The 61,261-nt window shown below is 39.4% G+C and overlaps 1 protein-coding gene across 1 annotated transcript; it reads right to left on the bottom strand.

Moving 5' to 3' along the window:
• Window positions 1-31,446: 31,446 nt before the first annotated feature.
• Window positions 31,447-59,686, bottom strand: LOC146000058 (brachyurin-like). Its single transcript, XM_083137382.1, has 7 exons — window positions 59,565-59,686; window positions 57,960-58,038; window positions 38,788-38,935; window positions 37,514-37,683; window positions 36,615-36,704; window positions 33,328-33,464; window positions 31,447-31,666 (listed from the first exon to the last, which is right to left on the bottom strand). Exons 1-7 carry the CDS (start codon window positions 59,619-59,621, stop codon window positions 31,508-31,510), a joined length of 840 nt encoding a protein of 279 aa, XP_082993508.1. The 5' UTR covers window positions 59,622-59,686; the 3' UTR covers window positions 31,447-31,507.
• Between the last annotated feature and the right edge of the window lie 1,575 nt (window positions 59,687-61,261).

The following is a 61,261-nucleotide window of genomic DNA, read 5'->3' as shown; positions in this document are numbered from 1 at the left end:
TGTGTGCCTACCTGATATTTTACTATATATTTGTTCTTTTCCAAACTTTGCATTAAAATCTCCTAATATAATCATTATATCACTTTTTAGAACACTGTCTATCATATTTTGAATATTTTCATAAAAGTCTTCTTCTTTATCTTCAGTTGGTTCATATGTGTTGATTAGGGTTATATTGTTATACTTGCCCTTAATTCTCAGTTTACATAATCTTTCGTTGTAAGGTACAAATCCTATTATGTGATTTTGTATTTTTTTTTGTACAATGAAACCTGTACCAGCCAGTCCTCTCTTATCTCTTGCAACACTATAGAATACTGTATAGTTCTTTTTGTTTATTACACCATATCCACTCCATCTGGTTTCTTGCAGAGCTACTATTTCAATTTGTGTTTTCTTTATTTGTTCAGACAATTCTTGCATCTTTCCTGGTTTCAGAAGTGTCATTACATTCCAAGTTCCTATGTTTAACGTATTCCTAGTCCTTTCCACATGCTTTTTTCGGAATCCATGAATCTGTCCGGCTTTTCCTTGTTGAGAATTTTTAGCGGGTGGTATTTTTATGGTGCTAGGGTGCTGGCCTCGCGCCCAACCCCCATACCTTGGAGGACCAGGATTTTTTTTAGGGTTGTTTCCCTTAGGAAGATTGGCTTCTCTATGCCTATTGAGCTCCTCCCGCCCTTGGTTTTCTTTTAGGGTTTTCCTTCCCTTAGCCTTTGGGGATCCCTCCCCTTACTGCAAAGCAGCAGTAGCTGAGCTTATTTAGTGGCGGCTCTCCTCGCCACATCACAGGATTTTCATCGGAGTCTTGCAGTATTTACTGAGATGCAGTTGCACTCCACATCTCGCTGCCTCCTCCAATCCTGCTGCTGCTTGTCCGCAACTGTTTCCAGCTAGCCAACATATCTGCTGGCCGTTCCCCTATCCGCAACCTGGTGACATACAGCTCTGCCTCTGGGAAGATAACCCAGCCCAGGCGCATTGTCTCTGATGGACACAATTATTTCAAGGAAGTGTTTACCCATGCGCAGTCATACATTCTAATCACATTCTTTCATGCATGTTAATACAGTGAAATAAATATGAATTAGGTTTAAGCTTGTGTTGCAAATACAAGACACATACTTGATTTTATGTATTCGGCGACAGTGATAGAAAGTGCGATGGTATACAATCGTGAAGTTTCTCGTAATTTTAGTGCATGTTCCTGAGATAGTATTTTCATCGTATGAGTTTCTGACTGAAAGAGTTTCCTTATTCCTTGGGGGTCACTTTTCCTACCTTACAGGGTTTGTACAACTGACAAATCTATCTGAATGTTTGTAGTAGCGCAATTGGGTGCAAACATTTGAGGGGCAAGGACAATATACTTTTCTTGGTAGGAAAGGCTTAGCATAAAGAGGCCATAGTGCGGGGGCAAAAAGTGGCAAAATGTGGCTGGGGTAACTGCATCCCCCACTTCCCGCTCCTCCTAATCGCCGCCACTGAATGTTTGGATTAAAATGAACGTCTTATTAGGAATGGTTCAAAACACACACTGAAAACCAATTCTTTGTTCTTTGTCCATGAAATATTCCTAGGTTAATGAAAGGCTATTTTGACAAAATATCACTCATAAGTAATAAACAAGCAAGATTGCAAATCTGTTCAGAATTGAAGATATTATTAGCTAAGTTGCTATTCGTTTTCTGAATTGTCATGTTACTAATGCGGGAGAAGCAATACACGTATGGTTACATGTGCATATTTTTTGAGGTAACAAAATTATTAGGACACAAGGAATTAATCGAAGTTGATCACCGTACCAGTAATAATTCATCAATTTTTCATAGATGACTTGGGGTTGTATGGTGTGACCATAGGCGTAGCTACGGGGTGTGCCGGGTGTGCCTAGGTACACCCTAATGGGCTACTTTATCAAAGAGAATTAAAGACAGATATTTCAATAGGAGAGAAAATAAGCGGCAGTTTGTAAAAAGTTGAAAATGTCATTACTTGGTACAAACGTGTGCATTATCGCTGATGAAACGAGTGTAGGAAAGGAGATATTTACTGCATTCTACTCTGTACTGCAGCGGTTATCATCTATACCTGTCACAAGCTGCACGTGTGAGAGAGAGCTTTCTCCAAGCTTAAGCAAGTTAAAACTAAATTAAGAGCAACTCAGAAGCAGGGTAGATTGGAAGCCCTGCTCTTGCTATTTGTGGAACAGGAAAAAGCTTGGTCTATTATATTGATGTAAATGAAGTTATTGATGGGTTTAAGAACATTGTACCTTTTGACAGACGTCTCTTGTTATAGATGACGTGTATTTTGATGTATTTGTTTGTAACATTTATGAACATTTTGTGTGTATGTAATTTCTATTCAATTTGATTTTTTTCTACTACAAATATTCAGAAATTTTCAACACCGTCATTTAGTGAATTTATATTCCTCTACAAACATCAGTGCAGTTAAAGAGCCAAGTCATTGTGTTACAAAATATGCTATTAAAAAGGTACAAGACCTCATTTTTTTCTTTGTGCACACCCAAATATAAAGTTCTAGCTACGCCTATGGGCGTGACCATTTGGAACACACTAGAATGTCAACCTCTATCCTGTGCAGCATACTCTAGAAACTTTATTATTTCAGGCCAACGAGTCCCTGGCGCCTGGAACCACTGTCAAAGTAATAATTTATGAATTCATGAGGGTTTGTATTTTGAGTGTCGGCATGTGTTTGTTTACGCCCCTTCGTTGCTATCATGAATCTTATCATAGTCATTATCAAAAGTAGCAGAAAAATGACTTAAAATATAACAAATGAATTACAACATACTCTTCCAAAAATGGAATTTCATTAAATCATACCTCTTAGAAAGTTGAGGTGGTAGTTCTATTTGCACAGCGTTTCATTAGTGGATCAAGGCAGCTAATTCCGTGAACAATGACGTTGTTTGCCGAAGGTTTCAAATATTTGTCTCAGGCAATCCCCTCTTAAAATGGACGCAACTTCTGTGGTGATAAAATGACACGTTTGGTGCGAGTTCTTTCTGTATATTTTTTCCCCAATGGCATATTGCTGTCGCATTATAATGAAGAGGCCCTGTGTTCGACTCCCCCCTCCTCTGGTGGAAGCACAATGCACACTGGTTCGGACTACACGTTAAAACTTTAGGTTTAGTCCCGATTAGCCTATCTGAGCATAAAAGTGAGCTTCAAAACAAACTAACAGAACCGTCTTCTGGGTACTTTGTGACATAACTTTCTTTCTTTACTTCAGCTGCATCTACAGATTCTGTTGACATTTTCGGCTTATTCATGTGTCAAAATTTATGTGTGGGACGAGGATTTCTAAATAGGATAAGCCACTCATTACAAATTCTGTAGCTTTTTCCATACATAACTGGTTTATTAAAATTTATTCACTTCGGTATTGTAGTGAATATTGTGATTCTTTCTTATTAGTAGAACGAATATAAAGTTGATATTTCGCATATCATATTGATATTTGAAGATGACAGATATATACAAATTGTAATGAAATAAAAAAGAATGCACACTTCTGGAATTTTAATGCAGAACTAATTAAAACTATATTATACACCCTAGCATACTTAATCCCGAAGATTTATGGCTGCAGCAATCACAAGCCTTCCTTCTGTCCCTATCCGGGGCAAGATCAATCCAATATTTTCCATCCTTACTGATTTCTTTTAGGTTCATCTCAACGTTATCCCTCCATCCTCGTCTTGGCCTTCTTACTGGTCGCTTACCATCAGGTTTCCCAACAAGAATCCTGTAAACTATTCTTTCCTCTGCCATTCGTGCCACATGGCCTGCCCATCTGTCTTCTTGATAAAATTATTCTATTTATAATTAAAAAGTCGAAATAATATTTTGTGTTGCTGGAGAAAGTAACGCTAAGAGGATGTTTTTATTTGTTTATTTGGAGATTATTTTAACCATACCCAGGCCGGATTTATATACGTATGTGGAGGCCCGGAGCTTACAGCACGAAGACCTCACTCCAATCCCCTCTACACAGTTTCAGTTACAACTTCTCGCCAAGTTACATTGTGTGGTTTGTTATTGTTATTATATTTTTTACCACATCCGAAGTACCTATTTTTTTCATTATGTGGTACTTTTCAAAGCAGTCTTTCCCAGTGAAGGCCTGGAGCTGCAGTCCTCAAGTTCACCCTAAATTCTGATCAAATCTTGATCATACCCAGCATAATTTTGAGCCTCCTAAGCCTACTAGCTGCTTTTAATCATGGAAGTATTCATTTGATCACAGTTTTTGTTTCAATAGCTTTTTATGGGTTGATAATATGTGAACATTTCTAGCATAGATGATATTCACAAGTAAAATATACATGTTATGAACACCAGAATACACTTATTTATTGAAGCATTCACATATCCCCAAATATATGTACTTATTGAATTTCATTGGGTGGGCACAGGAAATTTTGGGTGGGCGCTTGCCCACCCGTGCCTACCCCTGTCGCCGTCCCTGCCAGGGGCGGCGCCAGAAATTTTCGACCGGGTGGGCAGAAGCTCCATATTGATAGATTATGGTGGGCAGTATAAATTTAAGACCATATATATGTGCATGTAAGACGCATATGTAACCACCCTCTCTCTTACACTCCCGATTTTTTCTTGCTTTTTCCCCTTTCCTTTTCTCGTTTTCCTCTTTATTCTCTTCTAATCTATTCTCGCAACTTGTTCCATTTCTTTTCGCGTTGTCTCTGATGGACACAATTACTTATTTCAACGAAGTGTTTATCAATTCGCAGCCATACATTCACAGTCACATTCTATCATGCATGTTAATATAATAAAATAAATGTGAATTAGGTTTAAGCTTGTGTTGCATCACATTTTGCCTTCGAGAACAAAAAAAAAAAACAAGAAACAAGGCACATACTTGATTTTATGTATTCTGCTACAGTGATAGAAAGTGCGATGGTAGACAATCGTGATGTTTCTCGTAATTTAAATGCATGTTCCTGAGCATAGTAATTTCATCGTATGAGTTTTTGACTGAAAGAGTTCTCTTACTCCTTGGGGGTCACTTTTCTTAGCTTACAAGGTTTGTACAACTGACAAATCTATCTGAATGTTTGTAGTAGCGGCGATTGGGTGCCAACATTTGAGGGGCAAGGCAATATACAGGGTGGCTCAATAAGTCACTTAACACCCCCAGTACAAGACCACTGCAGCGCGCAACATGGAAATGGTGATGACCAATCGTTATCAGGCCAAGGGGGAACCACATTGACGCCACCCACACGGTCGGCGGCCATCTTGATGTCCGCCATCTTGAATTCAACTTCAGAATTTTAAATGGGAAGGGGGTCGTGCGACATATCAAAATGGGCTAGAATTTCACGAGAAATGCAATGAATGGTGAAGGTTTTTTCGACGTATCTTTAACCAGTAAAAAGTTATGACTGAATTCTTGTACCAATTTGCTCCTTTTCGAGGTGTTAGAAAAATGCCTTAAAATTTGTTTAGCGCATCGGTAATGCATCGAGATCAAAGTGACGTCTACGGAGAGACGTTCGCATGCCATTGCACATTATTTGAATCGGATACATCCATGAAGAGCTGTGCATTATGAATGGTTGTCGCGAACAATTTACAGTGTGACGCTTCCATTGAATTAAAAGTCCTTCACAGTGACAAGGCTAATGTTTATGTTCATAAGGAAGTTTATAAACAGAATATTCGATGATTTTTATCTGATAACCCACTTTCGACAGATCAAAGCTGAATGGTTAGTGTTGGTAAGTTAATGGTGTGGCGTGCTGCGTGGAACACGATTGGTTAGTCAATTTTCCATCAACGGAACCTTAAATGCTTAGGGCTACTTGGATTTGTTAAATAAACAGTTTTTTTCATCCTTGCTTATGGAAGAAGGTACTTTTTACAGAGTTTTTTCAATAGGGAAGAACACCAGAACACTTATGGGAACGTTATCAACCTGTTTTTGTCCAAAGTTAGTTATCAGATGACAAGGGTCACATATTCTGTTTATAAACTTCCTTATGAAAATAACCAAGTTGATATTCGTTTTCTGATCTAAGTCATGTTACTCATGCGGGAGAAGCAATACACGTATGGTTACATGAACGTATTTTTTGAGGTGTCAAAATTATTTAGAACCCAAGGAATTCATCGGAGTTGATCACCGTACCAGGAATAATTTATCTAATTTTCATAGATAACTTGGGTTGTATGGCATGACCATTTCGAACACACTAGAATGTACAGCAAACTTTATTCTTGCAGGGCAACGAGTCCCTGGCGCCTGGTGCCACAGTCGAAGTAATAATTTATGGGGGATTGTATCTTGAGTGTCCGCGTGTGTTTGTTTTCGCTCCTTCGTCACTTTCATCTAATCACCATTGAACCTTATCGTCGTCATTATCAAAATGACTTAAAATAAAACAAATCAACCACAACTTACTCTTCCAAAAATGGAGTTGCGTTAGTTCATACCTCTTGGAAAGTTGAGGTGGTAGTTTCAATTGCACAGCGTTTTAATAGTGGATCAAGGCAGCTAATTCCGTGAACAATGACGTTGTTTGCCGAAAGTCTCAAATATTTGTCTCAGGCATTCACCCTCTTAAAATGGACGCATCTTCTGTGGTGATAAAATGACATGTTTGGTGCGAGTTCTTTCTGTATATTTTTCCCCAATGGCATAACACTGTCGCATTATAATGAAGAGGTCCTATGTTCGACTCCCCCCTTCTCTGGTGGAAGCACAATGCACGCTGGTTCGGACTACACGTTAAGCCTCGGCTGGATGTTTCTCTCAACAGCTGAAAACTGCTTCTCCTTCTATTGACAAAATCTCCTAACATATGCTTCCAATTTCGATGATACTCTGCAAGGCTTTTCTAGAAGGATACACGAAGTGATGTAATGATAAGAAAATCAATTTGGGATTCTAGTTTGGCGTACAAAAAATTGGAAATTCAGCATTAATTGGATCTGAAAGCAGCTTTAAATGGGGCGTTTGAAGAGTTTTAAACCATTTTAGCATTTAAGTTCAATATTGTGCATCTTAGTGTCGTGAATTTATATAGATAATTCCAAGCGTTTGCACAATATCTTCAACAGAAATTACATAATTTTATTTAAAAAAAGACAGGTATTTCGTTCCCACGCCTTCTGCAAGTTCGAGGATTTTCCGCTTATGGCGCTGCTGTCGTTTCTGGGCAAGCAACCCTCTGAATGTGTATGCTCCCATCTGCGGCACCGGTCATGTACCGCTCGGAGCGGAGGAGGGGGAGGGGGAGGGGGATGGTTTCACACCGCAATTTGTAAACTTATCTTGCTTTGACATCTGGTTTATGTTTTGTCCGCGCAAAGACCTTGGAAACTCAGGGAAGTGCATTCATTCCTTCAGTGGGTGGCTACTTTAAAAATACAAGACAGACAGTCTTGCAAGTCGAGGAAGTGAATCGCCATCACTTAGTTTACACAAATTACGTCGGTTCGTACAAGTCTGATCCGAAACAAGAAAGCCAGTTACTTCGTTGACTTACTCTGTGATGCTCTCCGATATTTTTTACATATCTAGGTTATATGCATCATAATGGGAATTGAAGAAAATGTAGGATGGAAGAGGGTGGTTCAGAGATTCCCATTTTCGCATTTTGACTTTTGTTTTTAGCTAATACAATAATTATACTTATACTAAATCTTTTGCGCCGCGCTGAGACTCAAGAACTGACTTATTTTAATTTATTGAGGCTCAAATTAAATAATAAAATAAACATTTAAATTAACGTTCATCATCATCATATTATTATTATAAAACGTAAAGCTCAAAATTTAATAGGACGAGAATGCTCTGTGTGAGTTTGGTGTGGAGTAACAAAATTTTAATAAATTTATTTCCAAACCATGAATTTCATCTGAAATTAATGATCTCCCCGATCGCATAGTGGTAACGTTATCACCTTGTAATCAAGGGTTCCCAGGTTAGGGTCCCACTTTAAACTGTAGGTCCAATCCCAATTAGCCTATCTGTGCATAACATAGGACTTAATACAAAAATTAATGTAAGATTATGTAAAAATTGACAATTTTGACTGACGTGTCGGCGTTAAGTGAACCTAAAAATTAAAAGACAAATTACACAAAAATAACAGAAAATTTACGAAGGGGAAAATTTATGTTACTGGTTGGAAGATGTAGAGGCTGGGGAAAATGAGACAGGAGTCACTTACCTGGAATCCCCTTTAATTTGAACAGTGACTTGACATTGGTAACATTAACTAAGGAAGCATTCATTCATTAACTGACATTCGAGCCTATAGGACTTATGAACTTGCGGTGCACCATAGTCAGAAATCTGGTGAAATCTTAATATTTAGTTACAAGTGAGATCCAAACCACTCCTTCGGGAGAGACGTGCCTTCACCGGCTATTGAACCCGGGACCCTCTGATTACAAGGTGTTACTTTTAAGCCACCTGGGAAGCCCTCCTTAGTAATGCATAATATTTGAATACAATTGAATTGTGTTCCTTTTCCAGCAGTTTAGCGAGTAAAATTTTAAAATTTCGCTTACACTTGAAACTAGGGCGACTTTTTTTTTCGCCTCATTTGAGCTGGAATGATACTTGGGAGAGTCTAGAACTTGTAATAGGCCTACAGAAAACTAACTTTTATTTATAACTCTTTTATCTCTGTGTGTGTAAACCCATAGTATCTTTTTCACGATTAGGTCTTGTTCCATTTTCCCTTCTGCGTTCTTTGCTCTCTCTCCCTGGCTCTTCAGATATAGAGCTTCCTTCATTTCTTGCCCTTCTCTTTCTCTCTCTCCCTCCACTTGCTCGTTCTCTATTTCGCTTTCTACCTTTTGCTTCTGTTTCTCATTCTCTCTTTCTATAGTTTTTTCTGCATGCCTATCTTTTTGTTTCTCTTCCTTCCTTTATCTCTTTATCGTTCTGTACTGTTTCTTTTCTTTGTTCCTTTTCTCACTCCATCGTGAGAAATGTTTATCTTCATTTCTCTCAATCCACCCCTCACTCTGTTATTATAGTCTGTTTTGGTTGGTTTTCCTCTTCCATTTCCTCTCTTTCAGTCTGTGTTGCCTCTTTATTTCCACTGGAGGCACATGGCATAGTGGTTCGGATCCCACTTTGAACTGTAGGTCCACTCCCGATTAGCCTTTCTGTGCATAAAGTGGACTTTAATCCACAAATCAATCAATCAATCTTTATTTTCACTTTCAATCTCTCTCCTTTGGTTTTTAAGCATCACGCTCCAGCCTCCTTTAGCCTCCTCCGCCCCTTGGGGCGTCGTCCTTCAATGGTACCTGTTTATTTGAGAATGGGTGAACCCCAGAGCCGCTTTATGAAGAGAGAAGGCCACAAAAATCCGACCTCACAAAACACGCCCAGGAACCTAATCTTAGTTTCCAGCAGGCCAGTGAGACGCCCAGCCGACTTTACAAAGGGAAAACTTCCCTGTTATTGTCCTTCAATACTTCTTCTTCTTCTTCTTTTTTTTTTTTTTTTTGGAAATCAACTTTAATCTCTATTTTTTCATTCCAAAAAGAATAGTTTCGGAGAATTAGAGATTATAAAAAGGAATTCACCTTGGCTTTTCTGTCACTTTTGAGCCGAGGACTATTTAGGGGAGGGAGATCCAGAGGGCATTGCCATACGCAGAGGGGGTGCTAAAGGAGCTACAGCCCCTCCCCGAAATTTTTAGAAAATAAAAAATTCAAATGAAGGTAGTAATAAAGTAGAAAAAACTCAAAATGACCCCCAATAACCATTTTTGTGTTTGAATTACTTTTAAAACGAAGGATTAAAATGGTAATTTGAGCTCATACCAAATGAAAATAAAACACCAACACTGAAATTGATTTACGGCAATGTATTCTATGATTCCACCAAATATTTAATCTGCCTCTGTTCAGTAAAGGTTAGATTCATGACACGGAACCCGCATTCACATTGAATTGTAGATATTGGTACAATTTCAATTGAATTCACATAATCCTTGACCTTGAGTGAGGTGAAAATGTGTCTTGGCTGACATGATTCCATAAATAACACGTTCTTAATCGTCTAAATGCCATGTGTGTGTATTTAATAGGACCATATTCATATTCAATAAATATTCGATCCTTGATCTATTTGACATTCATTTCTCATTTCATTTTTTTGCGATATTAACTACACCTAAGCTAGATAAAGAATATGTGTTGTTATATCCCTGTTCTTACCTGTTCTTACACCGTCTTTTTGCCTATTCAAGTAATAATAATAATACATTATTAATTAATTTACATATTTAATTAATGTCATTAATCTAATGTGAATACTTTAATTTCATCATTTATATTATTATTATTTCTGAGACTTGGTTCGGACTCTCCCCCCCCCCCCGAAATATATTTCTTGATACGTGCCTGCTTTTGACTAATCTTGATTGATTGATTGATTTGTTGTTTGAAGTCCACTTTATGCACAGGAAGTCTAATCGGGACTGGACCTACAGTTGAAAGTGGGATCCGAACCACTGTGCCATTTGCCTCCACCGGGTATCGGACAGACTAATCTTGAGTAATAGAGGTCCCGGGTTCGGTGGTTATGTACAGAATGGTATTTGAAAGGGAAGGGGAAGTCCTCCATCTGCTTGCTAATATTTGGTTATTGTGGGGAGACTATATATGTACAATTTATAATATATCGATGCTTCAAGAGTAGTTGCCGGAAATTTTGCAAATACCTCACTCTTTACGTGCATCTATCAATATCTCCCAACTATTAGAGCACAGCCAATTATGATTGTGAACTGATAGCAAAACGTTTGTTTGTTAAACTTGTTTTAAGACCAATTTATGCACAGAAAGGCAAATCGGGACTGGACGTATAGTTTAAAGTGGGATCCGAGCCACTCAGTGGGGTAGCGCAGATCTTTGCCCCCTCCCCCCCCCCTCAAGTAAAATGTCGAGTGGCAAAAAAAAATTATGATGCCAGAGTGGGACGGAGGTACAATAGTTAGCTAGTTAGCTGCCCTCCCCCCTTCGTTGTACAAGAAATTAACTTTTGCCTCAAATATTATGCCTTCCCATTTTCTTGTTATCGACTTATATCACTGTAGTACCTTCTTGAAACTAAATCAGGATGGTCTGAATCTCTGAAAAATAACTGGAAGAAGAATCTGGAAATATTTTCTCTACTTCAACGCAGGGACACAGCCAGGAATCACTTTTGGAGAAGGGGGAAGCTTCCCGCTGCCATATATTTTGTTCCTGATGCTTTGTATTTTTGCTTGAAATATTTTTTTTAATGAAGTTAAATATATTACACAGATATTAAAAAATACTGTTTTGGTGGAATTGTACAAAGATAGTAAACATTCCTCTTTTGGACTTTGAGATGAATGTGCCTTCAGCCCCTAAGCCATCCCCTGGTTCCTCCAGGCCAAGATTCATTGTAAGAGTCGCTCATATTAGCCTTCTAATACTGAGTGAATAATATACTCAAGCAACAAACTTATCCTTCAGTAAAGGGGGTTGAACCGGATATTTAGATTGTCGGTAGTAACCTATCACAAGGTAAATTTCAATCTGCTACGAAGAAATAACTGCGGACTCTAGTCTTGAGTGATAGATAATAAAGCTGCGAAGGAACTCTATTCACTGAAAATTTGTCACTCCATGAAATGCAGCTTGGAAGGACTGAAACCTCATCCCCAACAAAATAAAAGAAGGTTGCCACAGGTTAGTAGACCTCAACATCATTATTCATAATTTTAATGCTGCCATTCTTTTTTCGATAGACCAGTGATCATACTTTCTTAAATACTTTTTCATGAAACAAGAACCTTTTTATTAATAGACCATCAGTGCTCGAATTTGCCTTTTTTCTATCCCCAACGCGAACAAGGAAATTTGCAGCGAGGAATTTTCCCTTCGAACACTGCAGATCAAAAAATCGTAACACATTGGAAAATAAGAACTAGTTCGACAGAAATGTCCACAAAATGCCAAATTGTAAGAAAAATGAACTTACAAAATTACACAAAATAATGGTCACATTTAACTCATACGTTGTATACCCTGCGTGGCAGAGGATGGGATAATGGTCTTTACAGCAAAGGGATAATTTACTATGGGTCCCACCTTTAACTGAGGTTTTCGGCCCCTTTGAAGTAAAACGTAACAAGTGTAGACAATATGGAAAATTCATTTCAGCTCTTATTTCAATATGAAAAGAATTGGGACCCCCTTGAAAATATTAGGTGGGAAGTTACATTTTAAATATCACGTGTAAAACTAAAAAGTTACGAATTAACAATTTTGATGTTTATTGTAAAATAAGGATAGACTGGTTGAGCAACTGAATATTTCTACTGGATTCATAACTGTAGACAATTGACACGCTACACTACGTTTACGACAAACTGCGTAGATACAAAGGTATGAGATGAGGGATATTTTCCTATCGATGGACATCTGCGAGCAAGTAAGTTAATTCTGCATTTCGGAGGAGGACCCATATGACAAGTTACTGGGGCCCCTCTGGCTGAGATAATACGTCACTGCTTGTTATCGCAGACGTCGTATATGATGTTACTGGGAACCAGATTTCTGTTTCGTAAATAGATTTTTTATAAGCGACACTATATGTGGAATTTCTGCGATTATATAAAAACTTCAAGAGCTCTTTGTGGGGCTCCTACACCTTTCCCCTTGCGGGGGTGGCTGCTACGCCACTGGAGCCACTACGTCTCCACCGAGTATTGAATCCGGGGTCCCTTGATTACAAGGCGACGACGTCACCACTACGCCATCGGAGAGGCCCTGATAACACAAAGTGTGTAGCTTCTTGTACGAGAACAGTAACAACAGAATCCCGATTCCAAAGCTGAGAATTTACATTTTAGGTATTTTACTACATAATCTATGTTAGTTGGCCATTTTACTGTAACAAAATGAATGTACCGACGGAAACAAGAAGAAACATGCAGCTTCACAGTGCATAGGCTGGTAATCTCAAAGGACGATGTGTAAGGTTTTTTTCAACTAAGGAAAGGAAAACAGTTATTCTTCAGGGTTTCGGCACATCTGTCAATGGTCAATGGCCAGTGGGAACGACCATTCATTCTCCCCCTCTCCCTGCCAGATCGTAAAATCAGCGAGGTCGGGTTGCTGAAACTGGGTAACGATGGTAAGAATATGGGAGGTTTGTGACTGGGAAGAAGGAGAATTTCTTGAAAGCGACGTCAGCGCCTCCCTCGTGTTCCCTTGGTACTGTTGTTAGAACGGAACTAACGACACCCTCGAAATTTGGATTTCTTTCAACATCCAGCCGAGGCTTAAACTGTAGGTTTAGTCCCGATTAGCCTATCTGAGCATAAAAGTGAGCTTAAAAACAAACTAACAAAATCGTCCTCTGGATACTTCGTGACATAACTTCTTTTTATTTACTTCAGCTGAATCTACAGATTTTGTTGACATCTTTGGCTGCTTCATGTGGCAAAATTTTTTGTGTCAAACGAGGATTTCTAAATAGGATAAGTTACTCATTGGCAATTGAATAATTCTGTAGCTTTTTCCATACATAACTGGTTTATTAAAATTTATTCACTTCGGTATTGTAGTGATTATTGTGATTCCTTCTTATTAGTAGAACGAATATAAAGTAGATATTTCACGTACCTTATTTGTATTTGAAGATGACAGGTATATAAAAATTGTAATGAAATAAAGAAAGGGACACTTCTGGAATTTCAATGCAGAGCTAATTAAAACTATACTACACTCTCTAGCATACTTAAACCCGAAGGTTTATGGCTGCAGCAACACAGGCCTTCCATCTGTCCCTATCCGGGGCAAGATCAATCCAATATTTTCCATCCTTACCAATTTCCTTTAGGTCGTCCATGTCAACGTTGTCCCTCCATCTTCGTCTTGGCCTTCCTATAGGTCTCTTACCATCAGGTTTCCCAACAAGAATCCTGTAAAATATTCTGTCCTCTCCCATTCGTGTCACATGGCCTTCCCACCTAAGTTTTCTTGATAAAATTATTCTAATAATAATAATAATTAAAAAGTCGAAAAAAATTATTGTGTTGCTGGTGGAAGTAACGCTATTGGTGAGCCCAAGTTAAGAGTTCAGTATGGGGCTTATGGCAACAGCGTTGCCGCATGGTGCGCAGTACAAGGAAGCTCCAGCGCGCATCGAGTGTCTGCTGTAGTACACGTCGCAACAAAAGTTAGTGGTCAACGGGGCTGTTCACTGTCAAACTTTTCCACTAGAGGCGCTAGACCTGTTGTGTCCCCTAAATAATTTCGTTCGTCATCTGGTTGCCCTAAGCTTTACATTGGAGCACGATAGGATGGCTATTCAAACGTTATTTTCAACGAAGGTAAGAATTTCTCGTGTAAATTGATAACAAAAATTGTTTATCAAAGCTTTAGGATTATGTAGCAAGTAATAAGTTTCTGAAAATTACGTTGTCCTGAACCTAAGAATTAATATATTAAAGCGCAACGACAGGGTAGCTCAGACGGGCTAAATATAGTATATTTATGCACAAAGAGCACTAAACTTGACGTTATTTTGGTCGTCCCTAGCTGCCATGGGTCTATAATTAAAAAAATAGATTTTTGCACTACGGTTTTATGTTTCCTCTTGTTGCGACTTGCGAGTATGTGCAATTCAACCGCGGGATTAGGAATCGGGGAAACTACCCAAATTACAAAGAGAAAATGTATTAAGTGGATAAGCGCATAATATTTATTATTATACACTATGCCCTATCCGATAACTTAATATTAACATATGTTTTCTTTGTATGAAGCCGACATTTTCCCCTCGTATTTTCATCCTTTTAAGATTATAATTCCTGTAAATAAGAAAGTCCTAGAGGTTGCGAGATATGAAACAGAATGTAACATTTTTTTTGTAATAACTATTCTTCTCGATAAATGTGTATGTATAAAATAGAGAACCATATTTACTAGCCATGAGGAAAAGCATGATATCACGAAAAAAAAATAAGTCGGGTATTAATAACAACTAGCATAAAAAAAGTTCAGTCGCGTGGAATTATTATGTATTATTCTTTACCAGATTCACAAGAATAAAGCACTTAAATTGTGAAAATTCAAAGTGACGTAAACAAGTGCTGTGCAAATTTTAAGGCTATTTTTAGTTCCGATATCTTTTCTGTTACTGACGATCGTCTTATTAAAATTCTTAGTTTCACAACACTGATGTTCCGACATAATTTCCGATGTTAAGAAGAAATTAAACTTGCAATTTAATGTAATAGTAGCACGTTCAGCATCAAATTCCCCTTATATTTAAATATGGGAGAACAATTGCCCATCAAAAGCGTGGGGTCACATCATGGGTGCTGGCACCTACAATAGTTTGCTTTGACCAGGAACATACAAGAATGCATGACTTGGTGGGAAACTGTTCATTCTTGCAGCTGTTGGTCCACAATAATGACGGTCCGTGGAGGAAGATTTGAAAATAACTGTTTCCGAATATACTTTTCATACGTCTTGCTCTCTATTTTATTACAGTGTTGTTCTTTCCTTTATGCACATAAAGGCAAATCGGAACTCGACCTACAGTTTAAAGTGGGATCCGAACCACTATGTGTCACCAACGGGTATCAAACCCGGGACACGTTGATTACGAGGCGACAACGCTACCACTGCGCCATCGGGGAGACCTCTTTCACATTTTTCGGTGCACTGTCTCATTTGAAACGGAACAGTGTTCATTATAATACCGGCATACACCAAAGCACCCCGGTCGTCGCATTTTAATTAAGGGATTAGGGTTCCATACCCTGTGGAGGCATCTAAAGGTTCGTATCTCACATAAAACCGTAAGTCCGTCCAGTCCCAATTAACATATCTGTGCAGAAAAGTGAATTTAAAACTCAATTAATCAATTACTAGAGGTGTGAAATAGATGAAGTTCTGTTGTATTTGTGTGAACAATGATAACAGAAAGAAAGGACAGACATTGGAAATATTCAATCTAAAATGCTCTCGCTTTGTGTCCATCAGTTAACGTTATTGCCTTGCAAACAACAAGTCCCGGATTAAATTTACTTAGGTACCTCATAAATCTATTCCCTATTTATGCATTTGCCTCAAACTTTACTAATTGGAAAAGAACTGCTCGATCATTTTATGTTCTTTTAATATAATGCTATCTAACTTTTTATAATAGTTAGTCATCCTTTGGGAAGAGCAAGTGAACCGGAAGGTATTCCCGCTAGATCCGCCAATGCATACAATATGCCTGTTTTCAGAGAAAAAATCCCCAAAACGAGAAAGCCCACAGACAAATAATACATTTCTTGACCTGGCCCCAAGACGGAAACCTATTCACGAACTTTTGCCTGGCCATTCCCCACCCCCTTCCCTCTTCCCAACACGTGTTTGCAGCGAGTGGCAACAATGTCCGTGAAGTTAGCCTGAAGCGCCAGCCTGATCTGCGCATCCCTCAGTGAAGCTAGCCACACATTGTCCTTCCTTAGTCACCAATAGCCGGAAGGTAGCGTAGCTAACTTCCCGCTGTATCAGGGTGCAGGGTGCATGATATAAGGGTTGCCAGGGATGTAAGTGCAAAATATTAGAAAACGTCAGTGAAGTAGAAAAAAACGATGAATGTAATCCTTTTTTGTGTCGAAACTTTTGTTTTCCCCTTAGATAAATCGTTTCCGCCTCCCACTATATTTCTGTACATTCACTGATTTATATTTCGGCAATCAATTAAGGCTTACGTTGAAGTTTAAGGAAAATTATTATTAATAATAATATTGTTATTAAACGCATTTTGATACCGTGCCAAAGAACTGGCTTCGATACTTGGTGAAGCATGTGTTATTCGTATAATCGTCTGAAAAATTGCAAAGTTATTAATTTTAAATTTCGTAATCTGTTATATTAAAACAAGATAACTCTTTGCTCTTAGTGTTTATTTTCCAGGAATATATTGTATCTTCCCCCTCCCCGTATCGGATCTACTCTACAATAACCAGAAAATCTACACACTATTACACTTTTCAAGAAGCAATGTTTACAGTTTTCACATTACAAAATATAACATGAAGATTTTAAAATAAAAACTTCCACGAGTTTCCTCTCTGGCTATGGTCCTGTATCCTCTGATTAGTCGATATGTTCTCTACGCCCAACACTAGAAGCGCAGAACCGACTTCAAGGCGAACCCATTTTTTCAGGATGCAATGAAACTCTGTATTGACTTAAATTGACTCTAGACATATTAGACTACAACACATTGCCATTAAAAATTACATATAATCAAAATGCCAACCCTCAGGGAGCTCCAAAAAAGTGTAGAAATGTATCGAAAAGCCGATTTAAAGGTCGGACTATTTTCATAATATGGTATTATAATTCCTCAAATGTACCTGGACTTAATCTACGCATGTCGCACAACAGGACTACGCGAAAGAAACCAATAAAATCACTTATCTACGCCCCTAAATTGAACTCCGAAATTGTCACTTTGGACGTTGCGTCAGCCCGAACGCGGAACACTTCAAGCAAAAAACGGATTTAAAGGACCGCCCTATTTCTAAACGAGGCCACCTATTTCAGTGAAATGTACTTAGGGTCAAAATACTTATATAGGACAACAACTCTCATACTATGAAATTCATTGTTTCACCTATTTACGCTCATAAAGTAGCGTCAAAAACCGTCAGGCTGAGCATGTACATGGACTGTACGCCCAACACTAGAAGCGCAGAACAGACTTGAAGGCGTGTCTATATTTTCATGATGAAATGAAATTCCACTGTATTGACTTAAATTGACTGTAGACATGTTAGACTACAATGCCTTGCCATTGACAATTTCATATATTCAATATGACCCCCCTTAGGGAGCGCCAATGAAGTGTAGAAATGTATCGAAAAGTCGATTTAAGGACGGACTATTTTTATAATATGGTATTATAATTCCTCAAATGTACCTGAACTTAATCTACGGATGTTGCACAACAGGCCTACGCGAAAGAAACCAACAAAATCACTTATCTACACCCTCAAATCGAACTCCGAAATTGTCACTTTGGACGTTGCGTCAGCCCGAACGAGGAACACTTCAAGCAAAAAACGGATTTAAAGGACCGCCCTATTTCTAAACGTGGCCACCTATTTCAGTGAAATGTACTTAGGGTCAAAATACTTATATAGGACAACAACTCTCATACTATGAAATTCATTGTTTCACCTATTTACGCTCATAAAGTAGCGTCAAAAACCGTCAGGCTGAGCATGTACTTGGACTGTACGCCCAACACTAGAAGCGCAGAACAGACTTGAAAGCGTGTCTATATTTTCATGATGAAATGAAATTCCACTGTATTGACTTAAATTGACTGTAGACATGTTAGACTACAATGCCTTGCCATTGACAATTTCATATATTCAATATGACCCCCCTTAGGGAGCGCCAATGAAGTGTAGAAATGTATCGAAAAGTCGATTTAAGGACGGACTATTTTTATAATATGGTATTATAATTCCTCAAATGTACCTGAACTTAATCTACGGATGTTGCACAACAGGCCTACGCGAAAGAAACCAACAAAATCACTTATCTACACCCTCAAATCGAACTCCGAAATTGTCACTTTGGACGTTGCGTCAGCCCGAACGAGGAACACTTCAAGCAAAAAACGGATTTAAAGGACCGCCCTATTTCTAAACGAGGCCACCTATTTCAGTGAAATGTACTTAGGGTCAAAATACTTATATAGGACAACAACTCTCATACTATGAAATTCATTGTTTCACCTATTTACACTCATAAAGTAGCGTCAAAAACCGTCAGGCTGAGCATGTACTTGGACTGTACGCCCAACACTAGAAGCGCAGAACAGACTTGAAGGCGTGTCTATATTTTCAGGATGAAATGAAATTCCACTGTTTTGACTTAAATTGACTGTAGACATGTTAGACTACAATGGCTTGCCATTGACAATTTCATATAATCAATATGACCCCCCTCAGGGAGCGCCAATGAAGTGTAGAAATGTATCGAAAAGTCGACTTTAAGGACGGACTATTTTTATAATATGGTATTATAATTCCTCAAATGTACCTGAACTTAATCTACGGATGTCGCACAACAGGCCTACGGGAAAGAAACAAATAAAATCACTTATGTATCCCCTCAAATCGAACTCCGAAGTCGTCACTCTGGACGTCGCGTCAGCAATGAACGAGGAACGGTTGAGCGAAAACCGGGATTTAAAGGACGGCCCTATTTCTAAACGAGGTCATCTATTTCAGTGAAATGTACTTAGGGTCAAAATACTTATATAGGACAACAACTCTCACACTATGAAATTCATTGTTTCACCTATTTACGCTCATAAAGTAGCGTCAAAAACCGTCAGGCTGAGCATGTACTTGGAATGTACGCCCAAGACTAGAAGCGCAGAACAGAAGTCAAGGCGAGTCTATATTTTCATGATGCAATGAAATTCCACTGTATTGACTTAAATTGACTCTAGACATGTTAGACTACAATGCCTTGCATTTGACAATTTCATATAATCAATATGACCCCCCCCCTCCCCAGGGAGCGCCAAAGAAGTGTAGAAATGTATCGAAAAGTCGATTTCAAGGACGGACTATTTTCATAATATGGTATTATAATTCCTCAAATGTACCTGGACTTAATCTACGGATGTCGCACAACAGGACTACGAGAAAGAAACCAATAAAATCACTTATCTACACCCTCAAATCGAACTCCGAAATTGTCACTTTGGACGTTGCGTCAGCCCGAACGAGGAACACTTCAAGCAAAAAACGGATTTAAAGGACCGCCCTATTTCTAAACGAGGCCACCTATTTCAGTGAAATGTACTTAGGGTCAAAATACTTATATAGGACAACAACTCTCATACTATGAAATTCATTGTTTCACCTATTTACGCTCATAAAGTAGCGTCAAAAACCGTCAGGCTGAGCATGTACTTGGACTGTACGCCCAACACTAGAAGCGCAGAACAGACTTGAAGGCGTGTCTATATTTTCATGATGAAATGAAATTCCACTGTATTGACTTAAATTGACTGTAGACATGTTAGACTACAATGCCTTGCCATTGACAATTTCATATATTCAATATGACCCCCCTCAGGGAGCGCCAATGAAGTGTAGAAATGTATCGAAAAGTCGATTTAAGGACGGACTATTTTTATAATATGGTATTATAATTCCTCAAATGTACCTGAACTTAATCTACGGATGTCGCACAACAGGCCTACGCGAAAGAAACAAATAAAATCACTTATGTACCCCCTCAAATCGATCTCCGAAGTCGTCACTTTGGACGTCGCGTCAGCAATGAACGAGGAACGGTTGAGCGAAAACCGGGATTTAAAGGACGACCCTATTTCTAAACGAGGTCATCTATTTCAGTGAAATGTACTTAGGGTCAAAATACTTATATAGGACAACAACTCTCATACTATGAAATTCATTGTTTCACCTATTTACGCTCATAAAGTAGCGCCTGTTATTTTTGACTCCTATATAAGTATTTTGACCCTAAGTACATTTCACTGAAGTAGATGGCCTTGTTTAGAAATAGGCGGGTAGTTTATATCTGTGTTTACCTTCAAGTAGAGATCAGGCTGACGCGTCAGGCTAACTTCACGAACAGAACTACTCATTTTGTCGCATTCTAGGTTGTTTTTGGAGTATTCGATCGATAATAATATACGTAAGTTTGTTATGAGCTTTAGATCTATTCCGTTAAGTTTTATTATGATTCTATAATTTTAAAATAGGTTTCAAATTTGTCTTCTACTCGGTCTTTGTCTAGAAATAATGTTTGGGGGAGAGGTGATAAATTTTATTAAGCTTTTCTTTGTGTTTTTTAAAAATAATTTTATATATATTTCTCAATGCGGTATATTTCTACTCGATTGTGAGGAATATTTGAAATTTAATATTATAAATGAAAAAAATCTATTGTGTCTTTTAGTTGGATTATGGATTATTTATTTGTACGCAATAAGTTATATTTGTTTGTTTTAATTGGATTATTTATTTGTACGCAGTATTTAAATTAGTAATTATTAATTACCTATGCATGCTTGTAACGGTAGGCAACTTCCCATCTGGTGTGTTTTGGATTCTCTTTCGGGTGCTATATTCACGTGCGCGAAACGTTCAGGCTGGCTCGTATCAGGCTAACTTAACATATATGTGGCAACAGGTGGACGGCTGTTATTTTTGACTCCCCAAATCGCGCTTAACATAAGAAAGGAAAGCGCATTTTTTGAATGTTCTGAATTGTAATAGAAGGTATAGACCATCAAAACCTTACATTTCCTCTCCTTTTTGCATATTTATTATTTTCTCTTCGCATGTAAACGCCTTTTGTTTTTGACAGAATGAGAGTGGGGATCTCAGAACTAAAAGCTCATAACAGCCCATACTGAACTCTTAACTTGGGCTCCTCTATAGATGATGTTTTTATTTGTTTATTTGGAGATTATTTTAACCATACTCAGGCCGGGATTTATATACGTAGGCTATGTGGAGGCCCGGAGCTTACAGCACCAAGACCTCACTACAATCCTCTCTACACAGTTTCAGTTATAACTTCTTGCCAAGTTACATGGCGTGGTTTGTTGTTATATTTTTACCACATCCGAAGTACCTATTTTTTTTAATTATGGGAAGGAAGGGTAAAGTGGCCACTCTAAGGTTTCATGAATTCTTATCATACCTTTTTAATCAGCAAAGTTATAGAAACATAGACCAAAAGTAAGTATAATAACTTTACTTCCAATTTCAATTTTATTATTTTTAATTCTTGTTGTTTAGAAATGTACACGTTATTTTTTTTTTAAAAAAAGTACGAAGTGGCCACTTTGCCCGCCTAGGTTGGGTAAAGTGGCTAGCTCCTTCCCAGTTTGCCTGCATAGGTAAGGGCCGTTTTTTCAATGTTCAGTTAAGGTTCATGTTAGCACGTAACTGGAAGTTAGTGAAAATTTCTGTTTTTCAATGTACAGTTAGCTCGTAACTGGAACTCTGGTGGCGATTATCTTTACTGGTGCTTCTTCTTGCAGTTACCAACCTAACTGGAAGTTGCGAGGCAACATGGAAGCCTCGTGCAGCTATCGAAGTTCCACACTCGCAACTTCACTGTCAGATTAAACAAGATATGATTCATAAAATTTTTAAATTGGTATAGAAAAAGACTTGTTTTGTTTGGCAGAGCTTACCAACGTCCATGCAAATATGGAAATTAAACAGCGTAGTTGCTAGAATTCGCTTCGTAAGGTTGTGTTAGAGAATTTGTGGCCAGGATATGCGGCCGGTTCAAATCCGGGAACTTTTCTAACGGTGGAAGCGGCCCCGGCGCCTACCCAGCGTCGAATAACATGGGTACCTGGGGGAAACCCTGGGGGGTAAAGGCGGTCAGGGGCGTGATGCTGATCACATCACCCCCACTCACGACCGGATCAAGAAAGTGTTGGGCGTTACCCCCACACCCCCTATACGCCTTCATGGCGTGGTGCTATGCACAGGGGAACACTTTACTTTACCTTTAGGATATCCGGTCTACTAGGCGGGACAATCTCTAATCGGTAATTTGGTGTAGTGCTTAGCGGCACCACCTTTCAGAGCGTGTTGTGTTTTGTAATACGAGTTCGAGTCCTGGTCAAGGGTATTTTTTTTTCTTGTCAATTATTTATTACGTATGTTGCATTTAATTCACGCTTTATTGTTGAATGATCTCGTCGGATAAATATTAGAGTAAATTTTAAAATTATTTTTACTCGTACCTTCATATTTTTTTAAGTTTAGAAAGCATGCTTACTATTAACATCATGTTTTTTCGCTCAACAACATGCATAGAGAGGTACAAAGCATGCAGTCAAATGTACAATATTTACATATTAATAATAATAATAGTGTTTGTATCAACAAAGAGGTATTATTAATGATTCGACTTTCGAGTTCTTCACGCTTCTTCTACAAGAAAGTATCTGCGCTTGCGCCTCATAACATCATTTCCCCCACGTGGAATTGGCCTTTATTAGAAGAAAACCAAATTTGTAGTGCTGTCTTTCGTTAATTTATTTCGTAAGCATACAAAATGGATGCGCAGCCATTGTTCCTATCGTTTCAAAATGCAATAACGTGCTTTCGAGCGCGGCGTGCTTGTAGTTCTATATTTAAACGCCAGGCTGTGTGCCAGTCGACGCGGTTTGAAACTATACTAACAGATGGCGCGCAGATCGATTTCCTGTAATTTCCGTGCTTCAGAATTGCCAACACACTGTTTCGGAGAACGAACCATGGTTTAGTTAATTGGCAGTTACTTTCACATTGAAAAACCCGGTGCTGGTTAAGACTAGCTGTTATCTCCAACTGGCAAATAGTTAACAGAAAGATTAACAGGACATTGAAAAACTGGCCCTAAATGAACAAATCACATTGATTCAGAGCGTGTATTTAATCAACACAAGCTGAAGAAATACACATTAAGAATAAGTATTATCTTAAGTATGAAATCTTTACAAGATAAAGCAAATAGTAATTCGTATTCAATAGTCTATCAATAAAGGATTAGGCGTAGGCCTATTTGCAAAATTCGCACTCGAACTCATAATCTTCTTCGTCACAACCTGCGCACTCTTCATGTGCCCACTTCTTACATTTTAAACATCTAATCCATCCTTCATTGCCTTTCGAGTCTGTCTGTTTCGTGGCCACTTTGCCCGAAATGACGTCATTACAAAAACTGGTCTAACGTCTAACCTACATGACTTCGCGTTTTCAAACACACATCATTTAAAAGGTTATTTCACGCTGATCAAACAGCACGAGAGCATATAATTATAACACTTACTATTATTTAGCTATAATCAACAATTTGTACAACTTAGCTAAAATCAGACTTGCGAAAAAACAATAAAATGACTTCACATCTAGAAAAGTGCAGCCTCCCGCTTCAAAGTCACAGACAACACTGACATCATCCGTGGCGACCGTTTCACCCGGCTTCCGCGTGGCGGAAGCACTATACAGCAAAGAAAACTCGCATGGCCACTTTGCCCGCACTGGCCACTTTACCCTTCCTTCCCCTATGTGGTAGGGATGGCCAAACGGATCCGGATCCAAAAGTTACGGATCTGGATCCGGATCTGGATCCGGGTCCGAAAGTTTCGGATCTGGATCCGGATCCGAAAATCCGGTTCCGGATCCGAGAGTTTCGTATCTCAATCCCATTATAATATTACCACACCTTAAAAGGTATTATGATCTTCGATTACAAAGAAATTTTTCGTTAGTCCTACAAGAATTTTTTTCAAGTGTTGTTCCTAAAATACTTTGCTACGCATCGGCTAACACACTCGTGCACAAATGTCGAGGTGATTTTGTAAATGCCATTGAAACGAACATGTATTCATTCGAATGTATTGGAAATGAAAACACACATAAATGTGAGACATTCCATTCCAGGATGAAACCTTTAACACATATAACAAGATAGAAATGTTATACTAAAATTATACAATTGTTCTAGAGTTACAGTTTTACAAATTAAAATAAAACATTATAATATATGCAGTGTTAAATAATTACAAAGTGTAAGACTAACAAGGGAGGTTATCTAAGTGTCCCCCTCCGATTTCCATGAAACTTGGCAGTATAGTTGGGCCCAAAGGAAGAATTACGTGTTTTTTTGTTTCAGCTAAAAAACGGTTTTAGGGGGCAAAACCCCCTCAAATGTCAAGATGAGGACAAATTGAAGTGAGGATCTGACCCCTGTGTCCCTCCGATTTCCATGAAACTTGGCAGGTGTATAGTGGGTCCCAATGGAAGAAATACGTGTTTTTTTGTTTCAGCTAAAAATCTGTTTTAGGGGGCAAAACTCCCTCAAATGTAAAGATGAGGACAAATTGAAGTGAGGATCGGACCCCTGTGTCCCCTTCCGATTTCCATGAAACTTGGCAGGTGTATAGAGCCCCCCCCCCCTCAAATGTCAATATGAGGACAAATTTAAGTGGGCATTTGATTTATGTGTCCCCCTCCGATTTCCATGAAACTTGGCAGGTGTATAGTGGGGCCCAAAGGAAGAAATACGTGTTTTTTTTTTGTTTCAGCTAAAAAACTGTTTTACAGGGCGAAACCCACTGAATTGTCAAGATGAGGAAAAATTGAAGTGAGGATCTGACCCCTGTGTCCCCCTCCGATTTCCATGAAACTTGGCAGGTGTGTGTATAAACGGGACTAAAGGAAGAAATACGTGCTTTTTTGTTTCGGCCAAAAATTTGTTCTAGGGGGCAACCTTCAAATGTCAAGATGAGGACAAATTGAAGTGGGGATCTGACCCCTGTGTTCCCCTCCAATTTCCATGAAACGTGGCAGGTGTATAGAGGGGCCCGAAGGAAGAATTACGTGTTTTTTTTGTTTCGGCTAAAAAACTGTTTTAGGAGGGAAAACCCGCCTCAAATGTCAAGATGAGGACAAATTGAAGTAAGGATCTGACCCCTGTGTCCCCCTCCTATTCCCATGAAATTTGACAGGTGTATAGAGAGGCCCTATGCCCCCTGTTTCTTCCTATGCCATATTTACGTGGTTTCGGGGTCAGATCCCCACTTCAATTTCTCCTCATCTTGACATTTGAGGGGGGGCTCTATACACCTGCCAAGTTTCATGGAAATCGGAGGGGGAGACTTAGGCTGTGTCCAAAAGGTACAAAGTACATACTTGAAGTACAGTCTTAACGGAAGTGACGTCACCTAGTGCAGTTCGAAAGCGCCAAGCAAACGAGTGTACAAGACCAGAGGACGCAGCACACGAGCGGTGCACACTTGCGATCTGTGCTTGCTTTTCATTTGTTAAAAAAATGGACGTCTGGAAGTCAATCAGCTGGTAGTTGTAGTTCTTCCATTGTGTGGAAATGTAAGTAAACAAGTTTTTAAAATACTATGTAATTTTATTTATTGGTTTTATTCATATATGCGTGGTTTATTTCTTCTATAGTGAGAAGGTGTTTAAAAGTGAGAAAACAATTTCTTTTCCCGCGATCGTAAACCATGTTGCGGAATGTGTGAAAATTAATTTGAAAGAGCAAATTTCTTTCATATTTCTATAATTAATAACGTGCTGTGTTATATAAACTGCACGCCTAGTCATGTGTGTGTTGTTCACGGAAAACAAGTTTCGTAGCAACTTTTGTTGCATTCCTCACTTGTGTTGGCGCTGCAGTCGAAGTGCAGTTCGAAAGCTTTCCGCTTCCAGGCTTCAAGACCGCACTGCGAGTATGCTCTCGAAGTATGCTCGCTTCAAGTATGGTCTTGCAGCTTTCGGACACAGCCTGAGACCTCCCTAGTAAGTGTATTAATTAATTACAAATCGCGCACGCGCACACACACACTATATATACAGGGTGTTTCTAAAGGTCGTTTACAACGCTTGGGAGGTGATTTCTCACACGAAAACAAGCAAAAAGTTTAAGTTCCATTTTTACGACTGAGGCTTCGTTTCCGAGTTAGGAGCCTCGCAAAAGGTGACAAAGTGAAAGTCACACCTGACTGGGACGAATACTATAACAGATAGAGAGGCGGTTCCAAGGGAATCATAAAGGAATCGTATGTGCTCAGTCCGGAAGTCACTATGAAAAGTTCACTGCACGCATGCGCAATGGAGTCCTCAAAGGAATTGGGGAGTTCCAGCAAGAACAATACATGGAAAGGGTATGTAACGCAGCAAGAAGGACCGTGACAATGAGAAATGCGTTCAAGACAACACATCCCGACCTCAAACATCAAAACATGAGCACCGAACACAAAATCCGAAAAGTTGAACACGGTTGCATACCCCAGTTACACGCAAGGAATGAACGAATCATGTCATGTGGCATACAAGAGACACATTACTCCACCAGGAGGAGCTAAAGAAAAACATAATATCAGATGATTGCGACAACGTGTATTTTTACACGCGACAACTACATAATATCCCCCCCACACACACACAACAAACTACAAATGCTACAATATCTTACGCACAGACAGTCCGTGTCACTGTACACCAACTGAAGATGTCACTTTCACCACACAAAGGGGGTGGGGAGCAATACCAAGAGTGTTCTCACTGATATTTGCAGAGGGCAATAATCACAGACTGTTTTCAAAATGTCTGCCGTTTAATTCTACGCAGAGATGACAGCGACGAATCAAGGATTGCCGAGTACGAGCAAACAAGCCAGGTGTATCTGCTACCGTCGATTCGGCGACGTTGATGTGACAGGTGTGTCGTATACTAGGGTTTTCAATTCTCGCCAGAAGAAAAAATCGAGATTGTTGTCATCTGGCGACCTCGGTGGCCAAGGCACAGGCTCATTTCTACCAATGAACTTATTGCGAAACACGTCATGCAAGAAATGTCGTACATTAAAATCGAAATGAGCTGGTGCACCATCGTGTTGGTACCACATTTCTTGCCGCAGTGCCAAAGGTACTGTCTCCAACAGTTCTGGCAGAACCTCACTAAGAAATGCATGGTACGTGCGACCATTCAGGCGAACAGGGGAATGTATGGTCCAATTAAATGATCATGTACTATCCCGCACCACACATTCACTGAAAACCTGTGCTGGTGATGGGCCACAAAAAGTGCATGTGGGTTGTCAAAGTCCCATACATGACTGTTTCTACTATTGAAGACATCGATCCTGGTGAAAATGGCTTCATCTGTCTACAATGCGTTTGCCCCGAAGTGAGGGTTTGTGTCCAGCTGATGCAACAACCATTGGCAAAACTCCATACGAGGGAGAAAGTCACGAGGTAACAGTTCTTGTACTTTCTGCAGTTTAAAAGGGTGCATTCCTTCCTCTGACAACACTCGCCAAACATTCACATCAAACGTGTTTCGTGCCCGAGCAAACACTCGCGTACTGGTGCAAGGATGTTCTGCGACCGCTGTTAACACATCTTCTGCAAACTGATGTGTGCGTACACTTCGGGGTCTTCCAACTTCTTGCCGCGGTGGTAACACTGACCCTGTTTCACGCAGTCGACTGTCCACTACCGTGAGACGGTAAACTTCTATGTGGAAAGCGTTCTCCATAAAGACGCCTTGCCTCACGGCTATTAGCACGTGCCTCCCCATACATGAGATGCATGTCTGCTAGCTGCTGGGTCTTATACGCAGCCATCTGTGTAATAGGGAGCTGGAACTGCAAACTATTGTTTTTGTTTAACACTGGCACACTACAAAAATTGGCCGTATCACCCTACGAACACCACATACCAATTGTTGCGATACTTGACTTGCCCACTCCACCACGTCAACTTCTTTCAATACAACAGACTAGTACTCTTCAATGCGTATGACAACCTAGAGCGAACTGCTGATCATATCCCAGCACCTGCAACACGACTGGAACGACTGCCGGAGAGAACTAACCCTTCGAGCTCCTCTCGCGGGAACAGCAGTCATGAAGGTCAAACGTAGACTTCGAGAGCCAGACTTGCCTGTGCAGCGCTTCCAAAACTGGTCTCTTTTACGTCACAAGGATCGTGTGCGAACACTTTCGGTATTTCTCCCCACCCCCTTTGTGTGGTGAAAGTGACATTTTCAGTTGGTGTACAGTTGCACGCACTGTCTGTGCATAAGACATTGTAGCATTTGTTGTTTGTTGTGTGTGGGGGGGATATTACGTAGTTGTCGCGTGTAAAAATACACGTTGTCGCAATCATCTGATATTGTGTTTTTCTTTCGCTCCTCCTGGTGGAGTAAGTAATGTGTCTCTCGTATGCCACATGACATGATTCGTTCATTCCTTGCGTGTAACTGGGGTATGCAACCGTGTTCAACTTTTCGGATTTTGTGTTCGGTGCTCATGTTTTGATGTTTGAGGTCGGGATGTGTTGTCTTGAACGCATTTCTCATTGTCACGGTCCTTCTTGCTGCGTTACATACCCTTTCCATGTATTGTTCTTGCTGGAACTCCCCAATTCCTTTGAGGACTCCATTGCGCATGCGTGCAGTGAACTTTTCATAGTGACTTCCGGACTGAGCACATACGATTCCTTTATGATTCTCTTGGAACCGCCTCTCTATCTGTTATAGTATTCGTCCCAGTCAGGTGTGACTTTCACTTTGTCACCTTTTGCGAGGCTCCTAACTCGGAAACGAAGCCTCAGTCGTAAAAATGGAACTTAGACTTTTTGCTTGTTTTCGTGTGAAGAATCACCTCCCAAGCGTTGTAAACGACCTTTAGAAACACCCTGTATATGTGTATGTATGTATATTATATATATATGTATATTAGCAGGTAACAATATGTTATAAGCACATTCTTACTTTCCAAAGAAGCGCATGTGGGATGGCAAAACGGATCCGGATCCGAAAATTCCGGATCCGGATCCAAAAGTACCGGATCCGGATCCGAAAGTACCTGATCCGGATCTGAAAGTACCGGATCCGAAAGTTTTGGATCCGGATCCGATAATTCTGGATCCGGATCCGAAAGTTCTGGATCCGGATCCGAAAGTACCGGATCCGAATCCGGATCTGAAAATTCCGGATCCGCGGATCCGGATCCGAAAAATTTTAGGATCCGGAACCAACCGGATCCGGATTTCGGATCCGCGAGGATCCGGATCTGGCCATCCCTACTATGTGGTACTTTTCAAAGCAGTCTTTCCCAGTGAAGGCCTGGAGCTGCAGTCCTCAAGTTCATCCTAAATTCTGATCTAATCTTGATCATACCCTGCATAATTTTGAGCCTCCTAAATCTACTAGCTGCTTTTAATCATAGAAGTATTAATTTGAACACAGTTTTCTCTGTTTCAATAGCTCTTTTAATTACTTTCACTTTCTGATGAGAAAATTGTTTTTTATTGGTTGATAATATGTGAACATTTCTATGAACACCAGAATATACTTATTTATTGAGTCATTCACATATCCCCTCGTATATGTACTTATTGAATTTGATTGGGTGGGCAATCGGTTGGGCACAGGAATTTTTGTGTGGGCGCTTGCCCACCCCTGTCGCCGTATGTTACTGCATAGGAAAGTACATGTGTCTTTAAAGCAGATTTTTCCACGTGTGAAATGGTGGAAATAGAAGTAAAACAAATTTTGTCATTCTACAAACATTGCATTTTTTTCGTATGTCGCGACAAGTTTATTTTGCAGTTCAATTAATACCTAGTGAATTGGTTGAAAGTAAATAAATGCTCAAAACACACATTTCTGGACAGTGGAATACGCTTTCTATTTCCACCTGCTGATGCTGGTTGCTGCTTCTAGAACGATGCGCGTGCCTTGCACGAAGAACGCAGAGCGCCATGTTGTCTACATTTATTACGTCATCAACGTAGATTACATAGTTTACATAGTCTACATTGTCTACACGTAGAATGTAGACAATCGTTGTTTACGCGTAGACGCACATTACTGAGGAGACTGGATGAAATATCATTGTGGTTGTCCCATCGTCTATTTCATAGTTCATATTTCATCCTCATCGTCGCGACTAGTCCAATAGGTATGTGAAAAGTGAGACACGGTTTTCTTGGGAATTAAGGATTGCTATCGCTATGTTTCTGCTTCACATGTATTATTGAATATACGAATTGTCATTCGCGTATGTGATTCAGAGAATAACATCGCGAAATAATACCTTACATTACACCTGGGTCTCACCGGTGCGGCGTGGTGGTAACGAAAGGGACCTGGGTTCGATTTCCTATGAAGACAAGTTCCAGTGGTTCGAATCCCACCGTTAGCTTGTTTGAGCATATTTAAAACGTTTTGGAATATACCTGTCGCCATGCACATCAATCTTTATTTACTACATTTATTTACTACTTTTGTACTAACAATTATTGCGGGTCCTATTTTTAATTGTAATTTGGTCGTGAAAAACTACAAACAAATAATTCATCACATTAATTCGTTACTCGTGATTTTTTCACATTTCCAAACTGAAATTTCAGTTTTAATTTAAGCATGATGTTGAAGATTAACACTGTGTGTGATAGTGTTTTTCAAACGTTCCGAATTGTGATAATATGACAAAATTTCGGTAAGGGGTCCTGGCCGATGAGTCGATGTCTGGCTACGATAATGCTAAACTTGAAAGACTAATTTAATAAAATTCACTTTTGTTAGGATTATACACTGGGAAATTCGCCTGCACTTGTAGAGGTTGTCGAGCGCTCTGTGTGGCAGAAAAGCGAAGTAAAACCAATCAATGAATCTAGCGCTCTGTACACCTGTAGTTTCTCGACTACACAATGCCCATTCCCTCGATTCCTCTGTCCGCCTCTCGTTCTGGATTCCGGGCGTGCATAGAAGAGCGCTGTTCCACAAATAGGGCTAGTTGCCCAGGTCTGATGTATATCCTCATGGCTTTTAACATTGACTATTTTATTTACGTAAATCTACAGGTTTCAAATTACATTAGACTTCCTAGGCAGTTGAAATTCCAGCGTGTTTAGCGATCCAGGTGTGGTGTGAGGTGACCCTGGTGTATACACTGGGTGCTGCCTTCTCACAACCATCGGAACTTCCGAAGGAAACTATCCCAATCAAATATGAGCCATAAACCAACGGTCCGCCACTGTCGCCCTGCAATGAAAATGCGTTTTAGTTTTTGTGTTCATGGGCATCAGTCATGTGCATTTTCTTTTGGGCTCGGCTGGACCTTTGGCACCCGAATGGAAGAATTTTTTAAAAAAAAAATCCTCTCCATTTGAAAAACTGATGTGATATTCCAAAATATGAAAAATTACATCAGCTTAGAATTGCTTCTAGAGCATTGACGTGAATTTTCTTGTAGTTTTCTTTCACTGTTGTCTGGCTATTATCAATAGTTTCGTGATTACGTAAGTCTATTAAACTATTGAAAATATCTAGATAACAGTGAAAGCAAACTACACGAAAATTCACGTCAATGCTCTAGAAGCAATTCTAAGCTGATGTAATTTTTCATATTTTGGAATATCACATCAGTTTTTCAAATGGAGAGGATTTTTTTTAAAAAAAATTCTTCCATTCGGGTGCCAAAGGTCCAGCCGAGCCTTAACTATTTTCCTAGTGCCTATAAATGTATATTTTGAGGTTTCGTGAATATTTTGTATGGGCCTAATCTTGATCAAAATACAATTTCTGGTACTTTCTTACCCTGCTCGAACATTCCATCTCACCACCGAAGTTCCCGAGTTCGAATCCCGGCCTGGCCTTAGGTGTTCTTTCATAAATTTAATCTAATCATCATTCAGCCACATTGCCGCGATTAGCTAATGTGATAGAAATGGAACGCAATAACAAAATACAATTTTGGTACTTTTCTGCTTATCCTCACTTTCTTTCGCTACGTTGACTCTCTCACAAGTTCATTGTAGAAGCACGTGCGTCGGCAGATATTTTGTACGGGGGGGGGGGGGGGGTTAGGTTATTGAAAGAACTTGAATAGTAGAAATAATAATGGTTTTTGATGGTTAGTATACAGTAAAAACTTTATTATTATTATCTCCTCGCGAGAATGTTCCATTCGATCCACCAGATGATTGAATATTCAGCATAATTGTTTTTAATATTGTTTACATTTCGTACAGATAATGTATCGAAATATATAGTGTTTTTTTATTATTAATTTTCACATTTATCTTCTTCAAGAAAAAACTTTGAAAGTTAGGGGAAAATTTTAGTCATAAAGTTTACGTTATGTGATCTGTAGCATACAAATTCTAATTTTCCGAAATTTGAATTTTTTATTAAATGGTAGAATATGAAGTCCTGGAGTTCTGATCTGGTTCCTGCATTTTCACTTATTTTTTTCAATCTAACGCAGTTTTTACGTTGGCTATTCTGTTTGCATACTAACTTAACTTTGTCTGTTGTTAACAATAAAATGACAAATTTCTGTTTCAAATGAACGATGACAATTCCCAGGGGGGCGACGGACCGATTCGAATCTCACCTCGAGACTTCCGTTTGTAGAAGGTAATCTCTTGTTTTGTGAATGCCCCTTGATAAATTTCATCTATCCACCACCATTCTTCGTCATCGTGATTAATCCAAAGCGTCACATAATATTAATACAATATAGAATACAACATCGTCGATAAGTGCGTAACTGAATATGTTATGTTTACTGATTATTTTGGTACATTTTTATATTTTATAGTACCTTAATATTGTTTCATTTTTCATTTGTTTTTCTTGGATTTCGCTTTTTTAAAAAAAAAATAGTGTAAAAAAGCAATACTATTTCTACTAATACTTACAGTGCAAGCGTTTCCATAGTATCCGTCTGTGCATATCTTAGAACTACTGATGACGCTGCCATAGTAGGTATAGCATACACTATTGCTTATAACTGGTAGAGAGACATACCTCAGTTGGTCGCTTATGTTAGGAGTGTCTAGAAGGATAAAGTTATGGAGTTAGTGGACAGCTTCAATCGTAACTTATGAAACTGAAGGAACATTTAAGCACATAATTTTTTATTATCCCCAAAAAATCGAGAAATTATGGGTTTTATGAAAGAAAAATTAATGTACAAAGTTTAAAGGAGAGGTAAAACTGAATTGACATTGGTTAAAGGAATTTTGATCTCTTTGGCGATTGACATTATTATTATTGACGCGAGCACAGCATGAAAAAAAGGTTCAATCTACTATAGAGATATAGCATAATGTTATTATATAGTTTATTGATTGGCGATTCAATTTAGTACGAGGAACAGTCGAAAAGTTGAAGAGTTAGTTTGCGGTTACACGAAACAAATAACCTATGGAATATTTGAGACTAATACATGCTTTACAAAATAAAACAATCTGGAGAGGCGGGATGTGGGCACCCATAATTGGCCCTATATTTGACAGTTACAGTCAGCATACACTAGACAAGCACATGCTTTATGAGACCGAATATAGGTTATAGATGTAGATTATTTCCATAACGTGTGTGTGTGTGTGTGTTTGTATTACAACCATTTATTCTTACAAGAATCTAGCAGATACAACGTCTCTTCTTCACAGGATATCCCATCTCAACCCCGTCCTCCAGTTCATAGAAACCAGAAGGGGAATTTCCCCTTATCCCCCTTCAAATACCACCCTGGTAATAACAATGTCATTATATATTGAGAATCATTTTTGTCCTGAAAACTGGAGGTCCGTTGTTCTATGGGGGGGGGGGGGGGACGCACTTCGGTCCCCCTTTAGGATCACTACTGTTTTCCCGGTTTCTCCGTAATATACTAGAAAGTTATCTGCATCTTGGAGCTGCGGTGCTCTAGTTGAGATGGTAGCTGACTGCCACGCGGGACACCCGGGTTCGATTCCGGCTTTGTCTCTGCATAAATTGCTCTGGGATTCACCCAAACTCAAATAAGTACCTGGGAGGTAAAGCAAGAAAAGGTGATATGAAAGTTTTGATTATACTATATATGCTGTTGTAAACTAGCATCAGACATTTTTCGGCAACTTGAAAAATGTCAATAATCAACTTCTTTCACATACTATTAAAAAAAGCTTTAAAAGTGGTAGAAATATATCTAAGAATAATAGTTTTTTTAAAACATTTTGGGTGCGTCAGCACTTAGGCTATTTTGCACCCGCCACATTATACGGTGTCCAGCCCCCTACCATGACTAAAATAGCATAATTGCAGTGTCGTGTTACTAATATATTAAAATTTTCTGACTTTCGTTAAAAGTCGAGGCTGTAAAGGGGCACTCAGCACACACAAGGATAAAAAACAGGACAACACACACACAAAATTTTACTGGCCATAGTGCCAGTCACCAGAGCCTCGTTCGTCTGCAAAATGCAGTCCAGGGTGTACTACGTGGAAGGTCATCCCTTACACCCCATATCTAAGAATAAGAAATATCTGTTTGTCTCCACACAAACACAAACTACAACATTCATTTTAAGAAAAAGCGTTCAGAAAATATCAAACAATGCTCTACAATGTGAAACTTATTTGTTTTTTTGACATCGAAAGTATCCTATTGTATATCCAGCTATTTCTATCCACATCTGTTGTGTTTATTTTATGTCCATTCTCTACCTCATGGTCTAATCATGACGATGAAAGGGAGAGTCTGACAAACACTACGGAACATCCATGCCATGACCAGGAGTTCGACGTCGACACCTCTGGCTTCGCAGCACTTACGGTGCCAACTGCGCAATGGAGCCTGCTGTAAAGGCATGTATAACGTCCAATGCGCTCTAAGCCGAGTACATCACCGCGCAGAAAGGAGGAGGTTTCCATCCCGTGCCTCGGCACACAACAACGGAAAATGCTCTGGGAATAAATTTCCGTTATGATTACATTATACAACTAGTCTTCTCTACAAAATAAAATCATTATCTATATAAGTCCAGAAATATGTAGTGGTTGCGCAACTTTGCCACCTAAGCAGCAGGCGTCGCTGCTGCATTTACACCTTGGGAGCGAGTTGTAGCTCCCGAAACATCCAATCAGCAAATGAACCACTGACGCCATTTTAACCCAGCACCTATCGTTAACTCCCATGCCTATGTTCTACATTGCCGGTAGGCTCGCTAGCTAACCGCTGTTGCTAACAAATTTCACCAGAATATATCTTCTAGACAAAGACGTTTCTGGGCGAGTACAACTAACTTTTTGACTCCACATCGTATATTTGCTCGTGATATCAAATCAATCGCATGTGTACAGTTATTGCAAGTTAAAGACCAGATGAATTCTGGTAAATATACAGGAGCTGACATCAAACTAGCGATATTCGCCATAACTCACCTGGTCATTATTTCATTCTTCTTTAGGTAAGTTTGGGAGCTACATTATCGGCTTTTTTCAGGCTTTTTACTAAAATATCTGCCTGTATGCTATTTTGAAATACCATTTTAATTTAATCCGTTGTATTAGAAATACATAATGCAAAACAACAACTCTCGTGCATATTTCAAATTGATTTTGACGTTGAGAGAGTTTTGGAAGTTGTCATTAATTTATGATTAAGAAGGTCAACGGGGAAGTATCTGCGTTATTAGTGAAGAATCATATAGCAATGAAAATTGATTGTAGCGGCAAATTGTCCATCGCTATTTTCATTATTTTTTAATCTACACATAAGGAATTAAATTCTGTTGATGCGAAGCAGATGATGTTCTCTTCTGCTTATTGACGCTTATATTATTTTAATTCATGGCCATCTCATCACATTGTGGAAAATTGTCTGAATGAAAATGATGATCAACTCATGTTTTGCCGCTGGGTATACAGTGGGATGCACAAGTATTTCTCGGCAAATTGTCCATGACCATTTTCATTAAATTTTCTCTTGCTTCCGGCGTGTTTTTAATGACTTGATATTTACATATGCTGGTGAAGAAGTTTTTATCATCTCATTAAGAGAAGAAATCTGTCCTAAGGATGTAGATTATTTTTTATTGTTACATGAATTTCTGTAGCCACTCTGTACATGATATAGCAAGCCTAACATAGACCAAAAGAGCAATAACATATATCAACTATGACAAACAATAGCATAGCATATCTAACTGACCCTACTTACTGTCAACAGTCTTTCCCCATCCGCTGACGATAGCCGATACGCTCTCATACGAGCTATCTCCACCAGCAACTACGATGGTGCTTATGTAACCTGGAGAATATAAAAGGATCATATGTAGTCCACAGTTAGGTGTAATTATGTACAGTGGATTCACTTTTTGAAAAACATAAGGTGGGCTGAACCATCACCCCCTGAAACTAGAAGGCCACTCCTCTGCCGCGTGACGTCACGCCGACGGACCCTTCCAACAACAGCCAGTGCTGTCCGTTCGTAGCCCAGTTTACGATATTCCTTCTGCAGCGGCTGAACTTCCAACAACTCACAACAATAAAGCATTGAAATTGTGAAAGTTGCAAGTAATGTGAAAAATACTATACAAATTATAAGTATTTTAAGTTTCGATATCTTTTCTGTTGTCAACGACAACCTTTCTTTTAAAATTCTAGTTTTAAAGCACTGATTATTCATCTATCGTATTCTGACATAACTTCCTAGGTTAACGTCAAATTTAATGTAATGTTAATAACAGCACGTTCAGCACCGACTTCACTATGTATTTAAATGAGAGAACAGTTGCGCAAGGACACAACTATCGTGCTGCCATCTACACTTAGTTTTGCTTAATCTGTTGGACTTGAGAGACGAGCGACTAGCGACAGCTTTAACTTTGAAATACACGCTAACAGCACCAAACCTGACCTACCTAATCTATTCATAGGCATATAATAGCAGAAATAAAAATGTAAATAGGTTAGCAGGTTAAGTTCTGTTTATTTAAGCTATTATATGCATACGTGGATAGGTTAGGCAGGTCAGGTTTGGTGCTGTTGGCGTGTATTTCGAAGTTGCTAAGGTTGTCGCTAGTCACTCGTGCTTGAGAGGTTCTCGTAAATACTTACTGTTAAATGTTACAGTTTGTGACAACTCAACTAAGGCGATGTCGTTGTTTAAAGTTACCGAGTCGTAGGTTTCATGGACACGGATGGTCTTCGCTGGAATAATCTCCCTCCCAGTCTCGTTGACTATGTTGATACTCTGCGTACCCAAGTATACTTCTACGTCTGAGGCACTGAAATAATGAAAACACAAGAAAAAAATATTAAATTTTTGTTGATAAATTTCAAGCATTTTATTTGTTAAAAGATCTTGTCTAACATTTATCGAGAACGACTATTCTGTTACTGTTTACTTATACCGGCAATATGCACTGTGAAGAATATTGAAAAGTAAGGTAGCTATGTTTATTAAAAACCGTAGTTTTTTTTGGTCAAGTTCGGTCCTTCGTCTTCTGACGTCAGGCTAAATGCTCTGTATTGGTTGTTAGGTTAGGCATGTTTGGTTTAGATCTCTTAGCATAAATAATATTTCTGGTGAAGCTCCGAAAAATCGCAGTGTATTTATGCTAAGAGCCCTAAACTTAACATGCCTAAGAAACAACGAAAGCAATCCGCCCTTACGCCAGAAGACGAAGGGCGGGGCTTGACAAAGAGAAAGTGTTTGAGTGACAAAGAGTTGAAATATTGCAGTGCCATCTCTTGTTGAATATTCGTCGAGACGAAAGTAAAAGTTCTAGTGGCGGCGCTCAACGGTCGAGACTCAAACTTCTTGCGAGAGTAATTCAAAGCAAGAGACCAACGAATAAGATTTCCTGCCTGAGTATGATACGCATATCTGTGATAAAACTAGCTGTGGGTCCAGACGCCAGAGCCTCTTTGGCCCGCACAAATGCAGTTTCCCGGGGTGTTCTACGTGGAAGAGAGAGGTTGATATTCATTCGGATACTCTTCGAGAAAGTCACACAACAGATATACGTATAATAGGCAGATATTGATCTCGGGCAGAAAAACTTCTGCACTATGAATTACTGTCTGCAAGAAGTTCTGGAATCGTCCGCCAGGAGGCTCTTGCTTTCCCTTCTAGACCAAACTATTTACAAGAGATGGCGACTGCTAAATTTCAACGCACTGGTGAAGCGTGATGTCGCCGGAGCCAATGCGTGCGATGTATGTTTGCAAAGGAACGGTCTCGCGGGCTGTAGCACTGAAAGAAATCATCGCTAAGAACTGACTATGATTACAGTATCAGCAGTTAGGAAAGAAATGGGTGATGTATATATAATACGTTTGTGTTACATAGTTACACCTCATTAACTATGTATGGCTTGATGTCTTACCCTTCCACACAGTGAGCCGCTGTTACAACCATGGTTTCTGTGATGAGTGATCCTCCGCAGAAAGTTATGGCGTCGATGATGAGTGCTGCCTGGTAGGGGAACTGTCCACGGATCGCCACATTCCCGTTGACGATTCTGCTGTCCTTTCCTGTAACGTCAATAATCACTGCTCATTTCTTTGTCTACGTAACTCACTGACAGAAATCATAATTTAAGAGAAACTGCTCGAAAATGAGATCTTTAAAGTACAGAGTATGTTTAGTGGTTTTACAAAGGAAAACACACTATTGTGGAGACCAGTGATGAATTCAGGAGGTGGCCTGGGTGGGAAAATACCCTCCCCACAGAAAATTTCAATAACCTGGCAGAACATTCGGACAATGGCTAAGAAATTAGGCAAGCATGTTCACTTTGACTTTCACTCATTCACTTTAACTTCATGTAAAACGTACTTTTTCTGGCTTTTCGTAATAATAAGCCCTGCTTCAGTCATCGTCATAATTAAAAATCAAAATAATTAACGAATTTCAATTATTGTCCGTTTTGATAACTGCTAACTAGTAATATGTAATAAAATTCAATTTCATTGACACTCAGTAATGGACACGTGTAGAGCGTCAGGGCTGGTGTAATGAAAGTTCTAACAAATTTCAACAATTTAACGGTTAGTCAATCAACAGTTTGCTGAGGAATGGTAGTGACGTGCCTGTGCAGTCGTATCGAAATTTACAGTCAATTTAATTACGTATTAGAGATAAGGGGCAATTTTAAAATATTAGTATTTTTATTAAATTTGTTGCCTATTACATTCTTTCCCGGGAAGATTGATTTCCCCCCGGAGGAAAGTGTCTGGATTCATCACTGGTGAAGACCCTTACACGATGACATCAGTGTCTGTTCGCAGTCCCTCTTGCCCACAACGGGGAAAACCGTCGATTGCTCTGGAGTAAGTCATCCAGATTCCCTAATTTGATTGGGAATATCTACTTGTCCTCGACCTTGATTCTAAGTAAAGAGTAATGTGCCGTCAGTTCTCAAAAACCCTCTCATCTACCAGTCGGGGTTAGCGATACGACCAGGCGTTCAAGCTTCCATTTTCCAAATTTTCTTAGGCAGCTTTCAGACCGACAAGCGATGTAATGTAATTATAATTTGGACTTACGAACTAATTTTGCTTCTGGGCAATATTTACTTGTACATTGCACGAGTCTTTGGCAACAATTTTAGGGAGGGTGCTAATGAAAGTTTTGGGAGGTTAAACATCAGCTGATAGCGAAATCGAAGACCTCCCATTCCCCAGCGCGCGTACACGTGACCATGTTTGATTCAGGGTTGCAGCTAACCCTATTAACAGCAAAGCGCACGTTCACAAATAAGCTAATTTTGTCAAAAGTAGCAAAATGTATCAAAACTTTTCTCCCGTCCCTTTTTCTCAGTACTTTGCTTTAGAAATCGTCGCGGAAAATAGTGGCGAAACCTACGATAACTTAAGATATCTTTTGTATTTTCAAGTCAATATTAAAAACGCTATATTTTACTTTGGTTCAAGTATGTGTTCTTTTCCTGTGCATTACTGAGAAGTTATGAGTCTATCTAGCACAATGTTATTGCCCGAAGAAAATAATATTGCTACAACAAGTCATAAAAATAAGTACAAAATAGAGTCCAAAAATTCCACTTTCACGAACCGCCATTTTGAGGCTCGAAAACAAGAACAAATAATCGATTTAGAGAAAAAAATATCTGTCAGTTTCATGCCCCATTTAGTTGTTTAGAGAAGTGTTAATGTTTTATCCCCTTACTGAAAAGTCAAAATTTCTATTTTTGCCGATTTTTTTGCATTCTGGATCACTCTACATTGGTGAAATTCTGAAGTTGCATATTTCGCGTGCCGCTTCGGTGTGAAATCTCTCTCAAACATAGATTATAAGCTACATTTTGTTGGCTTTGGGAGGTGTTTAATAGCACCATTTCGACATTTAATATTTAAAAATGTTCATGGTTTAGGAAGGTCGAAAGGGCCTAGGGTGGTCGGCCAGACTCAATTTTGTGACCATTCTAAACAACAGTAAATTGAGAGATGAAACTTTATGGTAGACAGCTTACGTTGGAGATTTATAATGTTAATAATGGCGAACAATATACAGACTGTCTGTACGTTAGATATAAGTAGTGTAATCGGGTACGCTCAAAGTCATACTTGGTACGAGGCCTATTATTTTTATTAATTTAACCACAATGGAAAACCTATTTTGATGATGTTTTTATCGATTTTATACTATTGCAAATCTGTGATTTTTCATCTCATACTTGGTACGAGGCCTATTATTTTTATTAATTTAACCACAATGGAAAACCTATTTTGATGATGTTTTTGTCGAATTTATACTATTGCAAATCTGTGATTTTTCATCTCATACTTCGTACGAGTGTCATCAATTTTTTCGAGTTAAAGTACGTAACACCCACACCCACCTACACCCACGCACACCCACTTACACCTACACAAATTTACTTCCGGTCTACTTGACAGACACCTGTGTGTTTTTTTAGTTTTTTTAAGTATACAAGTACATATATTTTGGGAGTTCAAAGTAACACTTGGTACGAGGCCTATTGTTTTTATTAATTTAACCACAAATGGTAAACCTATTTTGACGATGTTTTTGTCGATTTTATACTATTGCAAATCTGTGATTTTTCACCTCACACTTGGTACGAGTGTCATAATTTCTTTCGAGTTAAATTACGCAACATTGCGATGGCTCGTAAGGTAAACTATTGTGCAATGTTTACGCAACAAGTTATTACGCAGACCCGTATCTAGCGTGTTGTTGGTTATGACGTAATGGGTGTCTTCTGATTGACTTACTGTTTCGGATGTTTTCATCCGCGCTTAGGTTACTTAAAGGGTTTTCGCATTACAGATCAGTCAGTATGGTGAGAGTGTCTTGAAGAGTACGGATGTGTTGTTGCAGTGTTAAAAGTTAAGCATTTAATTTATTTAAAGCTACATACTATTTATTATTTTTAAGTTTAAAAAAAGTGTATCAAGTGATTTTTTTTCATAGTAATTTCGATCAGATTGAGTTTTGATGTAATCCGATGTTAGTTGTTGTCTCCGGAAATTCTGTATAAAAACATAGCTGAAAATTTTATCGTAATAGCTAAAATTATTTTATTTTGAAGGTGGTTCAAGTCGTTTTTCACACAGAATGAATTTGTATAATTTTGCATTTGTATTGAATTTTGTATTTTTTCCCGAGAAAATTTATATATAAATACTAGAGCTGAAAAAATATTATAATTATAACTATTGTCTTTTAAGTAACATTCTATCAATTATCGTAAGTTTAAAAGTGTTTTTTTCTAGTAAATAGAATCTTATTGAATTTTGAGTTGATTGTGCGTTTTGTATTTTTCCCTGAGAAAATTTATATATATATATACCGAGAAACTTCTATTTAAATAACACCTTGTGAAAATGACAACTCGTATAAACGACTTACCACTTGAACTGCTGCACAAGATTTTTGCGTACACATTCGACGGAGGTGAGGATGTCGCGAGGCTCGTCGACTTAAGCAAAATAGCACCTGAATTTCGTCCACCGTGCGAGATGATTATTATGGTCAATCTTCGCAAAATAAGTGGTATGAGAAACTTGCAGAATCCTGATTCTCTTTTTCGGGCTGCAGGCAAAAAGTTGGCCGATAGGATGGACGAGCTTCATGAGGTGAGGGAAGGAAGGAGACGATATACGTACGATTGGTATGAGTCAAACGCGGAAACAGACAGCATTATCACACAACTCATCGCATTGACTGAGGCGCGAACTTTCTTCCTAACCTCGCATGATATATAAATAAAATACCATCACTATGAAACCCAAAGGTGTCGTCTATCAGGTACCATAGGCGGACCTCAAATCTCTCGGAGATTTGAATCCTGTAAGGTTAAACAGCATAAAAATTTCACAGCAAGAATTCTCATATGGACTGACGATTTTTTTTAACAGACTTAATAATGAGTTATAACCTGTGTTGTGATACCACTATAAACTGTATACAAAATATGCAGTCCCTGCAATGAAATGGACGAGGCTTATGAACCTCGACCTATACAGTTGTACAATCTGGCAATGAATGGATGTTTCTTTTTATTAAGCATAGCAGTGTGTTTTCGCTTATTTTAATATCAGGCAACAATGTTAGAAAGTGTGTGCATGGCCGCCAAGGATACAATTTAAAATCACTAATGTAATATGAACCCTCTTCACTTGTGTGTATTTGAATGTGAAAGTGAGGTACTTTGAATAATTGAGGAGAACAATCACAAAGAGGCTTATGAACCTCGACCTATACAGTTGTACAATCTGGCAATGAATAGATGTTTCTTTTATTAAGCATAGCAGTGTGTCTTTGCTTATTTTAATATCAGGCAACAATGTTAGAAAGTGTGTGCATGGCCCCAAGAATACAATTTAAAATCACTAATGTAATATGAACCCTCTTCACTTGTGTGTATTTGAATATGAAAGTGAGGTACTTTGAATAATTGAGAACAATCACAAATAAGCTTGCAACGGTATTGGGAGGGGTCACGAGTTTAAACTTCAGACGATTTCTGTTAATCTGCTAAGGCCCAGGGTGTATGGATATTAGTACGAAAATTTGTAAAAAAGAAGAGGCAATTTTGGCTAATGGCAACGATGAGGATGAATAATGATAATTATGATGAAACTGATGTGTGACACTTAGAAAACAAAACTTCAAAGTGTATTGCACCAACAGCTACAATTGTCCCCCCTCCCCCCACACAAGGTAGTTAACAGAGGTGTACTTTTGTTGGTTTACGACTCTGAGGGCTTAAGTTACTATGTTCACCTATAGCTCTACATATTAAAAAAGAAGTGACCTGAGCAATAAAATATAACAATACCGATTCTGGCTCTTTTGTCGGATGACGTAGTGGTAACGTTGTTGCAATCACACTTCTGATGGTGTATAAACTTAAATGTTTTGCAAAACATGAAATACTGTTAATGGAAATGTGTTGTTTCTAATATTCTATATAGAAAGCAGATAACAAGAAAAAGAAGAAAATAAATGTTGCAGGCAGATACGAAGCCTCAACCCAAACACATATATGATCAGACAGCATGCCAACGATGCGTTTATAACTAACATGTGATTATTCAAAATTCAAATAGTGCAGTGGGAAACAACTAACTAACTCACTCTATAGACTTCTTAAACCCGAAGAGAACAAATACAAGCACAAATGTAAATAATTAAATAAGTTACAAGGGGCTGAGACATGGTTCGAATCTTTTGATCTAGGTATGGATGCAGACAGGCACTAAGTTTTTGTGTGTGGACATAATTGATAATGGAAAAATCCCCTTCAACACCATAACATTGTGGTAATGTTGGTTTTACCTTGTTCCTATTGATAACATAGTGGTTACACGAAAGAAAGAAATAAAAAATAAAAACACTGTCCGCTATTAAGAAATAATTCTCGAAATTATTCAACCACACTTTTTTTCTCTTCTTATCTTCGTAACTAAAAAATGTTTTATCAAATGTTTGGATGACTATGAAAATATTGAAACATATGATGTAATAATAAAATAATGTTGCATTGTAATCAAATGAATTTGTTGAATATGTAGAATATGATAGGATATATCTTAAAATTTTAGAAGCTATTTGTTATGGTATTTTCTCTTTTTTCTCTCTCTCTCTATACTCTTTCTTAAATTTTCATCATCACAGTTAAAATTAATCCAAGAGAAAATATATATTTTGTGTTGACATGGGAAACATGCAATAAAAATGCATGATTAATAGTTAAGGTTAAAAGCTGAATAAACAGTGAGGGTGATACATGCAAGCTTCTAGGCATGTGATTTGCACAGAATTAAATACAAAATTGAGAGATGAAAGGCTTTTGTTGCTAAACTTTCGGGTTAAAGAAGGCAAGATAATTAGTTGGTTAATACGGAGCTAATTAGAAACTACCATCCTCGAGGCTTTATGATGCAAGCCTCGCCTTACACAAGTTTATTTTCGACATGATTCTTGCTTTTGTTACTTATTACAGATAACATCAAAAGCTGTGACATGCGATTTTCTGGCTCTTCTACTTACAACACAGACACTCACGTTTCTTTTTATATCGCAACGATGAGGATAGTTAGTATTATATGGGTTTTGGTGAGTCTCAGACCTCCAGGACTTCTGTAGGATTTTTTGTGTAGTAGTGAGACATGCTAGCACCGTAAATTGAACAGCACATAACTTAGATTTTATTGAAAAGCAAGCAGAAGCCGTTGGAAGCAGTTTGAAGACTGAAATGGCTATGCAAGGACACTTATTACAATGTTAATATTTTAGTATAATTTTTAGAGAATTGCTTCTCGATAATGTTTGGTATTTAATTTAATACACGAATGAATGCTACGTTTGACTAATCGTGAAGATGAGGATGACATTACTTTCTATCGTTCCTATATCAACGTTTCAACGTTTATCTTCCTTCCCTCGCCTCATGAAGCTCGTCCATCCTATCGGCCAACTTTTTGCCTGCAGCCCGAAAAAGAGAATCAGGATTCTGCAAGTTTCTCATACCACTTATTTTGCGAAGATTGACCATAATAATCATCTCGCACGGTGGACGAAATTCAGACGCTATTTTGCTTAAGTCGACGAGCCTCGCGACATCCTCACCTCCGTCGAATGTGTACGCAAAAATCTTGTGCAGCAGTTCAAGTGGTAAGTCGTTTATACGAGTTGTCATTTTCACAAGGTGTTATTTAAATTTATTTACTGACTGTAATGCGAAAACCCTTTAAGTAACCTAAGCGCGGATGAAAACATCCGAAACAGTAAGTCAATCAGAAGACACCCATTACGTCATAACCAACAACACGCTAGATACGGGTCTGCGTAATAACTTGTTGCGTAAACATTGCACAATAGTTTACCTTACGAGCCATCGCAATGTTGCGTAATTTAACTCGAAAGAAATTATGACACTCGTACCAAGTGTGAGGTGAAAAATCACAGATTTGCAATAGTATAAAATCGACAAAAACATCGTCAAAATAGGTTTACCATTTGTGGTTAAATTAATAAAAACAATAGGCCTCGTACCAAGTGTTACTTTGAACTCCCAAAATATATGTACTTGTATACTTAAAAAAACAACTGGAAAAACCCACAGGTGTCTGTCAAGTAGACCGGAAGTAGACCGGAAGTAAATTTGTGTAGGTGTAAGTGGGTGTGCGTGGGTGTGGGTGGGTGCGTGGGTGTAGGTGGGTGTGGGTGTTACGTACTTTAACTCGAAAAAAATTATGACACTCGTACGAAGTATGAGATGAAAAATCACAGATTTGCAATAGTATAAAATCGACAAAAACATCATCAAAATAGGTTTTCCATTGTGCTTAAATTAATAAAAATAATAGGCCTCATACCAAGTATGAGATGAAAAATCACAGATTTTCAATAGTATAAAATCGACAAAAACATCATCAAAATAGGTTTTCCATTGTGGCTAAATTAATAAAAATAATTGGCCTCGTACCAAGTATGACTTTGAGCGTACCCGATTACGCTACTTATATATACCGGGTGAGTTCTTTAGCTTGACACAACGAAATATCTCGAAAAGTACGCATATGATAAAAAAAAAGTTCTGAATGAAATTTGTTCGTCTCGAAGGGGCTCATCCAATGATGCCAAACTCCACCCCCACCCCACTTCCTGGGGTGGAGCGAGGGGCAACTGTAAAGTCTCAAATGGGAACCCCCATTTTTTTATTGCAGATTCGGATTCTCCAGACAAAAATACGTAAGTTTTGTATGAAACTGTTTTTTTTTTTTGGGGGGGGGGTATTTGTGATAGCAAAAAGTAAGATTTGGCGCAATTCTCTAGAAATACACTGTCCTCTTCGTCAGGCTTCGTGGCAGATTATGCCGTGTCTGTTTGACCAGGAAACAAGGTGTAATAATTGTAAGATAAAACATGCGGTCCTGAAACATGCTCGGCAATCTGTTAAAAACGAAGTTAACCAATTATAAAACTGTTAAACGTTGAAGAAAGGGAATGTAGAGGAAAGATGGGTAAAGATGTTTAAAAAAATGGAAGAAGTTAAAAACAAATAGGCTTTAATGTAACGAAAGAAATGACACGAGCGTTCATGATGATAGAGGAGTTCCAAGGCGGAGGGATGACGTAATAATGCGGGAGTAGCGGGGAAAAGGAGGGGGAGGGAGGAAGCAAGTGGGCGGGGCCAGTACCAGCCATCGGCAGCACATCAGCAGCACAACATTAGCTGTGAAGACGACTAACTCGACGATCCATTCCGCGGAATTGTTTATTTTCACATGGTCAAAGGTTTTTACGGAGCTTTGAAATCTTCAACGTTTTATAGTTTTATAAGTGGTTAACAACGTTTTGAACAGATTGTCGAGCATGTTTCAAGACCGCATGTTTTCTCCTAAAGACCATTTGATCTTGTTTCCTAGTCAAACCGACACGGCATAATCTGCCACGAAGCCTGAAGAAGAGGACGGAAGTAGTGTTTTTCTTCCTTGACTCCATTAGTGGTTATAATGCAGGCTATAACGGTGCAAGAGAAAATTGAAATAGTGTACATTTATGGAGAAAGTGGCAGGAATATCAATGATGCTGTGATTCTTTATGCTCAACGTTTTCCATACCGGGTGCCATCGCACGCTTTTCTTTTTGCAGAGTTGTTCAACAGTTCTCCACCGAGGGACCTGTATTACAAACGTGTGCATTATCGCTGATGAAACGAGTGTCTGTAGTTTTTCGATTTTTTGGTGTCATTGGAGAAGGAAGATATTTACTGCATTCTACTCTGTACTGCAGCGCCATTCTTCTATACCTGTCACAAGCTGCACGTGTGAGAGACAACTTTCTCCAAGCTTTCCCAAGTTAAAACTAAATTAAGAGCAACTCAGAAGCAGGATAGATTGGAAGCCCTGCTCTTACTATTTGTGGAACAGGAAAACGCTTAGTCTATTGATGTAAATGAAGTTATTGAAGGGTTTAAGAACATTGTACCTCTTGACAGACATCTCTTGTTATAGATGCCGTGTATTTTGATGTATTTGTTTGTAATATTTATGAACATTTTGTGTGTGTGTAATTTGTATGCAATTTGATTTTTTCTACTACATATATTCAGAAATGTTCAACACTGTCATTTAGTGAATTTATATTCCTTTACAAACATCAGTGCAGTTAAAGAGCCAAGTGATTGTGTTGCAAAATATGGTATTAAAAAGGTACAAGACCTCATTTTTTCCCCTTTGTGCACACCCAAATTTAAAGTTATAGCTACGCCTATGACTATAACACAAACTCTTACCCTCGGAAAATTTTAATGGAGGAAAATTTTTAATAGAACAAGATCGTTGGTGGGAAGGTGGGAGATCCCCCTTCTGCCATGGGAATTCGTACCCTGAATGTTACCACCAACGCTATGGCATTATCCTTATAATGAAGAACATGACTGAATGTGAATTTACCACTAAAAGAGGACATTTTCTCATTAACACTGCAGTTCGAAAAAAGTCAAAACAGGGAGTAAATATGGTGAGTTGTCCAGACCAAATTGGAACATTTAGTAGCTTTGCATAAATGGTTATAAAACTAAAATTACTAAATATAGTAACTTGGCAAGTCTGCCTCTCTCCAGAGACAATCCATTCATTTATGCAAGAAGAAAATCTAAATTCTTGAAAAACCTTAAAGATTATCCATGTTATTTTTGTAGGTTTGCATCAAAATATTTCATGGCTCGAGGGGGGGGGCATGGCCCCCTTGCCCCCCCCCGGGTACGGGCCTGTATAGGACAAAAAATGCGCTTTTTGTAGGATTCATAACATTGAAATGAAAAGTGCCACTTTTGACAAATTGCGAAGATGAGGATGAGTGATGATAGAGTGAAATTGATAAAAATATACTTACAAACACCCATGCTCAGTCCAGGATTCGAACCCGAGACTCCTGGTGTCGTAGCACGCTGTGATGCCACTTCGCCACGGAGGGCGGGGGAGATTTTTGTGAGTGACAGCTCCTCATGGACATGAATTTCATATACTCATCCTCATCGTCTCGCTTACAGGGACGGCGCTACAGGGGGGCTAGGGGGGCCTGAACCCCCCAAAAACAGCACTCAGCGCCCTGTAGCCCCCTTAGATGTTTGTAGTACGCTAGACGCATTTCGACTGAAAACTTAAAAAGTAGAAGTTTACATTTTCCATTATAAAACTTCCTTATTATTACTTTATTACGATGTGTTGTAAAATCAAGAGAAGGAAGCCAGCTGCAGATATGCCTGGATAACAGTGGCCAATGATCATTTGATACTAAGTAATTGGCCAAACGTGCTACGAAATCTGCTGCCTGCCTGGTAGGTGGACGTATTCAGTGGCTGTGATTTTGTTCTTTCATTGTTGACACATACAACGAAACGTGTACCTACAATTATTAGCCTCTACAAATCGTATAACTGTATTTCGGAATAGGTCTACAGGTGTGACAAATGAATTTCTACCAGTAAAATCTAACGAACGTCATGTTTCTTTTCTATTAGGCCTAGTTCCTCATTCGACAATTGCACGAGTGTTAAATGATGATCTCTCATTGGTTTCCTTTCATCTATCCTTATTGCTGCAAATATTTGAGAGGGAGAAATACGATGTTAAAGAATGAAGAGTACACAAACTACCTATTTCTTACATGCTAAGAATTGGAAATATTAAAATTGGGCTCTCACCCTATAAAACTGCTGCCTTGATATCAAGTGATCACGGGTTCGATCCCCGCTGGAGGTAACATTTCAGTAAGTGGTTCGGATTCCACTATAATCTGTAGCTTCAGTCCCGATTAGCCTGTGTGCATATAGTGGACCTTAATACGCAATACTGTGCGAAAATCAGCATGCTTGGGTAATATTATTGCTCGCATCATTTGTGAGGTTTGAAAATATTATTTCTACAGTAACTACCGTCATAGTGGCCAAATTTGATTCCGTTCAGGAGAATCAATCTTTGAAGCACATCTAAAACTATTGATCCAATTCTGATCAGTATTTATGCATAATATATTCTGCAATAAAATTATTATCTTCAGCAGTTATTTTCACTAATCAAAATGCCTATTGCAAGAGTTGCAATATTCGTTACTTTTATGTAAATATATTTGTCTCCTAGTGGAGGTGAATTTGTTGCGAACATTTTTCTGTAACTTGAGAGTGGCAGATTCTAAGTGGACGGTATTTCTCGCATCCTCCCCATTTTAGCCCTAACTTCTGAATTCCAATCGCTGAACAAGAAAACCTAAGATATTTCATCATGACAGAGAAAATGATATCATTAACACACTTTCTATTGAAGTGGGGTATTGTTTATTTGACGCGTACTTTATAAAGTTAGTGCCGCTTTTCTGAAGCACGAAAAGTTGCTATCTTGCTATCTTTCGCCGCTGTCTACTGTTGTGATATGGACAGCTTACTTTAGAATTGTGGCATACTAGGAAGCGGAAAGGAACTTCAGCAGCTGCTTGCAATAGTTGAAATATTCAAAATTACCTTTTACGAACTTTATAAGATTTGTGTTATTGAAATGCGCATACCCCATCAACGGCTGCTTGCGACAAATTCGTAATCGAATTGGTAACGAGAGGTTGAGTGCTCTATCTCTTCTGACCTTTGAGAAAGACCTTGCAAAATCTTTGGGTTTAAACAAGACTGAAAGTGTTCATAAAAACAGACTTATCTTATCGTAGTTTTTTGCTGTGGTTCATTATCTCATTTTCACAAAAAAAATACTCATAATCTACATGGAAGTAGTGTTGCGTGTAGTATTTATATGTCTATGCAACGAGTTAATAATTGTAGTTCTTATGGCGTATTTTGTATTGTTCATATAAATAGTAACTCTGTGATATTATTCCACTCAATAATGGCTTAGGAGAAGTAAACATTATAACTATTGCATGTTATTTGACAAAGGATTTCGTGATTGATTGAATGAATTGGTGTTTTAAGTTCACTTTATGCACAGTAAGGCTAATCGAAACTGGACCTACAGTTTAAAGTGGGATCCGAACCACTATGTGCCTCCACCGGGTATCGAACCCGGGACCCCTTGATTACAAGACGACGACGCTACCACTGCGACATCGCGGAGCCCTATAAAAGATTTCGTGCCTGGAACAAGATGCAGTGATTTATCTTTGGGCCTGACTGTAAAATATGTCATGGTAAAATTATACCGTAGTAAAGTATTACGTAAATACCTTTTTGCCGGTATAAGTTAGCCCCCAAGAATTTTATTTCGAAATCTGTAGCCCCCCCCAACTATTTAGGCTGGCGCCGTCACTGGTCGCTTACCAAAAGTGTGAGAAGTAGTACATAGTATAGTTTGATAGTTTGTATCTTTCAATCGCTTGTTTATGTTTAGCTGCTAAACGAATTTATCAAACTTATACTTACTGCAATTCATAAACATGACACCACAGAGACTACACAATATTCCAGTTTAGAACCTATTCTAGATTTTGACACTTTTAGATTTCTTTCACTAGATGGCAGAAGCACACACCAGTGTTATAAGCAAGACTTATTCAGAATTGTTGTTAAGAACAAAGAGGGAAAAGTCAAATTTTAAGCCAAAAGTATAGAAAATGCAAAGTCCAAAGGATGAAGGATTTTCCATAGACAAGAGATTTACGCATCAGAGAAATTTCATTAATTACTTGTTACCAAAAGAAACAGATAAAAAATAAGAAAGTTTAGTGCAATAAGGCTAACGTAAATATCGTATCAGAAGTTTAAACAAAGGAAAATATATATATTATATTATAAAATAAGAATTACAAAAAATACATGTAACACAAAATTTAGTTTTCAAAATATTATACAGAACCGCATCGTCCAGCCAAACACAATATCTTCGCCACTTTCAGCTGACTGCAATACGTCCAAAGGAGATATCGGGCCTCATGGCAATTTCCGGTCAGTTGCAACACGTCCAAAGAAAATATCGGGCCTCATGGCCACTTCCGGTCAATTGCAATACGTCCAAAGGAAATATCGGCCATCATGGCCACTTCCGGTCAGTTGCAATACGTCCAAAGGAAATATCGGACCTCCTGGCCACTTCCGGTCATTTGCAACACGTCCAAAGAAAATATCGGGCCTCATGGCCATTTCCGGTCAGTTGCAACACGTCCAAAGAAAATATCGGGCCTCATGGCCACTTCCGGTCAATTTCAATACGTCCAAAGGAAATATCGGCCATCATGGCCACTTCCGGTCAGTTGCAATACGTCCAAAGGAAATATCGGGCTTCCTGGCCAATTCCGGTCAGTTGCAATACGTCCAAAGGAAATATCGGGCTTCCTGGCCTATTCCGGTCAGTTGCAATACGTCCAAAGGAAATATCGGGCCTCCTGGCCACTTCCGGTCGGTTGCAATACGTCCAAAGAAGATATCGGGCCTACTGGCCTCTTTCATTCGAATGCAATACGTCCAAAGAAGATATCGGGCCTACTGGCCTCTTTCATTCGAATGCAATACGTCCAAAGAAGATATCGGGCCTACTGGCCTCTTTCATTCGAATGCAATACGTCCAAAGGAGATATCGGCCATCCTGGTCCCTTTCGTTCAATTATTGCAATACGTCCAAAGGAAATATCGGGTCTTGTGGCCACTTCCGGTCAGTTTCAATACGTCCAAAGGAAATATTGGGTCTTGTGGCCACTTCCGTTCACTTGCAATACGTCCAAAGGAAATATCGGTCCTCATGGCCACTTCCGGTCAGTTGCAATACGCCCAAAGGAAATATCTGGCTTCCTGGCAAATTCCTGTCAGTTGCAATACGTCCAATGGAAATATCTGGCGTCCCGGCCCCTTCCGGTCGGTTTCAATACGTCCAAAGAAGATATCTGGCCTCCTGGCCACTTCCGGTCAGTTGCAATACGTACAAAGGAAATATCGGACCTCATGGCCAATTCCGGTCAGTTGCAATACGTCCAAAGGAAATATCGGGCGTTCTGGCCACTTCCGGTCAGTTGCAATACTTCTAAAAGAAATATCGGGCATCATTGCCACTTCCGGTCAGTTGAAATACGTCCAAAGGAAATATCGGGCCTCCTGGCCACTTCCGGTCAGTTGCAATACGTCAAAAGGAAATATCTGGCCTCATGGCCACTTCCGGTCAGTTGCAATACGTCTAAAGGAAATGTCTGGCCTCCTGGCCACTTCCGGTCGGTTGCAATACGTCAAAAGAAGATATCGGGCCTCCTGGCCGCTTTTATTCGAATGCAATACCCCCAAAGAAAATATCGGGCCTCCTGGCCATTTCCGGTTGGTTGCAATACGTCCAAAGAAGATATCTGGCCTCCTGGCCACTTCCGGTCACTTGCAATACGTCCAAAGGAAATATCGGGCCTCATGGCCACTTCCGGTCAGTTGCAATACGCCCAATAGAAATATCGGGCCTCCTGGCCAATTCCGGTCAGTTGCAATACGTCCAAAGGAAATATCGGGCCTTTTGGCCACTTCCGGTCATTTGCAATACGTCCAAAGGAAATATCGGGCCTCCTGGCTACTTCCGGTCATTTGCAATACGTCCAAAGGAAATATCGGGCCTCATGGCCACTTCGGGTCAGTTGCAATACTTCCAAAGGAAATATCTGGCCTCGTGGCCACTTCCGGTCAGTTGCAATACGTCCAATGGAAATATCGGGCCTTCTGGCTACTTCATGTTGGTTGCAATACGTCCAAAGAAGATATCGGGCCTCCTGGCCATTTTCGGTGGGTTGCAATACGTCCAAACAAAATATCGGGCCTTCTGGCCAATTCCGGTCAGTTGCAATACGTCCAAAGAAGATATCGGGCCTACTGGCCTCTCTCATTCGAATGCAATACGTCCAAAGGAGATATCGGCCATCCTGGTCCCTTTCGTTCAATTATTGCAATACGTCCAAAGGAAATATCGGGTCTTGTGGCCACTTCCGGTCAGTTGCAATACGTCCAAAGGAGATATTGGGCTTTCTGGTCCCATTCGTTCGATTATTGCAATAACTCCAAAGGAAATATCGGGGCTCGTGGCCACTTCCGGTCAGTTGCAATACGTCCAAAGGAAATATCTGGCCTCTTGGCCACTTCAGGTCGGTTGCAACACGTCCAAAGGAAATATCCGGCCTCATGGCCACTTCCGGTCAGTTGCAATACGTCCAAAGAAAATATCGGGCCTCCTGGCCACTTCCGGTCATTTGCAATACGTTCAAAGGAAATATCGGGCCTCCTGGCCACTTCCGGTGATTTGCAATACCTCCAAAGGAAATATCGGGCCTTCTGGCTACTTCATGTTGGTCGCAATACGTCCAAAGAAGATATCGGGCCTCCTGGCCATTTTCGGTCGGTTGCAATACGTCCAAAGGAAATATCGGGCCTCCTGGCCACTTCCGGTCGGTTGCAATACGTCCAATGGAAATATCGGGCCTCCTGGCCATTTTCGGTCGGTTGCAATACGTCCAAAGGAAATATCGGGCCTCCTTGCCACTTCAGGTCGGTTGCAATACGTCCAATGGAAATATCGGGGCTCCTGGCCATTTTCGGTCGGTTGCAATACGTCCAAAGGAAAGATCTGGCCTTCTGGCTACTTCCGGTCAGTTGCAATACGTCCAAAGGAAATATCGGGCCTCCTGGCCACTTCCGGTCGTTTGCAATACGTCCAATGGAAATATCGGGCTTCCTGGCCACTTCCGGTCGGTTGCAATACGTCCAAAGGAAATATCAGGCCTCCTGGCCACTTCCGGTCGGTTGCTATACGTCCAATGGAAATATCCGGCCTCCTGGCCACTTCAGGTCGGTTGCAATACGTCCAATGGAAATATCGGGCCTCCTGGCCACTTTCGGTCGGTTGCAATACGTCCAATGGAAATATCGGGCTTCCTGGCCACTTCCGGTCGGTTGCAATACGTCCAAAGGAAATATCGGGCCTTCTGGCTACTTCCGGTCAGTTGCAATACGTCCAAAGGAAATATCCGGCCTCCTGGCCACTTCAGGTCGGTTGCAATTCGTCCAATGGAAATATCGGGCCTCCTGGCCACTTTCATTCGAATTCAATACGTCTAAAGGAGATATCGGGTCTCGTGGTCACTTCCGGTCGGTTGCAATACGTCCAAAGGAAATATCGGGCCTCGTGGCCACTTCCGGTCAGTTGCAATACTTCCAAAGGAAATATCGGGCCTCCTGGCCACTTCCGGTCAGTTGCAATACTTCCAAAGGAAATATCGGGCCTCCTGGCCAATTCCGGTCAGTTGCAATACGTCCAAAGAAGATATCGGGCCTCCTGGCCGCTTTCATTCGAATGCAATACGTCTAAAGGAGATATCGGGTCTCGTGGTCACTTCCGGTCTGTTGCAATACGTCCAAAGGAGATATTGAGCTTTTTGGTCCCTTTCGTTCGATTATTGTAATACCTCCAAAGGAGATATCGAGCCTCCTGGTTACTTCCGGTCGGTTGCAATACGTCCAAAAGAGATATCGGGCCTCCTGGCCGCTTTCATTCGATTGCAATACGTCCAATGGAAATATCGGGCCTCCTGGCCATTTTCGGTCGGTTGCAATACGTCCAAAGGAAAGATCTGGCCTTCTGGCTACTTCCGGTCAGTTGCAATACGTCCAAAGGAAATATCGGGCCTCCTGGCCACTTCCGGTCGGTTGCAATACGTCCAAAGGAAATATCGGGCTTCCTGGCCACTTCCGGTCGGTTGCAATACGTCCGAAGGAAATATCAGGCCTCCTGGCTACTTCCGGTCGGTTGCTATACGTCCAATGGAAATATCCGGCCTCCTGGCCACTTCAGGTCGGTTGCAATACGTCCAATGGAAATATCGGGCCTCCTGGCCACTTTCGGTCGGTTGCAATACGTCCAATGGAAATATCGGGCTTCCTGGCCACTTCCGGTCGGTTGCAATACGTCCAAAGGAAATATCGGGCCTTCTGGCTACTTCCGGTCAGTTGCAATACGTCCAAAGGAAATATCCGGCCTCCTGGCCACTTCAGGTCGGTTGCAATACGTCCAATGGAAATATCGGGCCTCCTGGCCACTTTCATTCGAATTCAATACGTCTAAAGGAGATATCGGGTCTCGTGGTCACTTCCGGTCGGTTGCAATACGTCCAAAGGAAATATCGGGCCTCGTGGCCACTTCCGGTCAGTTGCAATACTTCCAAAGGAAATATCGGGCCTCCTGGCCAATTCCGGTCAGTTGCAATACGTCCAAAGGAAATATCGGGCCTCCTTTCCACTTCCGGTCGGTTGCAATACGTCCAAAGAAGATATCGGGCCTCCTGGCCGCTTTCATTCGAATGCAATACGTCTAAAGGAGATATCGGGTCTCGTGGTCACTTCCGGTCAGTTGCAATACGTCCAAAGGAGATATTGAGCTTTTTGGTCCCTTTCGTTCGATTATTGTAATACCTCCAAAGGAGATATCGAGCCTCCTGGTTACTTCCGGTCGGTTGCAATACGTCCAAAAGAGATATCGGGCCTCCTGGCCGCTTTCATTCGATTGCAATACGTCCAAAGGAGATACCTGGTCTCGTGGCCACGTCCGGTCGGTTGCAATATGTCCAAAGGATATATCGGGCCTCATGGTCACTTCCGGTCGGTTGCAATACATCCAAAGGACATTCGATTGCGATACGTTCAAACTAGATATTGACGTGTTCCAGACTCATTTTATCAACTTACCTTGTTTAATGAGTATTTCTATAGTGCTTCTCATTGTTTAGGGGGTTTACATTGTTTATAACATTATTTTGAAACAGGTTTCCAATATATGAGAAGCCTTACAGGCTTCTACTATCCGCGTCAAAAATATTGAGCCCTCGATTTAAGTGCTTCTAGAATTGTACTCCATGGGTGGAAAAAAGTCAAATATACGTACCTCATTGGAAAGCCAGAAGTATTTTCTTTGAGACTGTTTAAAGGAAGACAAAATTATTCTAACGCTGTCTGTTCTCTATACAAACAAAAATGTTCGTAAATGTGTATTTTTCTTGTGTTTTTATATATATATGGAATTTTTCGGTATGTAACTTGTAAGCCTGTCGTAAAATTATGATTTTTTATGACTCAAGCTTGTTTATGTGAAAACATTTCGCCCATATATAATGTTGCTATCATTTGTAGAACAGCCACAATTAAGGCTTGATTGCAATGTTGCAATCTCTGTAATGGTCAGCCCAATGGTCATGCAATACAAATCAAATTGATGGCAAGATCTAGTTATATGCGAACTTGAGAATGTATTCACATGTCTCGCCTGATACATAGTTAGTAAGGTTAACAGTAACACCATTAGTTCTTTATGGGCCTTCTCGATGACGTAGTGGTAACGTTGTCGCCTTGTAATCAAAAAGTCCGAGATTCGGTACGCGATGGATGCACATTTCCCAGTGGTTCGGATCTCACTTCAAACTGTAAGTCTAGTCCCGATTATGCTATCTGTGCATAAAGTGGACAGAGCTTGACATTGCGTTTTTACACTCATCAAGAAAATTTGAAAATTTGTAATAGATTTACTGAAGTCTGCAATCACTTACTTTGACCTTACTATTAGTCCTAATATTACTGTCGATGTTGGAAGAAAGTCTCGTAGAAATAACTGTTAATTAAGAACTATTTTAAGTACCTTCAACGGTTTTATTTATTGATAAAAATCTTGAAGTATAATTCATGTAGATATTTTACATTATCCTTGTAAATTATTTATGTTATAATACAGTGAACAAATTGAATCTGTTTATTTCAGCAGGGCCTGATAACCCTGGGAGGATTTTAAAACTATACTCATCTATACTCTGTCTCGGAAATCTCTGGAGCTAGGTCGCGCATAACGCCAGAGAAGGGGAAAGCGAGTGGGTGGAGCGAAGCAGTACACGCTGCAAAGGCTGGTATCTTCAGCCCCTCCAAGCAATTCCGTTCCCTCGAACTTGTTCATTTCATTGGTCGAGCCCTCTCGAGTCACTACTTGTGCAGAGACTTGCTATCGTTTACTCGCTCCAAATATTCCCTGGACAGAGTACATTGGCAAATAATAACATACTTACTCAACTGTGGCGCACTATCCAACGTAGGGACACTTCGAGTACCAGGAACTAGTCTGATTGAATCAAACACAGGACTTCCCTGGGAGAATAATATTAACATTGTAAGTAACGACAATAGGAATGGTTAGTAATACATTTAATGAACACTTTATTTAAATATAATAGAGAAGAAAACACACACTTTAGCAGTGGTTACTAGTACTGGCACAGGAACATTTTCCCCATATAGTTCGCTGCACTTTTTGTTACTCGGCGTAGTGCGTGTGTATCCCGGTGTCAGCTGGTGCAAGGAAATGACGTTCAACCAAGTTCAGAAGATTCAACACATGTCTGTCTTTCACTCCTAGGTATGATCTGGCTATCAAAATCCAATCTTCCACCACATGAAAGGCCACAAATTTATTAAATTAAGTCCATCTACGAACTTCTAACTTCTCTACATAAAATGAGCAGACAATGCTTTTAAATATTCCCACCCTCGCTTTTAAAAAGAATTACAATATTAGAATTAGTATTTTCGTCCTTGCTGCGTACAAAATTGAAAATTACATCATTGGTGTTCCCGTTGAATTGCGAAGACATTATTTCAACCTCTTTAATGTTGAACACATCCTATCGGGTGTTGAAGTTGAAACTGGCAGTGTAGCCAAGATCACCAGCAGTTTGTGCACATTTGGGTAAAAGAGCTTGCCACAATTTTCTACTGCCTCTAATGCAGACCCTGGACGTGTCTTCAATTACTGTTTGACATTTTTTTTGCCACATTTGTCATTCAGATTTGAAAATATAAAAAAATATTAACTAGGCCATCCAACATTTTGGCCCACTGTTCCAATGAATGAAGAATAGTTATTTCACAAGTTGCAATTTTGCAATGTGTTTACTGTGTTGTTCAGAAAAACGTGAGTTCATTTCTACTACAAAATGATCCAAAAATGGAAGACAAAGCAGAGGTTTACGTCACCTTATAATATTCTTTTGTGTTCTCAGCTGGTGCATTGTTCCCTCCGATTTGACGGCTGTGTGTTCTAGGTCTCTTCATTTCTTCATCATAGTATCTAAGTAATTTCTCTGCATTTGGTTATAAATTTCACTAAAGTTCTCAGAACTTTCTCTTAGTTTTCTTAAATACCTCTATTAGAATACTGACATGTTCACAATATTGAGGTGTCCAAAATAATGTTGTACTGCATGAAAACATTTTGGTTAGAGGAAGTGGAGATATTTCAAACTCCACAAAGGTTACACATTGTTCACAGGTTACACATTGGCTAACATTGTTCTCGTGTGGGTGTTGACGACCTTGACAGCCAGTGCAGCTCTCTCCTCAGCCTTGCATAGTTTCGGCATTGACTATGCAGTGTTTCCAATTCAATATTGCGTTTTTTTAAAAAAGAGGTAAGCCTGTTCTTCCGATTTTGATGGCACGACACTGATTGGATCCACGGTTTAAATTGAGACCAGAACCAATGAAATAAGTCCTCATTGAGAATCGAATTCCGGATATCATGATTACATGACGATAACGTAAACTAAGTACCTGTTGGAGAAATATGAAAAGAATGTGATAATATTCTGTCAGTTATTCTGATATGTAAAACATACCTGAACAGACGCTACAAGCACTAACACTAGTAAAAGACCCATCCTTTCAGCACCCATTGTCCTGGAGTCAGTGATCGGCTTACTTTATTACATATTTATATAGATGCAACTAAATATTCACCTTGTTTGCTTAAGTAGTGTTATCTAAAACAGTCACTTCCTAAACATAAAGTATTAAATAACATTACCATAAATTATTTATTGTCTTAAAATGTCTGAGAAATTTCTTTCTTTGATAAAATTTAATCTCCCCTGTGATTGACAACGATCATAAAACATTCATCAAGGTGATATCCATTGAGTCTTAATTGTGAACTAGTATCAATAAATCAAACTGCTGATATGTTGATAACATGAAGTATATTTATCTTCCTGGAAACTACGTAATTGTTTGCATAATCCGTATGTAATCTTATAATACATTGAGTACGGAAACACACCAGTACGATTATTTCATTTGGAGATTTAGCGTTATTACAAGTTTACTTACTATACGGATTAATTATACAAGTTTCCTTAAAGCTACCGTCACTTTCTGTCTGTAACCTATATATACGTGGTTGATTCACAGATGTGAAAAAAGAGGTGCAGGGCTTCCGTGCTGGAGTGGTCCCCCAGAGGTCCCAGCTTCGAATCCCGGCCTGGATATGGGTGTTCTTTCTGAGTGTCCCTTCATCAATTTAATCATATCCTCACTCATTCTCATCGTCGCGATTAGCCAATAGTGGCAAAAAAGCGTAGTACAATTAACCAAATCAATCAATCAGACCCTGCTCTGTGCTAACTTATTGGAAGTGTTACGGAAAGTAAATGTTGAAAAAATCTGATTTCTACTTTACAGAAATTGTACTACTCATAGTGCGAAATCATTGAGAATGATGGAGAAGAGAGGTCTTCAATGACACCCCCCTCCCACACACACACACATCACTTCATATGTGAACATCTTTGTATATTCCACCATAACATTAACTCAAAATAGCGAAATAAATGATAATAACATTTGCTAATTTTCCGTATATGTGGAAGCTTTTAATATAAATTGAAGATTTACAGTTAAGTTTTACAGGTGAATTAACTCATTTTCAAATATTAAATATGTTAAATAAAACAGTTGTTCAATGACTCACTTCATCTGCGTTCCAATCTGCACAACCAAAGCACCTCACAGATATATACGTGTATGCCTTTATATGTTCCACCCTAACCTACAAGAATAACCAAACATGAATATCGAAGATTGAAACTATTTGTAACATTTACGTATTTTTCCTGTTACTTGTACCAAGGGTTATTAAAGATTCAGAAACCCATAAATTCTAATGGGTTCTATTGGGTTAAGCTGCAGGACCGGAATCTTCTTTCTCGTACAATTTAAATTCGGTCCAAGTTGCGTTTTTTTCATCCAAAAAAGGTTCCTGGGCCGTATTTAAATTGATGCGAGAAGAAAGATTCCTCGAGCCAATTTAAAATCTTCCGGAAAAAAGGTCCCTGGACCGAATTGAAATGCTTCAAATATGAAAAGGTTCTATACTGTCTATAACGCATTTACGTTTGCTGATTTTCTCTCCCAGTCAGGGATTGAATTTATTTACAATTCCTGGACCAGGGTTGACCGATTAAAAGTTGCCTTCTAAAAATGTCTGCGAGTACGTTTTACATTGGAATGTCACACTGCGGTTGTAGAAACCGTTGCA

The sequence above is a fragment of the Lepisma saccharinum genome, chromosome 16, assembly GCF_977018435.1.
Source record: "Lepisma saccharinum chromosome 16, izLepSacc3.1, whole genome shotgun sequence".
NCBI lineage: Eukaryota > Metazoa > Arthropoda > Insecta > Zygentoma > Lepismatidae > Lepisma > Lepisma saccharinum.
This window is presented reverse-complemented; position numbering and strand designations above follow the sequence as displayed.

Bases quoted from the DNA above. Each gene is read 5' to 3' on its own strand.
- LOC146000058 (XM_083137382.1), bottom strand. From the start codon at position 59,621: ATGGGTGCTGAAAGGATGGGTCTTTTACTAGTGTTAGTGCTTGTAGCG. The intron at 58,039-59,564 runs GTATGTTTTACA...TTATTCTCCCAG, and splicing joins TGCTTGTAGCGTCTGTTCAG to GGAAGTCCTGTGTTTGATTC. The intron at 37,684-38,787 runs GTAAGACATCAA...TCATTATTTCAG, and splicing joins GCGGCTCACTGTGTGGAAGG to TGCCTCAGACGTAGAAGTAT.